This window comes from Piliocolobus tephrosceles, chromosome 17, assembly GCF_002776525.5.
Source record: "Piliocolobus tephrosceles isolate RC106 chromosome 17, ASM277652v3, whole genome shotgun sequence".
Lineage (NCBI taxonomy): Eukaryota > Metazoa > Chordata > Mammalia > Primates > Cercopithecidae > Piliocolobus > Piliocolobus tephrosceles.
Genome location: NC_045450.1, coordinates 18,858,570 through 18,930,658, shown reverse-complemented (window position 1 = coordinate 18,930,658; position 72,089 = coordinate 18,858,570). Strand labels below are relative to the sequence as shown.

Sequence of the window (72,089 nt, the reverse complement as noted above, 5' to 3'; positions counted from 1 at the left end):
TGAAATTAGATCATTCAATCAATACATATTGTGTGCATGATTTAATGTAATGCTCATAATTTTGCAAAGTTAGGAAATATTGCTGCCATTTTTTATAAAGGAGGAAACTAAGGTATAAAGAGGTTAAACTATTGGCCGGGCGCGGTGGCTCAAGCCTGTAATCCCAGCACTTTGGGAGGCCGAGATGGGCGGATCACGAGGTCAGGAGATCGAGACCATCCTGGCTAACACGGTGAAACCTGGTCTCTACTAAAAATACAAAAAAAAGCTAGCCCGGCAAGGTGGCGGGTGCCTGTAGTCCCAGCTACTCGGAGGGCTGAGGCAGGAGAATGGCGTAAAATCCGGGAGGCGGAGCTTGCAGTGAGCTGAAATCCGGCCACTGCACTCCAGCCTGGGCGACAGAGCGAGACTCCGCCTCAAAAATAAATAAATAAATAAATAAAATAAAGAGGTTAAACTACTTGCCAGACTCCTTGCAGTTAGTAAGCAGGGGTTCTGGGATTCAAATCTAGCTATGTTTCTTTGGGTTTCAAAGAGTTGGCAAAGAATTAGGCTGTTTGGGTCAGGGGCTGGGACAGAGATATGGAAGAATGAATTAAGGCCAACTAATAAAGAGCTCTTTGTGCTTTGCCAAGAAACATGAGGAACATGTCAGTCAAAGTGAAATTTGTTTGATAATTTATTCCTACAACAAACCCATAAGGTAGATACTAGTATTAATTCCAGTTTATAGATATGTAATAGAGTGGAAGAAAAGAAACTAATATCGGTAGGTTGACGCTACAGCATGGTCTAGAGTTGGCAGTAGGAAACAAGAGAAGGTGGGATTGCAAGGCGGGTGAAACTCAATGGACAAAAATGCAAATAGGTTCTGGGGACAAACCCTCAGAAGTTAGCTATGGGATTGCCAACCTAGGTAGTCTCATTAATGATAACTAATAGGGCTTGTCTTGTGCACATTTGTCACCAAAAATCTATGAGGTGTGACTAGGGGTTGCAGTTCAATCACCTCCTCGTCAACCAACATGGGCACCAACTGACCTCAAGCATTTGAGCAATCAACGCTCTGAAATCCCAGATTCTCTTATTCCAGGAAACAACACGATCTAGTGACTACAGTAGTAAATTCGGGATCAGACAGGGCTGGCCCAGAATGCTTAGTTTCTAGGTGACCTAAGCATACAACTTCAATATTGGGACCTCAGTATAATGGCTCTGGAGTCAGACTACCCAGGTTTAAATCTTGGATCTGCCACTTATTAGCTGTGTAACCTAAGGTAAGCTACTTATAAGCTCTCTGAGGCTCTGTCCCCTCATCTGTAACATGCAGAAGGCAGTTTTACCTACCTGTTAGGATGGTGGAAATGAAATGATATAGGTCATACATTCAACGAATCATTACTAAGAACCTTCTGTAAGCCAGGCATGTTCTGATGGTGACAAGACAGACAAGGTCCCCGTTGTCATGGGCCTTGCAGTAAAGTAGGAAGAAATAGAGGAAAGACAGATTATTAAAATCACAAAATAATTTCAAGCAGGCATCAAACTAGAGCTGCTTTGGAGGCAGATGGTGAAGTTTGAGCAGAGACCGGCATGATGGTTGAGCAGGGAAAACGGCAAGTGCAAAGGCCCTGAGGGGGGGGAAAAAAAAACAGAGTTTTTTGTGTTCATGGAGTAAATAAAAGGCCAGTGTGTTTGGACATACTAAACAAAGGGAGGGATAGTCCCAGAGCCAATCAGGGACTAGATCCTGGGAGGCCTTGTCACCCTTGTTGGTATTTTTATTTTTCTCTACCTCAGAAGGGAAGGTATTGTTTTTCAACAGGGCAGTTCTTACCAGAGTGTCTATATCACAAAACAAGCTCTCCATAATTGATATCTATTACCTCTAAGATGAGGGCAATGCTGTCTATTATGAAGAGTTGTGAGAAATAAATTATACGATATGCGGAAAGGATAGAAAATGTAGGAAATCCTCAAAAGTGTTAATTCTTTCTCATTTCTGCTCCAACACATTTTGACCTCTAAAGCCACATTTGGACCACAAAACACACTATAACAGATGGGTGTTGACCTGCATTTTAAACTGAGAACAAATTTCCCATACACCGTCCACAAACCAAATCAACCTTGGCAGTTGATTAAAAACAAATGTAGTCCCTAGTTGAGATGTTGCTACCAGGTTTAAACTTCCAGCTGTCCCTCAAAAACCAGCAAAAAAGAGAAGAGGAAAAAAAAAATACATGTTGATTGTGTTCAATGGGCCAAGTACTGTGTAATACAATAATGCAATGTCTCTCCAAATACTAGAGACCAGAGAGGAGATTGTTTTTAGAGTTCTCAGACCCTATGTGAAATAATATTGAAGCAGTTGGTGAAAGAGTTCATCTCCTTCCCATCATTCTAAAAACATCAAGGGAAAGTCTCCGGGGGGTGCTAGCATGTCTTTAACGCCTCTCTAACACTGTCTAATTCCTCCTTTCAGCAAAGAATGAAACTGCCTCACTCTCAGCGCCTTGGCAGGCAACAGCACCAGCTAGAATTTTAATGGCATTGGCTTCCCCCGCCCCCGATTTTTTTTTTTTTTTTTTTTTTTTTTTTTGAGACAGCGTTTCACTCTTGTTGCCCAGGTTGGAGTGCAATGGCACGATCTTGGCTTACCACAACCTCCGCCTCCCAGGTTCAAGTGATTGTCCTGCCTCAACCTCCCGAGTAGCTGGGATTACAGGCATGTGCCACCATGCCTGGCTAATTTTGGATTTTTAGTAGAGACGGGGTTTCTCTGTGTTGGCCAGGCTGGTCTCGAACTCCCAACCTCAGGTGATCCGCCCACTTCAGCCTCCCAAAGTGCTGGGATTACAGGCGTGAGCCACTGTGCCTGACCTCCCCTATGATTTTTAAAATAGTTTCCTTCTTTATACAGCAAGATACACTAGTTTGCATATATATTGTAAATTTTAATTTTTAAACAAATGTTAAATATGCAATTTTTTTAAATAGAGGGATTTTTACATGAGGCAGTTTAAATAGTACTAAATAATAGTACAAGTGACAAAAGTCATGCATATGGTACCAAAATGGCTAAACTTCAGGAACCGTTCATTTTTTTATTCTAATAGCAACCCTAAGAGGTAGATGCCACTTTTATCTCTAGTTTACGGGTAGGAAACATTGACACAGAGACAAGAAGAAACTTGATCAAGGTCACACAGGCCTCTTAATCCAAGGCTCCAGAGGTTGGAATCTTATGCTGACAAATCATCGTGTTTCTTTCCAGATTTGAAAATATCCAACTTTGAAAATCTTTATGTGCCTCGCTTAAGAAGGCACCAATGACCTGCTGGCTTTAGGAATTTGCTGCCACGTGTATGGTTAACCTTCACCTGCAAACACTGAGCAAAGCCCTAAAGCCTCTTTCTAAGTTTCCTATAACTTCTCCCCTGACAGTGCTGGCTTCAGAGAGAGGCAGAGTGGTACTATAACCCCACGTTGTACAGTAAATTGGTCTTTTAGACCAGTGATACATAGTCCCCAGGAACACAGGGCTGTTAAAGAGAGTGAAGCCTTCAGTGCTCAGGTATTAGGGACACTCTGGAACTTTCCTGAGCAGGACAGCTCATTGCTCTGCCTCACTTAGCCTGGCTCAACCACTGGATTGCCTACCTGCTGGTCTTCCTGGATATTCTGCTTTTGTCATCGTTGCTGCTTGGCGGAACCAGCCTTATCTGCACATTGATGAGTCATGCTTTCTGTACATTTCAATGTTTTATCCCTGCAGGGAGGATTCTGGTAAGTACCTTCACTCTCATCGGTCTTAATTCCTCATGCTGCCCTCTTAGGACTATTTCTGAGGCTCTTAAAGAAAATTGAACTTTTGGGCAGTTGGAGTACAGTGGTTGGAAAAAAAAAGGCTCAGGGATGGGGGAAATGTTCTCATGATTATCTAGTTGGAAAGAATATTCAAACTTTCTCTCTTTTTCTAGCTTGACAACTTTAGTACCTGGAATGCTCTAAGGTGTAATACACAGAATGTGAGAATCTTAGCCTCTGATGCTGTACAAATTAAGGGAAAAATGACATCTGATAACTATTTATTCAAACACGGATCTGATGTCAACTAAAAGTTACTGTTGTTATCTCTTTTGGGGCCAATTCTCATGTATGTAATGGATGGCATTAGACTTTGACTTATAAAAAGCTGCATTTGCATTCCAGTTTGACACTGTGTGTGACCTTAGACTTTTCACTTCACGGTTTTGGACTCAATTATCTTACCTGTAAAACGGGGGGATTGAATGGAATCTCTGTGAGTCCCTATTTCTTCAACACTAGAAAATAATGGACACATGGCTTGCTTTTTCTGTCCTGTAAATTTCTCATCTATAAAACAGGCTTATGATGCCAGCCCTGGCCACTTCACATGGGTAACAATGAGGATTAAAATTAAATGGTGTACATGGCTATACTTCGTTCGGAGTAAAGCTCTATCAATCGTGACGTATTACTATGGAGCGAGGATCACTGGCTGATCAATGCATGCCCTTGGTTGCTAGTAACAGACACCTTCTCTGACCTGACTGATGTAAACAAATGGATTGTTTTTTAAGTAACCTTCAAATCTCTACAGGTCCTTTTCTGGACAGTCCTTATGTGTTTTCATTTTATGGATTTTTTAAAATTGTAGTAAGGACATTTAACTTGAGATGTATCCTTTGAACAAATTTTTTAGTGTACAACACAGTATTATTGACTTTGGATACAATGTTGTACAACATATTCCTAGAACTTACTTATCTTGCATAACTGAAATTGTATGCCTGTTGACTAGCAACCACCCATTCATTTCCTTCTCCCACTAACCCGTGGCAACCACCATTCCACTCTCTGCTTCTATGAGTTTGGATATGTTAGATACCTCATATAAGTGGAATCATGCAATATTCATCTTTATGTGACTGTCTTGTTTCACATGGCGTGATGTCCTCCAGATTCACCCACATTGTTGTACATAGCAGGATTTATTTCTTCTTGAAAGGTGAATAATTTTCCACAGTATGTCTATACCACATTTCCTTCCTCCATTCTTCCACTGCTGGACATTTAGGTTGTTTCTGGGTCTCAGCTATTGTGCATTATGCTGCAGTGAATGTGGAGTGAGGACATGGAGCTCACAGAGGAACAGGAAGCCATGGATTTGGAAATGCTCAGGAAGCAAGAACCACAGCAATAGCCCTGGAACAAATGAGTCCTGTGCAGCCATCCCCACCAAGGTGAAGGAAATCCAAACTCTTGTGCTGCCCTTGTCCCTCACTCAAGTTTCTAACTTCAAAATGACAGCCTGGGCCAGGCACAGTGGCTCACGCCTGTAATTCCAGCAATTTGGGAGGCTGATGTGGTTGGATCACCTGAGGTCAGGAATTCAAGACCAGCCTGAGCAACATGGAGAAACCCTGTCTCTACTGAAAATACAAAATTAGCCAGGCGCAGTGGCACATGCCTGTAATCCCAGCTACTTGGGAGGAGGTAGAGGCAGACGAATCACTTGAACCCAGGAGGCGGAGGGTGTGGTGAGCCAAGATTGTGCCATTGTGCTCCAACCTGTGCAACAAGAACGAAACTCCGTCTCAAAAAAAAAAAAAAGAAGAAAGAAAGAAAAGAAAAGCCTGCAATTGACCAAGCTCAGGACACTTGCTCATCCACCTCTGACTGCCCTGGGCCAAGGGATCTCTCCCCTTTGGCTTCTGTAATTGGGTGGCAGGCACCTGAATATACTCTTTGTCCAAAACCATACCCAGTGGGGGAAGAATCCCTCTCCAAAGGGAAACCACAATCTGTTAGGAAGGAGAAGAGGATTCTGGGCAATCCCTACATGCAAAATAACTACTACCCAGAGACCTGTTAAATGCCAAATAATCATAATGTGTCACCCTCAGACAAGATTTTTGTTCGTTTTTCTCTTCATCATTACTGTTTCCCCACCCAATGGGGAGCAGGTAATTTGGTGACACATATTGCTGTGTCTTTTATTTCCTCTTCTTCTTCCTCTTCTAGTCCTCCTGCGCCCCTTCTCCTTTCTTATTCTCCCTTCTCTCCCTTCTTTCCTCTCTTTTCCCTCCTCTCTTCCCCCCTTATTGCCCTCCCCTTTTTTCTTTCTTCCCCACCCAACTCCTGTTACTTTCCAGAGCAAAGTGAGTCTTAAGGGATACACAGAGGCCTCTCACATCTCTCTGAACCAGAAAGAAAAGGCTTTCCCTGATACATCAACATCCTGGTCATCACAATCTGATTTTATTCTACCATACATGCACGCATGCATGCACAAGTGTGCAAACATATTCATACATATACATACACATACATGCACATGAACATATACATACTCACATACCCCTAACTCTTGCCTTCCCCTTCCTCTCAGGACCCCATTTCCTTCACTTCATCTACGATCATTCTTCATATCCTGATGAAATTTACCCAGGTGCAGCTTGGATTCTTTGTCCTTTCCCCCTTGCCGGGCTTTAGGAGGCAGGCAGGCAAGCAATTGTGGAAGTATTCCCATCCTGCTCTGTGGCTGCCCTTGACCACCTTGAAAAGTCAGTGACAAGCAACAAAAGGCTCTATCCAAACTCGGTAAGAATTGACATGCACCTCAAAGAACTGTTGTGAGTGATTGCTACAAGAGATGCTCAGCTGTTCACCAAGACATCCTCAACAAGAAGCCACACGCGTGGAGTAAAACAAACAGCAGAAAAACACGACGCTATAGTTCTTATTGGAAAGCAAACAAGAGCCCGCCGTCAAAGACAAACTGGTAAAAGCTCTAGCAGAGCAGGCCAAGGTCAGTGGAGAGCTGGGAGCATCAGAGGGAAATACCAGGTGCCACTTTGACAGCCTAATCGCAGGGAAGCAATTGTCTTCTGCGCCAACTCCAAAGGCTGAGCTTCTAAAGAATTGCAACGCCACCAGGAGACGTTAGTTTCAACAATTGCTTGTAATAACATACTTGGCCAAGACACACTGCACAAGACACGTTTTCCTACATTTTATTATGATAATTTTCAAGCAGACATAATGTTTCCACTGAAAACCCATCTACCCATGACCTAGATTCTACCACTAACATCTCCTTGCTTTAAGGTATATCTACCCGTCTATCCATTCTTCTAGCTACCCATCAATCCTTTCAATTTTTTGATTTTTTTTTTTTTTTTTTGAGACAGAGTCTCGCTCTGTAGCCCAGGCTGGAGTGCAGTGGCATGATCTCAGTTCACTGCAACCTCTACCTCCTGGGTCCCAGTTCAAGCAATTCTCCTGCCTCAGCCTCCTGAGTAGCTGGGATTACAGGCACGCACCACCATGCCCAGCTAATTTTTGTAGAGATGGGGTTTCACCATGTTGGCCAGGCTGGTCTTGAACTCCTGACCTCGTGATCCACCCACCTCGGCCTCCCAAAGTGCCGGGATTACAGGCGTGAGCCACCGTGCCCGGCCTATTTTTTGTTGCATTTTAAAGTGACAGGCATTCGTACACTTCAACCCATAACCTCAGCATGAACTAGATTTGTTTATAGTTCACGCAGGAGATATTTTTGACCCCCAGAAATAAAACACGTGGGTTGGGGGACAGAGAAAGAGATCTACAGGTGAAGCATGGAGGATTTTTAGGACAGTGAAACTACTCTGGATGATACTATAATGGCGAGTACATGTCATTATACATTTGTCCAAACCCATAGAATGTACAACACCGAAAACTAATGCTAATATAAACTATGGACTTCAGGTGACAGTGATGCGTTCACGTGGGCTCATCGGTTGTAACAAATGGACTGCTCTTGTGCAGGATGTTGATAATAGGGAGGGCTATGCCTGTGTGGGGATGGAGGGCATTTGGAAAATCTCTGTACCTTCAACTCAATATTGCAGTGAATCTAAAACAACTCTAAAAACCAAAATCTATTTAATTTTTTAAAATAAAACATACAACGTAAATCTGACAGGACTAGTAAACTGGTATCACTTGGGCTGAATTCAGCTCACAAACAAACATGCAGCCTGCCTGTCGTTGATTTCCATTACTCCCATTGTGGAATCCCAACTTTTCTTTCAATAAATGGTCTACGTCCTCTCACAGTGAATGTGGTTTGGGAAGAACTTACCCCTTCTCTTGGCTTTGTCACTGGACACATGAGACACACATTGCAATCAGTATATATATTTTTTGTTGGCTACAGAAATTTAACTCAAACTTGTGAGTTTAGTTGAGATGAGCCCCTGACCCAGGTTGGTTCACCAGGGGTCGTTCCTAGGACTTTTGTTCCAATTTTCTTTTAGTTCTGGTTATTAAGCTGACAGGATAAATCTAGGGATGATGGTGTCCCTCTTTTTATTATATTGCAAAAACCTGCTTAAGAATGCAGCTAATCAAGGCAAAGCAGAAGCCATTGATGGAAAAAGCCAGGTATGCTTTTGCACCTGGATCAGCCAGGCCTGCAGTCAGGCAAACTTCTATACTTTTCAGTTATAAGAGCCAATACATTCCTTTTTAAAAATAAAACTAGTTTAAGTTTTTCTTCAACAATTTCAATAAAAAGAGTCCTGGGGAATACACGGTTACTAAGGGAGCTGAGCTGGGATTCAAACCCAGGTCTGGATTTAAGCCTCAACAGTTGACAGTTACTCTACTTGCACTGCAATTAGGTTCTGCATGGAACATTCCAGGATGGACGTTCCCCCTGCCAGGAGGTGATCTAAATACAGGAGCAGATAACAGATAACCTTTGAATGTCAACACAATGTGGTAAGAGATGTTTCAGGAGAAAGACTGTCCATGTGGAAGGTAAATGGGGATGTGCAGGTCAGGAAAGACTTTGAGGTCAAGATTATCCTTTAAAGGAGTCCTGAAAAGCAGGAAGAAACCAGAGGGCAAGCTACAGTCTGTGGGAAGTGGGAGGACAGAGGATTCAGCCAAGTGAACCCAGTGTGCTACAAGCCCCATTTCATCAGCCCTTCCATCTAGAACAACCTTAATCACAATCACTGTGTGTTGCGTTTCACTTCCTATCAATGTATCTGTCTATTCATCTATTTCCATCTCTCTGTGTCTCTCTTCACATCTCTGTCTCTCTAGCTGACCCTTTACTCTCCTTCCCTCCTAACTCCCTTTCTCACTTTGCCTTTCCCTCTCCCTCTTTCTTTGCACATACACCCTCCTAACTTCTGGAATGCAGCCCTCTCCATCATCAACACCACCCTAGTCCAAGTCACTATCATTTCTCACATATCCAACATGACAACCTCAAAACTCGTCTTCCCACTTCTATTCTTGCCTCTTTTCCATCAATTCTCCACCTCCCTGACATAGCAAGTACTTGAAAATGCAAATATAATCAGAGCACTCCCCTGCTTAAGACCGCGGATAAAGACCAAACTTCTCCCCATAGCCTACAAGACCTCACCTACTCTCTAACTGCATGGATCTCCTTGTACTGCACCTACACACACACACACACACACACACACACACACACTCTCTCTCTCTCTCTCTCTCTCTGGTCTCCCACCTCCTCAAAGAGTTCTTCTCACTCCCACCCCAGGGCCTCTGCACTGCCTCTTTCTTCTACCTGGGATGCTCCCCTCACCCCTAGATCAACATCCCTTCACCTACTTATCCTTCATCCCTTAATCCTTACTTATCCTTCACATTCAGCTCAAATATCACTTCTTCAGAGAAGCCATCCCTGACTGCCAGACTACATAGAATTTTCCTTGACTCCCTGGTGCATGCTGACTCATTCCTTTCACTTTTTTTATAGCCCTTATCCAAGCCCCAACCACAGTTGGCTTGAGTGCGCCATTGTCATACACAACCAATCAAGTGGATCAGCCCCTTAAGCAAATTATCTGTGTGTGTGAGTGTGTGTGTGTGTGTGTGTGTGTGTATGAATCGATTCATGCCTATATCTTGCACTTGACTTAAAGATCCAGGAAAGCAGAGACCATATCAACTTTTAAAAACAATTGTATACCCAGAGCCTCATACAGTGACTAGCATAAACACTTCTAGTTTGTTACAGTCCCCACTACTCCCTATTGCGTTCCCAACTCTGAGTAAAGTGTTAGTTGCAATTTAAGTTATGTTTATGTTACTGTTTATCTTAAAGAATTATCCCTTCATACCGCTGCCTCTATCAAAGGGTGGAGAAACAGAATCTACACCAAGAGGACCAAGAGTTCCAGGAAAAATGGGAATAGCACATTTCCCATGAAAGTGAAGAATGCATATGGGTGGGGTGGCTCACGCCTGTAATCCCACCTCTTTGGGAGGCTGAGGTGGGTGGATCACTTGAGATCAAGAGTTTGAGACCATCCTGACCAATATGGTGAAACCTCATCTCTACTAAAAATACAAAAATTAGCCAGGCGTGGTGGCGGGTAACTGTAATCCCAGCTACTTGGGAGGCTGAGGCAGGAGAATCTCTTGAACCCTGGAAGCAGAGGTTGCAGTGAGCCAAAATGACACACTGCATTCCAGCCTGGATGACAAGAGCAAGACTATGTCTCAAAAAAAAAAAAAAGAAAAAGAAAGTGAAGAATATTTATTACCTGCCCAGGCTCGCAGGTATTCAAGTGTGAAAGTCCTCCTCTAAATAAAATATTTCTATTATATTTATTTATTAATTCATCTAAGATGTATTTCTGGACACCTACCTGGCACTGCTCTTTGTACTTGGGATACAGTGAAGGGTAAGACAGATGAAGATCCTGCCTTCATGTTACAAAGAGCCTACATGACAGTGTGTAATGTTTCCTGTCACTTACCTATCCTTCCACTAGTCTGAGCTCCTGATGGTTTCAGCACAGCCTCTGGAGCCAACTGCCTTGGATTCAATTCCAACCGGGTGGTCTTGGGCAAATTACTAAACTTCTCTCTGCTTTGCTTTTCTCATCTGTGAAATGGGGCTAATAATTGTACCTTCCTTCCATTGTGATAATGAAGATGCAATGAGTTAAGTCGTGGCTGTCTCTTAACAAATCTTCAGTAAATGTTAACTTTTATCACTCACCTCTGTCTCCTAAGCAGAACTGACTTCTTGGATATGTGACCTATGCAGTCACTGAAGGCCCTATGCTTGGAAGGGCTCCATGCTTGGTTTAATGCTCTACTCTTGGTGTCTTGAAATTCTTAATAATTTTGAACAAGAGACCTTGCATTTTTATTTTGCTCTGGGACTTGCAAATTATGTGGCTGGTCCTGACCAGCATATGTTATGTGTCCAGTAAAATTCTGTTGAAAGAATGAGTAAATGAATGAATTCAGCCAACCACTGTTGTTGAACTGAGTCTGCTATTGTCATACAGAACCAATCAAGTGGATCAGCCCCTTGAGCAAAATTAAAGGACTTTTGTTGTTAACTCATCCTGCCCATTCCCTGGGACTCAGGAACACTCAAAGCTTGACCTAAGTCTTTGAAGATCTTCTCATCCAGGCCAGGTGCATTGGCTCATGACCATAATCCCAGCACTTTGAGATGCTAAGGCAGGAGTTTGAAACAAGTCCGTGCAATATAGTGAGACCCATCTCTTAAAAAATATATATATATATCTTCTCATCCAAACTATCCATTTTCCAGGAAGCTTGGACCTTGACAAACTGCCAGTGTTCCTGATGGAGCCAGCAGAGGACCCAATCCAATTCCCCATTCTCCAGAACTGCAGTCTGCACCGTTCACACCACGCCCCTCTTTTTCTCCCAGCTCAGCATTCCTGGGACAAAGGCATACCTGGTCTCTTTCATCCCCATTTTACAGATGGAGAAATAAAGGCTCGGACACAATAAGGTCCATCAAGATTTCCCATGCAGCCCAGTCCCTCTGCCTAGTTAAGTCTATAGTTCTGTGAAGAGTCTCTAACTAGAGCCCCAGAATTCAAACCACTCAAATTGTTTTGGAGTGACTAGTCATATATATGCTAAATCCCCCTAACCCCAACAGCATCCCTAACCCCAACAGCATTCTGAGACCCTGGCCTGCAAGGACAAGCAAAGGTAAACTCATCTCCCTGCAGGCCCTGAGTGCTGAGTCCTTTCATTCTTTCAACGTCTGTTCAGAGTCTGCAGCATGCAGGCACCGTGTGAAGCTGAGATACAACCAGGAACAACACAGACAAAAGGCCCTGCCTTTCTAAGAGAAAGTAAAATAAATAAATACAATGTGTATGGTCTGCTGATGGTGCTATACACTATGCAGAAAAATTAAGCAGGGAGGGACAGAGGATGTGAATACTTTGAGGTGGGAGAGGAATGGAGATTTCAATAGGAAGGAGAGTAGAGATCTCAATGGTAAATAGGATCATAAGGGAAAGCTTCAAAGAGAAAAGGACATATAAGCAAAGACCCTAAGAAGGTGAGGAAACAGCTTCCTGCAGCTGTGCAGAGGAAGAGCCTTCCAGGCAAAGGGAATGGCCAGTGCAAAAGCCCGGAAGCCTTATCCATCATTCACAATGCAGAGGGCATCTCTGAAGAGACTAGGAGGGCTTTGTCAGATCACATACATTTCCCCCCACCCCTGGCTAGCCCCAACTTCTCATCTCAGTCTAACCGCCTGCAGACCAATCCAATCTATAGGTTTTTGAACAATTATTCATTGAGCTTCTACAATGGCCAGCCACTGCTTTATTCATCATTGCAGCGGTGTTCTTGTTTTCTTTGTGTTTGCAGTAGTCATATTTAATCGAGAGAGGTCACAATAAAATTTCAGCATCTAATGGGGTCTGAAATCTCAGCCCTGGCCTCACTGGGCTGGGTCCATGTGACTCTGTAATCTGCCCTTTTGTGGGGCCACGTGCCTCCTTGCTTACTACAGACCCAGCTAGATCCAGTAAATGCCCCCCTTATGCAGACTGTCTGGTTCTGTATGCTTTGGAGATTTCCACTCTGCCCTAGAGTGTCCTCCATCCCTGCCTAGGGTAACCCCTAATAAAGACAAGAACTAGATACATGCTCTTTGCTAGTCTTGAGGGCCAGGGGTCCGCTCCACGTTGGGAGACCTGGAAAAGGCTGGGGAAAGCTCAGCCAGTTACTTCTCTCCAGGAATGGATGTGATAGAGGGGTGAGGGGCGTTGGGAAGCAGCGGGGGCGGGGTCTTAGGCTTCTCAGACCCATCACAGCTCTTTGCATAGGCAGCTGCTACAGTCTGCTCCTGGGGATGCCTGGCCTGGGCACTCCTGCAGAATCTTTAACTCTCTCACACTCACTCTCTTGAGCCCCAGACAGATCTTTCTCTCTCTCTCTCTCTCTCTCTCTGTCTCTCTCTCCACCTCTCCTAAAGTCTGTAGTGGCCACACCGGGAACCCTCCACCTGTCTGCCCTGAGGAGAAAGGACCACCCACACATTGCTTGGATCCCACCTGCTTTACCAATGCTACCCTTCACACAACCTTCAAGCCCTCTAGACAAGCCCCCATGACTCCCAGGTGCGTTTGTGCAAGTTTGGAGTGCCCTGTGAGTGTGGTCTTGTGCACGGTGATAAGGATGCCTGCGTGTTTTCAAGGATCTGGGTGTGGGATGGGAGGGCATCCGCGTGCATGAGTGAGACTGTGAGTACACCGCATGCCTGGGTATTGTGTGTCTTTGTGTGAGCGTGAGCGAGTGCATGTTTGAGTGGCTGCAACATCCTTATCCCTGACTGAAGAGCGGCATGCAGGAGGGGCTTCTCTTAGCCAGTCTGTATCCTCTTCAAACGCACTCTAGTTAGGGGACAGTCCACCGGCGGCCACCCCCAGAGTCGCCACACACACACAGGGATGCACGCACCCCTCTTTTCCAGAGCCAGCAAGCTCAGCTCCCCTGGTCCAGGAAAACCGACAACCCTTTAGCATCCTCGCTGCTCCAACAGCCCCACCCCTTCCCCCGTTCTTTGCCCTAGGTGTAGAATCCTCTCTCTGGAGATGGACTGGAAGCATTGGCAAGGGGCAAGAGAGGTGGCTGCGAGGAGAGTGGAGAAAGGCAAACTGAGGACACGCTGGAGGAGTGAAGAGCCGCTGCGGGAGAGGCAGATCCCACCCACACCACGCCCCTCCCTCGGGGTTGGAGATGGGGGTAGCCTGTTTTCCACCCCGGTCTTCCTTCGGGGTTCTCAGATCTAACTGCATCTTCTCCCCTGAAACTGCAGCCAAGCGAGGCGGCTGGGACCCCCTCCTCTCCCGCATCCCTCCCACCCCACACAGACTCCGCGTCCAGGCAGCCGCTGATTGGCTGCAGGGAGCGGCGTCCCAGCCCCCCGGCTTTGAGGCGGGAGTGGAGCGGGTCCGAGGTGGGAGGCGCACAGACGGGCTCCGGGAGCCCCTCCCGAGGCCCCGCGCCGCGCGCCCCGCACCCTGCGCCCCGCGCCCAGCGGGAGGGCTGAGCCGGGACTCCAGGCAGGCAGGTGCGGAGCGAGAAGAGGGGATCACGGCCAAGGATAGGAGCCAGTCCTGCGGTGAGAGAGGCGCTGCTGCTCCAGCTGCTGCCTCCGCCGCCGCCACCACCGAGCCGGCGACCAGAGTCGGGCTGGCAGGCCGGGCGCGAAGCGGCGAGGGGAGCGAGGGGCGCGCTCATGGAGCACACGCACGCCCACCTCGCAGCCAACAGCTCGCTGTCTTGGTGGTCCCCCGGCTCGGCCTGCGGCTTGGGCTTCGTGCCCGTGGTCTACTACAGCCTCTTGCTGTGCCTCGGTTTACCAGGTGAGGGGCGTGGGGGAGAGGGAGGGAAGCCAGGAACCCCAAGTGCCGGGTAACCCTGCCCAGAATCCCCCGTCCTCCCCCGTGCGTTCCCTGGCACCCCCTCGGAAAAAGTTTAAGCTTTAAGGTCAACTGCGGAGATTTCCACATGGGGGGGAGGAAGTTGCTGTGCCCTGGCTGGGGACCGTGTGTGTGTGTCTGTGTGTGTGTGTGTGTGTGTGTTTCATGACTGTGACGGCGGGCGATGGGCTTGGAGTGTGATCGTGGATTCGAAGGTGCATTTGTGCGCGCGTCTGGAGGGGGCGGCTGTCATGGGGTCGGGGCGTAGAGGGCTGTGTGTGTGTTTGGCTTGACTGTATGTTCTGGACAGAAGACTTCGCAGAGGCTTCCCTTCTCCCGTTGCCCCGGCACGTCCACCCTACTTGGGGCACCTCTGTCCCTCTGCCTGACACGAGATGAAGCTGGAGACCCTGACACTGAGCACTCTCTTGTTTGGTGGGGGGCGGGGGGGAGGCACTGGGATGGAGAAAGGATGCCTAGCAAGAAAAGGGTCTCCCAGCTGGCTAAGGAGAATCAGGGGTTGGCTCTGGGACCGTGCCCTGGCCAGGGCAAGGGTGCAGAGACACACAGTGCAGCCTGCGGTGACTGCCACCTCAGGGGGTCACAGTCTCCTTGAGGACATGGCTGGCCCCCTGGCTTGGCCTCCAGGTTTACCCACCCTGGGCAGCTCACGCTGCTGCGGATGTCTGGCTGGTCTCACATCTTAATGTCCTTTTCAAAGTGTGGCTGAGACTTGTGCTGAATTCCTGAAGAGAGCTGAGCCGCCGAGAAGGAGGGAGTGCTTGCCTGGGCTGTGTGCAAGAGACAGGGAGAGAGAGGGACAGGATTTTTCCTGGGGCTCCAGCTTTGGGTGGACCCTCCTCACAGGCAGTCTCGGTGGCAGATAGATTCCTAAAGATTACTTGCATGCAGAGAGGAGAGAGGGACTGAAAGAAGCGGAGATAAAGAGAGAAAAATAATCCAGTGTACACCCTAAAATCTTAGCATCATCTCCCCAGTCATCTCTTAGTCTGCGAACCTTAGCATCTTGCTATCCTGGGAACTTGGGAGCTGGATTTCTGAGAGCCTGGCTGAGATTTCCTTTCCAAAACATTCAACTTGGCAGTCAGGGCCCCTGATGAGATTGTTTCAATAAATCCCCCCTCTCAAATTTGGCAGGCATGAGAAAGCGCAAGTTTACTAATGTGTGAGCCTCTCTCCCCCAGTCAGTGATGAGGCTTTTCTTCCTAACTAATCGCCCCGACTGCCCTAGGAGGGCAGGTCAGCCTCCGATTTGCCCTGCGGGGGTGGTAGCACATGTCCTGTAATTACCTTGAGCTGGGATTGATTTCGGTCCAGGTTCTACCTCCCCTCTTCAGCCCTTCAGAGCTTCTCTCCCAAGAGCACTGCTTTTGGAAATGAGTTTTTGAGGTTGGTTATTTGGTGATGCTTGCTGAACCGGAAAAGTGTCAGAACCTCTTTCCCCCTCAGCATTCCCATCAGAACGCCCCCCCACTCCACAATCCACCCACCCTTGCACCTCCTCTACCGAGTGAGGTAGCCACGCACTCACTATCCCAGGCTTTTCTAATGAAACCATTTAAGGGACAGAGACAAAGACAAGCAGAGGTTGACCCTTCAAGAGTTCAAAGCAGGGACAAGAGGATGAAGAAAATGAGGAAAAGCTTAGACCTTCAAAGACCTCAAGGTGGAAGCCAAGGTACCTCATACCTTCACATCCCAACTCCTATGCCAGCTGGGGCCTTCCTAACGCACAGCATTGACATCTACCATATGCCAGGCACTGTGCTAGCCGCAGGCTTAGCCCAGAGCTTGAGAACTTAAAAGCATGAAGCTAGGATTAGGATTTGGCTGTTGCTGATGTCTTCGTATCCTCAACTAATAGTTTTGGCCACTGTGGTATGCCAAGTATTAACTGGGTGTCAAAAGGACACAAAGACTCCTAGGATGCAGTCTCTGAGTTCCAGGAGCTCCCAGATGGAAGCGCATGATTCCAGAGGCAGAAGATGGATGCATAAGGACCTAGCAACCTAGAGAAGAATGGTTGGGGAGGCCAGGCTTATCCAAAAGTCTTGGTCTGTTAGCAGTTTCGTTAACAGCCCACAAGGCTGGTTCAAAGGTGAATTCTTTAAGTCATTCTCTTAAAACCATAAGGGGAGACAAGTATGTCCTGGCAATGAAGAGTGAGTATTAATCCGGGTTCTGCTGGGGTTAGGTTGCAGGCTTTTCATGTCTCTGTGCCTCAGTTTCCACAACTGCAAAATGGGAATTATGAGAATAGCTATCCCCTGGAGTGGTGTTGAGAAGTAAGGATGTTGCTGGAGATGATGGCACAAGTGAAACGCTCGCCTTGGTGCCTGACCTTCATTGATTGACACTGCACTGCTGCAGTCATAGTTATTATGAAGCCGATCAGGTTGTAAAGAGGGGGGTCTGCTTGATCAGCCCCACCAGTGACCAGAGGAGGGACTGAGATACACAGAATAAAGCATTCAGGTCAGCATGTAACTCCGCGTGCTGAGCTCACCACAGTGGTCCCCACCCATCACCTCCCCTCCCCAGCCACCAGCAATTAGCAAACTCTCATTACTCCACCACTGACTGGGAGACGCGGCTTTGCTGGGTGTGGAGTAACAGACCGCAGGCCTTGCTCATATTGTTGAAAACTGAGATTTTAAATGAATCACTATTCCTGGCAGTGGACTCACCCCAAGTTTCCCAAATTCTCGCAGTAGTGGTTGGAGACGTGGGTGGGAACTGAGGGATGGATGGGGAGCGCCTGAATGTTTAGCAACAGCAGAGCTAGTATCACAGGAAAGTGGTGGACGCCTCTGACTACCTTCACTCTCTAGGTTGGGAGGAAGAGCTAGGGGATTGCCCCAGACAGTCTCATTTTTGACTGGTTGGTGTAGGATCGAAGGAATTCTAATGCAAAATATGGGTACAGCTTTACCACTTAAGAACTCTTCACCTCTCTCCACCATAATTTTCCCCATCTGCAAAATGTGGGTAACAGCAGTACCTGTTACCCACACAGGTGGTATATATTAAATAAAATCATCTACGTAAAAATGACTTAGCACAGTGCCTTGACCGAGAAAAGCACTTATTCCTCACTCAGTGACTTCTCCATACCGGATCTCTGTCACCTATATGATTGCACTTAATCCCTGCCACACCTCTGCGACCTATGCCTGTCTTCGAACTCATTTTACAATGAACAAACTGACACTCAGAAAAACGGAGCATCTTACCTATGGTCGCACAGTCAGGTCAGCATGCAAACATACTGCCTTATTAAACAGCACAATAAAGCAAGCAGTGCAATTTCATTGTATGGCTTTGCCTTCATTACTGCCAGGCAGTTGTTTGAACTAACCTCGGTCCCTCGTTTCTGTGCTCCGTGGAGAAAATCGGTGTCCCACCTGTTCCTAAAACTCCACCTCTTTCCCTCTTTCCTCCTCCTTTCTAAGTAAGCGAGATGTTTCTCACTTCTCGAGACACACAACATAAGTCAGCGGAGCCGAAAAGGAAGGATTGGGACACTCATTGGGCCAACTGGAATGAGACAGTGCAAAAGAGACAGCAATGCAGGAGAAAATGATGAACTTGAGCCCCTGGGGGAAGAGAGTGAGAGGGAGGATAGGGGAACCAGCTTGGTAAGGAAGGGGCAGCATGAAATTAAACTGAGACTTGAGAGATTTTTTAAAAAATTACCTTCTAAAGAGTGCCATGGATGTGCAGAAAGACAAGGTGATGAAAGAGGTGATGGTTTGAAACTGAATGCTGCCCAGCAGAAGATGCATTTCCGCCACTGCCAAGTGAGGATGATAACATCTGTAACATCTGCCTTTGAGGGTTGGCGCAAGATGAAGGCAGATGATGAGTCTGTAGCCTGGCAGATAGTAACTAAGCCTGACGCATGGTAGTTACCATTGTTGTTCACTAGAAGTAGAAAACTGGTGACCTGTCAGCTGGACTGAGGCCTGCAGATATGTTTTCTTTACCTTGTAAACATTTTTAATGAGAGAAAATGGAATAAACAGGTGAAAGGACACGCTCTGGAGCTGGCCCTCTGGGGTCTGAGTCCTGGCTGTACTGCTTACAAGTTATGTGACCTTGGGCTAATGACTTTAACCAGTTTGTGCCTCAGTTTCTCTGTTTAAACTGGGGGTGATTATAAGAATAGTCTACACTTCATAGGGTTGCTGTGAAGATTAAACGGGCTAAGCACTGAGCGCAATGCCTGGAATATGGTAAGCACTCTGTAAGTTATTTTTTCATCATTTAAAAATTAGGGAAAAGTCCCAACTCACTTTGTGACACCAGCTTTATCAAAACCGGACAAAGACATTACAAAAAAAGAAAACTACAACCAAATATTCCTCATGAACATAGACACAAAAATCATTAACAAAATATTAGCAATTTGAATCCAGCCATATATAAGAGGAATAACAAATCAGAATCAACTTGAGTTTATCCCAGGAATACAACACTGGCTCAACATGTGAAAATCACTCAGTATAACTAATCATATTAACAAACTAAAAAAAAATTTAAAGCCATATGATCCATCTCAATAGATGCAGAGAAAGCATTTGACAAAATTTAACATCCATTTGTGATAAAAACTCATCGAACTAGGAAGAGAAAAACAACTTATTTAACTTGATAAAGGGCATCTATAAATAATTTACATGTTACAACACATTTAAAGATAAAAAAACTTAATGCTTTTTCCCTAAGATCTAGAACAAGGCAAGGATGACTGCTCTCACCACTACTATGAAACATCATACTGGAAGAAGTCCTAGCCAGTGCAATAAGGCAAGAAAAAGAAATAAAATTTATACAGAAAGAAAGGAATTAAGTAGTTTTGGTTCACAGATGATACAATGGCCTTCCTAGAAAATCACAAAAACTCCACACCAAAAAAACTCCTACGAACTAATAAGTGAGTTCAGCATGTTTGCAGGATATATGGTTAGTATGTAAAAACCTATTGTATTTTTATATATTACCAGTGAACAATTTGAAATCAAAAATTGGAAATTTTATAAAATAGATTTCCAAGTTCCCTTAAAAACACCGGAAGAATTGACATTAGATTCACATGCCCAGAAGGCAGCAATTTTCTGAAGCTAAGGAATAGCTGCTTGCTTTATTTTATTTTTCCTTTCTTCTTCTTCTTCTTTTTTTTTTTTTTTTTTGCATTAAATAGATAATGATATTCATGTGACTCAAAACCTAAAAATATAAAAAGGCACACATTGGAAAGTCTCTCTTCCATCACTTTCTCCTGTTCACCACTTCTCAAATCCATCTCCACAGAGGTAACCACTGTTATTAGTGTTTTAGTTTCTTATGTATTCTTTCAGGGTATCTTCATGCATATCCAAGAAAATATGAATTATGGACTTCAACTCTCCCTTTTATTCACTGTCCCCAAAATGAGCACATTATACACATTGTCCTACATTTACTCTTTTTCCTCTTAATATATTAATCATCCATGATGGTCTATATAAAGCTTTCACATTCTTTTACACAGCTGTATTGTATTCCATTGTGTATTTGAATCATAGTTTCTTGGTTGGCTGCCCCCCTTTCAAAAGCACATAGGCACTCCAATTCCTTTTTTTTTTTTTTTTTTTTTTTTTTTTTTTGAGATAGAGTTGTTTTCCTTTAGTTGCCCAGATTGGAGTGCAATGGCACAATCTCAGCTCAGCAATTCTTCTTCCTCAGCCTCCCGAGTAGCTGAGATTACAGGCATGCACCACCACACCTGGCTAATTTTGTATTTTTAGTAGAGACGGGGTTTCTCCACATTGGTCAGGCTGGTCTCAAACTCCCGACCTCAGGTGATCCACCTGCCTTGGCCTCCCAAAGTGCTGGGATTACGGGCAAGAGCCACTGTGCCCAGCCGGCACTCCAGTTCTGAATAGTCCCTAATAGCGTGCCTAATTGACCTCTGTAACCTGTATGACTCATCCTTAGGCACATTTGACTATAGGAATCCTATTATAGCAGTGAGAAAAAGAGCACTTCATCATTCCAGGTTTGCTCTGGCAATAATTCACTGTGTGACCTTGGCCAAGTTATTCTTAATGCGTCTCTAAAAGGCCCAGGAGAGCCAGGTTCTGCTGTGTTGCCGTAGTTGGAGACATGGCCCCATGGACAGGACATGAGCATAGACCAATGATGTAGCTATGCTGGAGGCTGCCTGGGCTGGCTTTGGTTTGGGGTAGTACAGCACTTTTGTAGTTTTCGCTCCTGCTTAGTTTCTGTAACGATCATGTTAGTTTTGCTTTGTGAGGTTGAGTGTAAAATACATTGCTTCGGAACTGGTCGTGGATTTAAATCCTGTATCTTAACCGTGTTTGCTGTGTGATCGCAGGTATAACACTTCACCTCTCTGAGCCCCGGTTTTCCCATCCCCAAGAAAGTGGGCAGTTGAGTTTAGCAGTTAAGCAGTGGTCTCTGAAGTCAAACTGACTGGCTTTGAATCCTGCTCCCCTGACTACTAATCTGTGACCTTGGTCACATTTCTCACCCTCTCTGAGTCTCAGTTTCTTTGGCTGTGAGATGGAATAACAATACTTCTCTCATTGGGCTGTTTTGGGGATTAAATGAAATTATAAAATGCTTAGCACTATTCTTGGCACGTGTTCATTCTCACATAAAGTAACAGTTCAGTAAATGGTATTAACCTTCTGTGCCCTGGATTGGTTGCTGTGGCGATTAGAAATAAAATATGAAAAGGCTTCTCACAGTGCCTTCCACATTGTAGGAGCTTGGTGAATAGTCACTCGCATTGTTTTATTGTCTAACATGTCCACGTGCCCAAGCCTTGTAAATGCCCTGTAGCTACACATCACTCTGTACATAGGTCTTTTCCGTGATCCACAATTTCACTCAAAGTGGAAATGAAATAACATGCCCTGACAAACTAGAAGAGAATGATCCTGTGGATTAAGCAATCAATTCCATCATAAGCCTAGGGAATTTGTCCCCCTAAAAGAGTTGCTTGTGATTCAGTGAAACTCCCAGAAATAATATCAGTGCAGAACATGAAATGGCCTTCAGCTACAGCTGGCAGAGACCGACAAGCACCGCCAGCAAGGTTGTCCTGGATACTGCAGTCAGAATCATGAACAGAAAGGGTCCTGCCTCTGAACCTCCGCGTGGCTCTGAAACATATTGGCAAATGGTGATAGCCAGTGCCAGCCCCGCGGAGGGCACCATGAAATGAGAGTGGCCAGGTGTCTTGAATTCAAATATGTAAACGGAGCAGTCAGATAATGTAAATGAACAAAGTAGTCTAGTTTTTAAGAAATGCTTCACTTACCCAAAGAATCATGCTTCTCTGCTGTTTTTCTGAAAGCTTGTGGCTCTCCTCATCTCTTATTTTCTCTCAGTTATAGAAACAGATGCACAAAACAAACCAAAAAACCCAAACTATTCCTCTAAATAATTGCTAACACACTTATAGTGCTTACTATGTACTAAGCATTCTTCAAAACACTTCAAATGCATTAACTTATGTAACTTTTTTTTTGAGACAGTCTCACTGTGTCGCCCATACTAGAGTGTGGAGCGCAGTGGCACGATTTCAGCTCACTGCAAGCTCCATCTCTCAGGTTCAAGCGATTCCCCTGTCTCAGCCTCCCGAGCAGCCAGAATGACAGCCGTGTGCAACCATGCCCGGCTTATTTTTTGCATTTTTAGTAGAGATGGGGTTTCACCATTTTGGCCAGGCTGATCTCAAACTCCTGGCCTCGAGTGATCCGCCCACCCCGGCTTCCCAAAGTGCTGGGATTACAGGTGTGAGCCTCTGTGCCTGGCCTCATTTAACTTATAATGATTCTTTGACGATTCTTTGAGGCATGTATACATTACACCCGTTTTTCAGGTGAGAATTTTGAGACACTTCCCCAAGGTCACACAGTGAAGAAATGACAGGGCAGTATTCAGTACTGCTTCTCGGCTTTCATATAAGAAAGCAGCAGCAAACGCTCCTCAATGATAACCAGCATTCAGACCAGGTCGAGAGAGAGATGGGAGTGACCACAACAGGAAAGCTAGGGACTGAGGGAGCTAGAAAGTGCCACTGCCACTCCACTTTCCAGCCAGTGGTTCGGTGTTGCCAAGTTGTTCAAAAAATCTAGAAATCTAGATTTTCATATGAAATGTCCGTTGTTTCGCATGTTGGCAACTAATTCAAAAATTTCAAAAACACTATGTGAGCCAACACTCTGTGAGCCAAACCAAACATATCTGCAGACTGGATATGGCCCGCCACACTGCCAATTCACAAACTCGGGGGTTGGAAAAGCTGCAAGAAGCACCAAAAAACACCAATGGAGTTACAGGGGTGGAGAAAAAAAGAAGAAGAATCTAGAGGGAGGATTGAGGAAAAACAGGGATGGAGACACAGAGAAATATGTGGCTAAAGTGGAAAAGCATGCCAACCCATGAAACCAGGGATTTGGGATAACCTGGAATAAAGAACTCCAAAAAATACCACAAATTGTATGCTAACAACACCTTGGAACACAAATCCACCATTTTGCGGGGGGGGGGGGGGGGGAACAGGAAGTGTCCTTACAACCTGCCAGCATGGTGGATCAGGATGTAGGCTCCGTGGCCCTCAGACCTGCGTTCAAATTCCAGCCTCATCGTTTCCTATTAATGGGGCTCTGGCAAGTGGCTTCACCCTTTCTGAGCCTGAGTGTTCCTATCTGCAGTTCCTTTCTCACAGGGTTCATGGTGTGGCTGAAATGAGATAATTCAGGGTTGCATGGGGCACAATGTCTGGTACCAGCCATTACTATGTGCTAAGAATTCTTCAAAACACTTCAAATGCATTAACTTATTTAACTTTTTTTGTTGTTCTTTGAGACAGAGTCCCAGTGTGTCACCTAGGCTGGAGTGTGGAGTGCAGTGGTGCCATTTCAGTTCACTGCAAGCTCCACCTCCCAGGTTCAAGTGATTCTCCTGCCTCAGCCTCCCAAGTAGCTAATTTTTTTGTGTTTTTGGTAGAGACAGGGTTTCACCATGTTGGCCAGGCTGGTCTTGAACTCCCGGTCTCAAGTGATCCACCCACCTCGGCTTCCCAAAGTAGTGGGATTACAGGTGTGAGCAGTAATGGCTGCCGTGTTTTCTATGAGCCCAAACATCCCCATTTTATGAAATGAGGAATCTGCAGAGCTAGGAATGTGATATGGTTGAAGTTTGTGTCCCCACCCAAATCTCATCTTGAATTGTAATCTCCAGATGTTTAGGGGGAGACCTGATGGAAAATTATTAGATTAAGGGGTGGTTTCCCCCATGCTTTTCTCATGATAGAAAGTGAGTTATCATAAGATCCGATGGTTTTATAAGGCAGTTTTCCCTGCTTTTGCTAGCTCTCTCTTTCCTGCCGCCATGTGAAGTAGGTCTTTGCTTCCCCTTCGCCTTCCACCATGATTGTAAGTTTCCTGAGGCCTCCCCAGCCATGTGGAACTGTGAGTCAATTAAATCTCTTTCCTTTATAAATTACCTAGTCTCAGGTATGTCTTTGTAGCAGTATGAGAATGGACTAATACAGAATAGCAGAGTCTTAACCAGAACTTACTTTTCCCAAGTCTCAGTTCACTTTTCAAGAAATCACACTGCTAGCAGTCTCTTAGGAGGAAGCAAAAGAATAGGAGTAAAGGAAAAAGAGGCTGGGAGATTTGAGAGCTCAGAACGATTGTCTAGATATTTTTGGTTTGTTTTGTTGGTATATAGGATTATTTTAGGTGGTACAAGTCTGTAGCATTGAATCTCTTTTCAGCTGTCTTAATCCTTCGGATTCCATCAAAGGGAAAGTTTCAGCTTGGTGCTAGTGTATGTTTAACACCTTTTTAAATATGTGCTAAATCTCCCTGTTTTTCTTTTTTTTTTTTTTTTTTTTTTTCAGACAGGGGCTCACTCTGTCACCCAGGCTGGAGTGCAGTGGCTCACTCATAGCTCACTGCAGCCTTGAACTCCTGGGCTCCAGTGATCCTCCCATCTCAGCCTCCTGAGTAGCTAGGACTACAGGCACATGCCACTGCACTCAGTTTAAATCTCTCTTTTGAATAGACACAGAGCAAGCCTTGGGCTCAGACCTTGGCAGGCAGAAGCACCTAGCTGGAGTTTAATGTGACTCTTGTATTGTCATTGTATTTCTGTTTAAGGCTACCTCCTGTTTACAACGGGGAAGGGAAGCTGATTTTTGATCTGGGGTGGTTATATACATGTGCTATCCAATAGAATAACCACTAGCTGCATGTAGCTAGTGAGCATTTGCCATTTGACTAGTGCAACTGTGGAACTGAATTTTTTATTTCATTTCATTTCAATTAATTTACAGCTAAAATCGCATACTCAATTCAGTTAGTAGAAAATGACTGTATACTTGGAACAATTTGAGTATGTGAATCTACTCTTTCAATCATACATTTTATGACATCTAAATAGAAGTCAGAGACTTCCAATGAAAATTTATCATCCATAGAGATATGTGCTGGAAGCATGAAATGCACATCAGAGTTTGAAGATTTAGCATGAAAAAAAGTGAAATATCTCATCGATAATTTACATAAATTACATTTTGGATGTACATAGTTAAATAAAATATGTTGTTAAAATTACCTTCTGCTTCTTTTTACTTTATTAATGTGGCTACCAGGAAAATTTTAATTGCATATATGACTCACATTTATATTGGGCAGCAAAATTATATAAAGTGTAAATTTAAGGGAAAAAAGGCAAATCACTTTCAAACAAAATGCTAAATAAATGATAGTACTAGTGACACAAGAATGCAGCAAAAATCACAAAGTTGATGGGTGTCTTAGTCTGTTTGGGCTGCTGTAACAAAGTACCATAGACTAGGGTGCTTATATACCACAGAAATTTACATCTCGCAGTTCTGAAAGCTCAAAGTCTGAGATCAGGGCGCCACAGCAGTCAGGCTCTGGGAAAGGCCCTCTTCCAGGTTGCAGATTCCTGACTTATTGTTGTATCCTCTCACGGGGGAAAGAGAGGAAGAGAGCCCTCTGGAGTCCTTTTTATAAAGGCACTAATTCCATTCATAAAGGCTCCATCTCAGGACCTAATCAATTCCCAAAAGCTCCATTTCCTAATCTCATCACATTGGGGGTTAGGACTTCAAAATACAAGTTCAGCAGGGAACACATTCAATCCTTTGCAGTAGGACAATCACTAAAGTCTGGGGAACACTGTTCTAATACAATGTCCTTTTTAAAAAGTATAGTTACTTTAGAGATGGGGGGTCTCACTATGTTGCCCAGGCTGGTCTCAAACTCCTGGCCTTAAGTAATCCTCCTGCTTCAGTCTCCCAAAGTGGAAGCAGAATGGCTTGTGCTTTCCTTAAGTGATGGTCATGACCTGCTGGACTGCATTGAGAGGTAGCTAGGAATTTTAACCTCGAATGTGTGTTTTCATTTTGCCCCATGGCAAAGAGGGATGCGAAGATAAACCAGAGAGCACAATCAGACAATGCACCTGCATTCATTGACTCATTTATCCAGCCATCCATTCATGCATATATACATCCGCCCACACATCCATCCATTCATACATTCATACATACATCTGCCCACACATCCATCCATCTATCCACCCATCGATTCATCTATCCATCCATGCATCTATCCATCCATATGTCCATGCATCTATCCATCCATCTGTCCACACATCCATCCATCCATCCATCCACACATCCATCCATCCACATGTCCATCCATCCATTCTAGGCCTGGCATTGTTAGATACCAGGCACCATGTGAGGTACATGGTGAGCCAAAAAAGACCCATTTTTTGCCCTTGTAGCATTTACACACAACACACACACACACACACACACACCCGGGAAAGATCAGCATGATCAGAAACCCAAATAAATGTAAAAGTGCAACAGAGAAAATGCCGTGAAAGAGAGCTACTTGGTGCTGTGAGAGCTTATCACTGAAGAACTTGACCCAGACAAGAGAACTCAAGGAAAGCTCCCCTCCAGAAGGAGTGATCAAAATCTGAAGGACACGGAAGGGAAGAGTGGAAGGGAGGGAGCAAAGGGAGCAGGCTGTGCCATGACCCTGAGGCAGGAGGGGACTGGTACACACATATCAGGACAGCAAGAAGGCCAGAGTGTCTGGAGTGACCAAAAAAGAAGGGGGATGCATGGTGTCAGATGTAAGCAGAGTGAAACAGGAGGTCAGCACCTTACAGAAGCAGGTAAATTGACCCTGAGTTAGGACAACACATTCTACAGAGTATGAACTGACATGTCCACTAGTGACTTCTTTTCTTTCCCCGCTTGTTTGGCAACCACGGATACAGCTGGGGGAATTGCTTTTCAGCCACAGACATTTCTTATTTTCAGCTAAGTGCAAAGCAAGCGATCAGCCTCATCATTTCAGCGGTGGGACTCTACCCAGACTCACACACACACACACACAAGCATGCACACCCAGACACACAGATGCAGACCCACACAGACACACATGCAGACACACACCACATGCAGAGACACACACACATATAGACACACAGAAGCACACATCAACATGCACACGTAGAGATGCACACACAGAGACATACGTGCAGATACACACCACACACAGAGATACACACATATAGACACACAGATGCACACATACCCCACACACACATACACACACACACACACACCCTGCAGCCAAAGGTGTAGAATGGCCATGGTTCTGTTCTAGCTGCAGCTTTTAACTTTTAGCATTCCAGCCTCACCACAGTTCAGCTCCACAGAGCTGCTGACAAGATCCATCATCTGCCTCCTGAAAGGAAGCAACGTCTTCCCTGGAATGTGGTAGAAGGGGCAGTGGTTGGAGAGAGAGCACAGGACGGGTGGTGTCATAAGGAGGGTCGAGGTGGGCATCCCTTAAAGGAATCAGGGACCCACACTCCTGGCCCTCACAGACTGCGGTTCTGCCTTGTGTCCTCCCTCCACACCCGTAACCCTTCCAGAACACCCCTTCTTCCTGGCAGAGGACATCACGGAGACAACAATGGTTTAGGGATAGGACACACCTGGGCTTGAGTTCAGTGCTGCAACTTTATTAGCTGCAAGACTGTGAGCAGGTAATTTCCCTTTCTTCGAGCCTCAGTTTCCTCATCTGGGAATGAGGGTGATAAGATCAACTGTGTTCACTTAGCTCATATGCATGAGCCCGTCATGTGCCAAGCACTCTTCTAGGCCGTGGGAGAAAAGCAAAGGAAAATGCGAAGAAGTCCCTGCGTAAGCAGGGAGATGAGCAGCAGGCAGGGAAGTCAATGCACACACAAAACCATTTCAGATACTGACATGTGCCATGGAGATCATACGGAGTAAGGTGATAGGGAGCTCCATTAGGTTGGGTGGTCAAGAAAGGGTGTTCCAAAGTGGTGATGTTCGAGCAGAGACCTGTATAATGAGGTGGAATCAGCCAGGGGAGGCGTAAGGGAAAGGACATACCAGACAGAGGGAACAGCCAGGGTAACCCAGAGGTGAGAATGAGCTGGCACAAAAGACCAGTGAGGCTAGAGTACAATGAAAAAGTGGGAGAAGGGGCAGGAGATGACGGGGAAGAGAGAGGCACAGGCTGGTCTAGGTGGGTGATGGTGGGGAATTGAGACTTGACTTCTTACGTGCTGCAAGAAGGCACAGGAGCCCTTTGAAGGGTTGATGTGATCTAATTTGGGTTTTCCAAAAGTCTCTCCAGATGCTATGAAAAGAGTAGATGGGTAGAGGTGAGAGGGGCTTAGCAAAGAGAGGGAGGTGGCTGTGGCAGGAGGAAGGCTCTAACGGGTGCTGGGCAGAGAGAGGAGCATCACCAGGGTGCCCAGCACAGGGCCTGGCACCCAATAGGAATGCAGCTCAGAGGTCACGTTCACATCCACCCTCTCTCATCCTCCTCCCACCCCAGCCACCATCACTTTCAGTCTCCACACAAAATACAGACAGCCCAGAGAAATGAGCAGGCTAATGATGTCCTCAGACACCAAGGACGTCTGTGCCCGGCTCTCGAGGGCTGTGGGAAGCGCCCGCAGCTCAGCGGAGAGCAATCCTCCCGGTTGTGGCAGTGGGCGAATCCTGCTAATGACCCAGCTGTCAGCTGTAAGAATCCTGAGCAGAGAGAAAACAAGGTCCTGGGCTGGGCTGCCGTCCGACAGAGGCAAACGAGAAGCAAAAGGTCACCTTCAGCACTATCATTTGACAAATAAAAGGGATTGAGTTCTGGCCAATGTGACGGAGGGACATTGTCACTGGGACTGCATTCAGTGCTCATAACAGGGCAGGGGAAACGGAATAATGACCCCAAGACCAAGGTGGAGATTCCAAGGACATCTTGAAAACGGCAGACATAGCTCGTGGAAGAGGGAACAAAGAGGTGATTGCTTCTTGGATCTTCTCAAAATAGACGTTCAGGCCAGAGAAGAATGGCTCTGCCTCTCCCTATTCCCTTCCCCAACACAAAGATTTTTTTACACCTAATCTGTTTCTCTCATGTCTGTTCCCTGCCTTGCCCCTGTAGGAATTTGAGTTTACTATGTTCATGCCTTCCTCAGATTTGACTATGTATATGATACACACACACACAAACACACACACACACACACATACACACACTCCACATCCATTTACAACATCACATTATTTGTCTTATCCCCTCTCCAGCCATTCTAAATGCCTTTCCTGCAAGAAAGAAGGGCTGTACCACCTGGATTTGAGTTCCGTCCGGACTTTCTTGCTGGGTATAAATTCTCTTAACCTCTACATACCTGTAAAATAAGGAAGAGTGCCCATCTTATTGAAGGGAATATGTAATATAATATACATAGAGTGTTTGGCATACAGTAAGCATTTAACCAATAGAAGAGTCCCTTTTATAAAAACTGACAAGAATTTCCTAGTGGATCCTCACCTGGACTCTTTAGGCTGCATTATCAAGGACCAGGTTTCATTTCATGAGGCCCTACTTTGTGCCAGGGACTACAGGGGATAATGATGCAGGGAAAGACAGAGATGCACATGAGATGGCCTTTGTCCTTTTAGGACAAAGTCACGCTTTAGTTAGGTAGAAGGGAAAATTGATCATCATAATAAAATGAGACTAGTTCTACAATGGGGTGAGGATGGTGAGGGATGAAGGCATTTAAAGTCCTGTAGGGACCGGGGGAAGGGCTTATCTCTGCATAGGAACATTGAAAAGATGCAGAATTAGACTGTGTACCCTTGACAGTAGGCATGGAGTCTAAGTCAACCCTTGGCTCCAGTGTCCTCTGGTGGGCCTTGGCACAGGGTAGGGGGCCTGGTAGGTATTGGATGGATGGGTGGCTGGATTTATAGATGGATGGAGGGATGGAATAGATGGATAGATGACTACCTTCTTAATCCCATAAATGTAATCTTCATACTAGCCTCCAAGAATACTGAAGACAATGTCTTGATCATAACTATCTTCATCATCATCATCACCACCATTACCGTTTGAGTACTTACTCTGAGCCAAGCACTAGACCAAAATGTTGCTCCATGTTGCCGTATTTAATCTTTACCGCAGTGCCAGTGAGATTGGTACTTCCATCATGCCCATTTGGCTCTGAGAAGTAAAGTGGCCTGCCCAAGGTAATTCAGCCAGTAAGCAGTAGAGCTGAGATGCGACCAGCCTGCATGTCGCTGCTTACGTTCTGTGCTTGCCATTGGGCCCACTGCAGACATTGGTATTCAGGGCACAGGACAAGAAAAATGCTGTGTCTACAGACCTCTCTGTCTTGGTTCGTCCTCCCAGCATGGACTTTGCAGCTGTTTTGAGGAACTGTGTCTTCCTTCCTGATTGAAGATTCTCCCAACATCATCCCCATTACCCTCTTCCCAAGCAGATGTTTTAATTACTTGAGATTATTTTTAAGCAAGGACAGGTAGGTGAATTTCCTCTACACCCCACACCTAATCTACAAAATGGAAATTGAGTTCCCTCTTCCTTAAAAAGAATATTGTGATAAAACAATCCCCCTGAAAAAAAGTTCTCCTCTTCCAGATCCTTCCTTCTAAGGTTTACTTTCTCAGCCTTAAGTGGGCTCAATTTCAGTCAAGTACTTAGAATTCCAAATCCAGTTCACGTAGTGAATGTTTATTGACCACCTATTATGTGCCAGACTCTATTCCTAATGCTTAAAAAGAGTCATCAATTATAGCCATTAATGTTAATAAAGTGCTGACCAATGTGCAAAGTGAATTAAAATTTACAAAGAGCTCATCCATTATGAAACTGAAAGCTCAGAAGAGTTAAGAGACTCTCCTAAGCTACTGCTAGTAGGCAGGACTGAAAACCAAAGCTACATTCTTGGATCTCACACCCAGAGCTCATCATTCCCATATGGACACAAAGCTGTCGAAGGCAGGAATGACCTCCAAAATGAAGTCACCCCTCTGAATTTTACTAGGACCTTCCATTGTTCATTCGTTTGTAAATTGTGTGATAGCTACTGGCGCCACAAAGGCAAATAAATCTGGGTTCCTACCCTCAGGAAGGGCAAAGTCTAGTTGGAGAGATGCAGAAGTAAATCACATTACTGTGAAGACTGATGTGTGATGTGCAAAAAGAAAGCCCAGTGTACCATGGAACAAAAATGGAAGTGCATTAACCCCAATCTGGGGTTGGGGAGCAGTGCTGGGAAAAGTGTGGGGTTGACAGCATGATGGCATAGCCTCAGATTGGTGGCCAAATACTGCATTCATACCTTTCCACCACCACATCCCCTCATTTCACAGTATCCATGGCTGAAACATGGATAGTAAGATTGCTGACTTCTTAATGGTGGACACTAAACTAATAGTCATTTACCACAATTATAATTAACATTGAGTTCCTACTACATGTTAGACACTGTTTTAAACACATTACCCGAATTAACTAATTTAATCCTTCTAACCCTATGAAGTAGATGCTATTACCCCATTCTACAGATGAGAAAACTGAGGCACATGACAAATTGCTAAATAGCTCAAAGCCAAGCTTCAGACCCAAGCAGCAGGTGCTAGAGCCTGTGCTCCCATCTGCTGAACAGCAGGAAGAGGTGAGAATTTTAATAGTGTTTTTGGGAAGGAAGTTGTCTGGTTCTAAGCTCAGTCAAGTGAGTATTTTCATGAAACAGTCATCCCTGTCTTTGGAAATGGAGACGAGGGGTTGGGACACCCACTTCTGGGAGATAGAATGATAAAGGCTGTCCATGTTGGAGACAAAGGTACATCTCCACAAACCAGGTAGTTTTTTTTTTTTTTTTTCTGAGAGGAGGTTGAAATTGTTAATGAGGGTGGCATCTAATTCTCCCATCGGGTGGACTAGGTTCGACCTCTGTTTTGTACATTGGAAAGAGCCAGAAATTGGCAGAACAGTTGTGTGGGAGGTCTTGTGAGACTCTGGACACATGTAGAGCTGTTTGGGGACCCAGGAGACAGAGTGCACAGCCCAGAGCTGGAAAGGAGGCAATTCTCCCCACCTCTGCTCCAAGTGTAGCCCACCTTGGTTATTGGCATGAATAATGTTGTAAATCTTCCTGTGTTAGTTTACTAAAGATAATGGCCTTCAGCTCTATCCATGTGCCTGCAAAGAAGAGACCATCATCTTTAGCAAACTAACACAGGAACAGAAAACCAAATACTGCATGTTCGCGCTTCTAAGTGGCAGCTAAATGATGAGAACACATTGACACATAGAATGGAACAACACACACTGGGGCCTACCAGAGGGTGGAGGGTAGGAGGATGTAGGGGATCAGAAAAAATAACTAATAGGTACTAGGCTCAATACCTGGATGATAAAATAATCTGGGGCTGGGCACAGTGGTTCACACCTGTAATCCCAGCACTTTGGGAAATTGAGGTGGGTGGATCGTTTGAGGCCAGGAGTTCAAGACCAGCCTGGCCAACATGGCAAAACCCCATCTCTACTAAAAATAAAAAACATTAGCCAGGCATAGTGGTGTGAACCTGTAGTCCCAGCTACTTGGGAAACAGAGGCACGAGAATCACTGGAACCTGGGAGGTCAAGGTACAGTGAGCCAAGATCACACTACTGCACTCCAGCCTGGGCAACAGAGCAAGACTCTGTCAAAAAAAAAGAGAAGGAAAGTAAAGAAGGAGAGGAAGGAAGGAAGGAAGGAAGGAAGGAAGGAAGGAAGGAAGGAAGGAAATCTGTACAACAAACCCTCCGTGACAAGTTTACCTATGTAACAAACCCACACATGATGTACCCCTGAACTTAAAATAAAAGTTAAAAAAAAAAGAACATTGTTAAATGGAATCTTTTTCCCATTCTATTTTCTAACTAGCCATTACTGATACATTTGTGCTTTGGTCCTCTTGATGATGCTCTTGCTGGCTCTCATAACTTTTCAGTTAATTCTCTTGGGTTTTCTAAGCATGTGATTACATTGCCTGGAAAAAAAAATTGATAAGAACAATCGTGCCTTCTCCAATTGCTACACTTCTTATTTTAGTTTCCTACCTGATGACTTTGGCTAACCTGCAGGTTTGGATTCTTTACTAGTAGCATTAGTATTTGGGATTAGTTAATTTCACCGATAGTATTTTACTAGAATAAGGAACACATACAGAATTTTTCAGCACAAACAGAATGACTTTGGTAACACAGAGCTAAGAAGTCCCTGCAGTGACTCAAGTATAAAATGATGACATCTAGACTCAGGTGCTGCATTAAACAAATATTTGTCAAGTTCCTACTGTGTGTCAGGTACTGTGCTAGGGACTAAGAAGTGGCCCTAAACAAGACAAACACATATCTGCCCTCCCAAAGCCCTCAGTGTCAGGATGACCACAGAAAAAAATAAGACAAAATGGATCTGAGAGGTAATTTAATGAAGAATTTTCTGGATGTGATCTTACAGGCAGGCAACAAAATATTACTCCACGTCTCAAAACCTGGTTGTGTAATTGATGATGACCAGGAAATTGGCTGAATTTTTATTAGCTTCTGAAATCTATTACAATCTATTCATCTGAAAAAAAAAAAAAAGATGAGAGTAATGAAATTGGAATTCTTCATCTATGAATGCTTTTGAGAATGCGGATTGAAGAGAAATTAGCAGATATTTTAATTTTCTGCTGTCTCGCTCTCGATACCAATCAGGCTACCTCTGAAATATCTCGTGATAATTAACATTTGTCTAATGCTTATCCACTCTGCAAAACCGCTTCACATGTGTTATCTCCTTAGGTCCCCACAACAACCTTGGGAGTTTGCAAAGCAATTTCACTGAGGTTATCACATTGGATTCTTGAATTCTCATCCCTCACTTCCCTGTGGTCCACATGCCAGCCAAGCCTGTCGTTTTACAGTTCTGCAAACACAGCATACTTTCACACTTCCTTGATTTTGCACTTGCGGCTCCCTCTGCCAAGAAAGAAACCCATCCTTGCCCATCCAAGGAGTGTCCTATTCATTCTAGGCAGGCAGGGAAGATCCTCTTCCTCCTGGGGCAGCTAGGAAGGTCTGGGTACCTTGGAGTAGAGAGCACCCAACAATGATGCCCATGTCACGGGTAGACCTGCAGGCCGACGGGCACAAGTTCTGTCCTGCATCTGATTTGGGTGTCAGTGAAAACAATGGTCCCCGTGTCTTCCCTTAAAGAAGTCTAACAAGTGATCCATTAGAGTTGAACAGACCTGGCTTCAAATTTCACCTCTTCAACTTACCAGCTATATAACCTTGGGCAAGTCTCTAAACCCAATCCTAACCCTCCTAAATAGAGTCCATTAACACCTACCTTCAAAGTGAGGGGAGCTGCCATGACTATTACTTATACAACACCTAGGGGAGAGAGAGCATTGGGAAAAATAGCTAATGCATGCTGGGCTTAATATCTAGGTGATGGATTGATAGATGCAGCAAACCACCATGACGCACCATTTATCTGTGCAACAAACCTGCACATCCTGCTCATGTACTCTGGAACTGAAAATTAATAATTTTTAAAAACACTTATTCCCATTTCTAGCTTATAATAAGAGATTGTTAAATGGAAGCTATTTTTTTTTATTATAAAGATTACTTCCCTTCTGGAAGAAAAAGTTATAGAATCATGTATCATCAGCAGCAGCAGCACCATCCTCACCATGATTGCTGCTTCTGCTATTATGATTCCCGTGTTCTCTTATTTCCAAGGTGGGGCAGAGAACTGCTGGCTTTTTCTACTGACACTTTCTCTGTCCTGTCTTGGAAACGGTATTCCAGAGGAAAAAGGAAGTGAGTGTGTTTTGTCATAGACAAGATTACAGGCAAAGGCTGGGGGCATCAACCTATCATCACTGGTGGCTGGACAAGCTGGTTCATGAATGATGGACAAGAGTCATCCAGACAGAGTAGATGGGGGAAGTGTTAGAAGAGGAGAGAACTGCATAGGCAAAGGCCCAGAGGCTGGAGTGAGTGTGGTCTGTTTAGGAAGCTTGAAAGACACTGGTTTCTTTCAGTCCACATATGGTGGGCAGGAGGGGCGAGTAAAATGGGATGGAGACTGGCACAGGGGCCAAGATTCCAGTGGTGCTTGTTATGTACCCCAATACTAGTCTCATTTTAGAGGTGAGGAAACAGAGGCACAGAGAAGATCGGTAACTTGCCCAACGTCACACAGCAAGTATGTATCGGCTCTGGATCCAGCACCCACATTCGTTACCACTGAGCGGAGAAGGCATTGCTTCTTTTTCTCTGTGACACGCAGGCACGTGTCCTGAAACCAGAAAAGCAGCAAACTCCTCCAGAGTCATGAGGAAGCAAACTACCTTCACCTGCTGAACTCAGCTGGAGCAGGTTGGAAGCCGCTTTCTCTGTGCCTCCTCCCAGGGTGCAGAGGTGGGTTTTCAGAAGTTCCCAAACATAAAACCATTTCCATTTCCATATAATTACACCTCCTTGACCTACATGTCATTTGGCTGTGTGCTTGGGCTGGAGGTACAAAAAACAATTTCTCCAACCACACAAAATTGCTTCGCGAGGGCCCCTGGGTAATTAGACATTGTCCTCTGGGCATGGACTGTTCCCTGTCTGTCCACATCTTCTGGTACAGACGCTGCCACTTCAACCCTGCACCTGCCGAGAGAACGCGGGTCCCATGGTGGAGCAGAACGTCCATTAGAGAGGTGGCCTTGGGGAGCGGGCAGCTGAGCCATTTGCACCAAAGAATTTTCTAATGTTCTTGGACATTCAGATCCCGTGGGACCTTCCCTCTGCTAACCCATGATGCGGAGGAGGGTGTGCATTGTGTGGGAGGTTGTTACCTCTCAGCATTTCTGCTGTCTCTTGTGAAATTGTATAAATGAAAAAGCTCCAATACCAATCCTTATTTGAGAGTTTCACTGAGGTATACAGGACCCTCTGTTCTTCACCCGCCACCTCTTGTACCTTCAGGGATGTCTGTGGTTTGGGGGAAAACATACTAAGTTTCTTTCTTCCTTCCTTCCTTCCTTCCTTCCTTCCTTCCTTCCTTCCTTCCTTCCTTCCTTCCTTCTTTCCTTCCTTCCTTCTTTCCTTCCATCCTTTCTTTCTTTTTCTTTCTTTCTTTTTTTTTTTGAAACAGGATCTTGCTCTGTTGCCCAGGCTGGAGAGCAGTGGCACAATCTCCACTCACTGCAGCCTTGACCTCTTGGGCTCGAACAATACACCCACCTCAGACTCCCAGGTAGCTGGGACAGCAGGCACGTGCCACAGCGCCTGGCTAATTCTTTTTGTATTTTTGTAGAGATGGAGTCTCCCCATGTTGCCCAGGCTGGTCTTGGACTCCTGGACTCAAGCTATCTGCCCACCTCAGCCTCCCAAAGTGCTGGGATTACAGGCGTGAGCCACTAATAAGTTTCTTATTAGTAAAACCCTTTAATGTTTAATGCCCCTTGATGACTCCCTATTGCCTCCCAACAGATCCAACTCAAATAGTGCTGCAAAGCCATTGAAATCGAGGACTGTTACTTCTCTACCTTGTCTCCAGCCAGACCTCCCTCCCTACTCTCTCTTGGGTGAGGGTGAGCAGATGACATAAAAGAGAGAAGCCTCATGGAAATGTGAACTGGAGGGAAGCCATACATGGAAATGTGAGTCTAGCTTGGCCTTCCCTTCTGATTTTCAAAAGAAGCTCAAATCCAGGATTGGACATGAAATACTCCAGTTTATAAATACAGCAACTAATTCAGAAACCTTATAGATGCATCTGTCCCCCACCCCCACCCACCGCTGCCAAGAATCCACCCCACAAGCTATCAGTCTGTGGCCTCTATTCTATGCTGAACTTCTACCTGCTCAATAGCCATCCTGTCTCTTGCTTCTTGGCCTTTGCACATTTCATTCCCTCCTATTGGCATGTTTTGCTTCCCAGTCACTTGATTGGCTCCTATTTCCCACTCCCATCACTGCACACATGCTGCTTCCTCCAGGAAGCCTTCCATGATCCTCTATATTAGATTTCTTCCCTCTTCCTAAGTGCTCCCACAGCATACTGTCTTCTTCCATCATGGAGCTTCTCTCATCTGGCTTCTCTGCCAGGCTGTAGCCTCCAGGAGGGCAGAAACTGGTTCTTCAGGTTTACTGACATCTGCAACCTGTGGCAAGGTGCCTGAACACATTAGGGAGTCACTATTCGCAACGGAAGGAAAGTGAAGGAAACTGGCCCCAGTGGGCTTGATGAAAATGTAAAATCCTCCTCACTTGGGTTGGGTCAGTGAACAACCAAAATAACATTTATTGACCATCACCATGTGCCAGGTGCTCTTCTAAGCACTTAATTTGTGTTAGTACATTTCATTCCCACAAGAATCACATGAAGTAGGCACGACTATCCCCACTTTACAAATGAAGAACATGGAGGCATGGAGCGTTTAAGTAACTTAGTCACAATCACAAGACTAGGAATCGGCAAACCTGAAATTCAACCCCATGAAGTCAGTTTCACTCTCGGAGCTCTTAACCTTTCCTCATTTCAACGAGGGAAAAGTGTTCTAAGAGCGAAACTGTCAATCACATTCAATAGGGAAATTAATTCTATTTCTGAGCATCTACTCCATGCCAAGCATGGTACAGATGATTTTGCACATTAAGTTATTCAGTCTTCTTAACAGCCCTTTGGAAAGATGTCCCCATTGCACAGATGAGAAAACTGAGTTAAGTGTTATGCCCAAGTCAGTTAATGGGGAATTTGATTCAATAGCTATTACAGAAGGTAAAAGAAGCTACATAGACACTGGATTTAGAGAGAAAAAAGTAGAGGAAAGTACTGAGATCAGTCATCACACATATAAGGGAATACCATGAAAATGACAGCAAACAGATGGATGTCACACAGACAGAACCTGGGGGAGTCCATCCATTCATCTAACCATCCGTTCATCCATCCATCCATCATTCTTTCATCCCACAAACATTGATGGAGTGCATACCCTTTGACAGCCCTGTGATAAGTCCTCAAGGTTTAGAGTAAAGAGATACAGTCCCTGCTTTCCAGAGGCTCCCAGTGAATGGGTGATAAAGATCTTGAAGGATATCATCATAAAAATATGTTAAATACTCTGGCCAGTGAGGTGCTTAACTCAATGCATTGAGATCAGAGAAGGTTTTTAAAATAGTCTTCTAGGCAAAGGATTGTGGGTGGGGAAGATATTTCAGGCAGAAGAAATAGCCCATGCAATGCTATGGAGGTAAGAAAGTGTGTTGCACGTTCAGGCAATGGCTGCTAAAATGAAGTGGCAAGGTGCATTTGCAGGGGCTGCAGAAGGGAGCTGATGGTGCGGGAGGTACCTTGTGGGTTGTGCAAAGATTTTGGATGTTGGCCGATAAAGCAGAGGTCTCAAACCAGCAACCCATGGACCACACTGTGTATTGCGATGGGGTGTGTAAGTGTGTTGCTTGCAAGCCTCTCTAGAAACACTGGAAGACTTGACCACAGTTGGCTGTCATTCCCTCATGGGAAACTACCAAGTGGAGCTAAACGGTGACCACCCTCCTGCATTGGGGCATGCAATATCCTGCTCACCGGAGGTGCCCACATGGCATGCCCACTCCACACATTTCTATTTCCTGCCCAGGCCCTGTCATCATTTGAGTTTGCAAGACCTAACGCGGTGCCATTGAAGGAAGCAGGGAGTTTGAAATGACACCTCATGCTGCCTTGGGATGAACTATTTAGTAAGGTCTCAGCACCGTGAGCCTAAGGAACGGATCTTGTACTCTGGGAGCCTGACTCGGGCTCTGGCACACTGTTGGGCATCACTAAATTTATGTTGAACTGAATTGGATTCATGTGGAAAATTCTGGCACAAACCCTCTTCTCAGGGAGCTAATGGTCTCAAAAAGATCTCTCCCACACACTGAACACCAAATTAATTTCTAATTAATTTCCAATTACCCTGGATTACATCACCTGATTCATTTTCTGCAGTAAACCCTAAGTACATTCAAAACTGTTAACCAGCCTTTTGCTTGACTGCAATGTTAGGTTAATCTATACTCATAGTTATTCCTTCATTTATTCATTCAACAGGTATTTATTGAGAGCCTATTGTATACCAGGAACTGTGTAAGAACTTGGCAATATATTAATAATAATCAACAAAGCAAGAACACTTCCTGCCCTTCCAAACTTTTACCCTGTTTAATAGTGATGATGATAAAAAGTGTATAGTGTGCCTAGTACCAGGCACTTTCCCCGTATTAACTTATTTAATCCTCATAAAAGCCTGTGATAGGTGCTGTGTCAGCATACTTTTCATAGATGAGCAAACTGAAGGCCCAGAGAGGTTAAGTAAATTGCCCAAGGTCACACAGCTTGAAGGCTGCAGGGGCAAGTTTGAATCCCAGCAATCTGGCTCCGGAATCTGTACTCCACCACTTGTCTTTCTGAGATGATGCTAGGAGCCCCTGACACGCCTTCTGAATCCTTAAAGTGGTGGCCATTATAATTGTGGTCAGCTTTCATGACACCTCCTGCCATGGAATCCTGGGTATGTAAATGAACCATAAATCATGCTCTGGAACCCTGATATAGGCTACTTCATTTTTCCCCCTGATGTCACATGTTCTTGCTTTTTCTTCTTTTAAGTTGGAGACACTGGATGCAAACCTAATACGAGGAAGAAGCTAGAGGATGCAAAGTCAATAGTTGCTGATTGCAGTTTATATACGCCTTAGCTGCAGGGCATGCAGGTCAGCGGTCCGTTAAAAATGATCCCTAAGGGCTGGGTGCAGTGGCTCATGCCTGTAATTTCAGCACTTTGGAAGGCCAAGCCAGGCCTCCCAGGTCAGGATTTTGAGACCAGCCTGGCCAATATGGTAAAACCCTATCTCTATTAAAAATACAAAATTTAGCCAGGCATGGTGGTGGGTGCCTGTAATCCCAGCTACGTGGGAGGCTGAGGCAGGAGAATCACTTGAACCTGGGAGACGGAGCCTGCAGTGAGCCGAGATGGCGCCACTGCACTCCAGCCTGGGCGACAAAGTGAGACTCAACCTCAAAAAAAGAAAAAAAAAAAAAAAATCCCTAAGAAGAGAAATTTTAAGACTAGAAAGACAGCTTGAGTCGCTGACTAAAGTTTGTTTTTTGTTTTTGTTTTTGTTTTGCACGATCATAGCTCACTGCAGCCTCCAATTCCTGAGCTCAAGCGATCCTCCTGCTTCAGTCTCCCAAGTAGCTGAGACTACAGGCTTGCACCACCACCCTCAGTTGATTTTTTAACTTTTTTTAAGGGGGTCTCACAATGTTGCCCAGGCTGGTCTCAAACTCTTGGCCTCAAGAAATTCTCCCACTTCGGCCTCCCAAAGTGTTGGGATTACAGGTGTGAGCCACTGAGCCTGGCCATTTTTTTTTTTTTTACTGCTTCTCTTTCTTCACTGTCACTCACAATCCCTACCATTTCCAGATCCTCGAGTGCCATTCTCCTCAATCTCCCCCTTCAATCTCTGAAGCCTTCCCTTGCCATAAACTCAGAACCCAGAACTCATTGCTGCTTCCTCTCCAAGTGCCCAAGAAAATGCCTCGTTCTCCTGGCTTACACATAGCAAGTGGTCATGTAGCCTCTTTCCCTCTCTGCCTCCCTCACTAGAGGGTGAAATAGATCTGCCATCCCTCACCTGCAGCCCCAGCGCAGAAAATGACACGTAATACATGCTCAGCACATGCTATGGGAATAAAAGAAGTCTCAGGGAGATGAACGACTTACCCAAGCCACAGAGTTGGTTGGTGGCAGAGCAGATTTCTACTGGGTCAGAATGGACTGTAAGCTCCCTGTGGATGCAAACCACTTGTGTGTTTGTGTATCGCTGCATCCCTGTGTCTGGAACAGTGCCTGATTCACAGTGGGCAGCTCAGTAAACATTTGTTGAATGAATAAGTGAATGCCCATCTTATTTAATTCTTTCTTTGTCCTTGTCTTCACGGGAGAATGAGGCAGGGTAATGGAAAATGATGGCTTTGTGTTGGCTGCATTTTGTATGCACAATTGATAAGCTATTTGCCCACAGCTAAAAATACCTACCCCTGGCAGCCATTGGGAGAAGCAGATGGATGATGCTTAGCACAAGATATTTAATCAAACAGCGACAACCCAGGCAGAGCCTCAATTAGCCTCTGACACCCCAGTGAACTCCAGATGAAGAGCACAGATGCCTCTGATTTCCTGTTGGTCCCCTCGCACCCAATAACCATCACCCCTGCGTCCACAAAACAGCAAAAACTAATAAGCATCCCCTGGCCAAGGCAGTCACTAGCTGCAAGTCAGTAGATGGGCAGGACTGGCAGAAGCTGAGCACATGGGGCCAAAACAATGGAGAATCAGCCAGTGGGGAGCATTATTCGCTTCTGAAAAGGGGCGATGGGCAGGAGCTCAGTTGTATGCCCTGGATTTCGAGGAGGTGATTAGCTTATCTTCAGTGATTCCCAGGGGCAGGGAGTGGCAAGCATTCTCAAAGGCCATACGACTGCTCTGAAACTGATTCTTCTCTCAACTTCCCTCATGCCTCATATGAGCCAGCTGATGGACACTGTTTAAAAATACTAATGTTACAAAAGAAAACAACTGGCCCATTTCTATTCAATAGTCAGTTCCCTGAGCTGATTATGGAGGTATCTGGACAAGCAAGTGCACCAAATGCACTCTAGAGTCTAACTAATTGTTTTTGAATCCTGGGTCTAGCACACACTTACTGTGTGATCTGGGCAAATTCCTTAACCTCGCTGAGCCTCAGTGCTCTTGTCTTTAAAATAGGGATATTAATAGTAGCTATCTCACGATGTATGAGGATAAAATTTAGTGCAAGTAGCCAGGCGCAGTGTCTCACACCTGTAATCCCAGCACTTGGGAGGCCGAGGCTGGTGGATCACTTGAGGTCAGGAGTTCGAGACCAGCCTGGCCAACATGGTGAAACCCCGTCTCTACTAAAAATACAAAAATTAGCTGGGTGTGGTGGCAGATGCCTGTAATCCCAGCTACTCAGGAGTCTGAGGCAGGAGAATTGCTTGACCCCGGGAGGCGGAGGTTGCAGTGAGCCGAGATTGCACCACTGCTCTTCAGCCTGAGTGACAGAGCAAGACTCAGTTTAAAAAAAAAAAAAAAAGAGCACAAGTGAAACCTCTGGCAAGTGAGCCAAACACCAAACACAGTCAGTGCTCAATAAAGGGAACCGTTATTGTTAAATGTACCAGTCTTGCTCAGGTATTGGAGAGTGGGAAAGCTGGAAGAGGCATTTGATACCATTGCATACAACTTTAGTCAACTTCCTCACCCTTTCAAGCCTGAGTCTTTTTTATCCATAAGAGGATGAAAATAGTGCCTACGTTACTAGTAAGGATTAAGTACTAAATATTTAACAGTAGGTATTAGGTATTGCCTGATATTATAATGTTAGGTAATATATCATATTATAGATATGCAGTATACTTGGTGTATATGAAGATGTGAGCTCAGTGCCTAACATGAGATAAGCACTCAATAGTTATTAGCTGCTCTGAGGGAACAGTAGGGATCTCTTCTTTCATGCCTCTTTACCTTTGCACATTGCCGTTCACTCTCCCTGGAGAGCCCTCTTGTGTCTTATCTGCCTGTTAAACTCCTACTCATCTTCCCTAGATGTGAGCCACAATGCTGTCATTATCATTATTATTGCCTATTATGAACTCGTTCATTTTACAGATACAGAAACTGAGGCCTTAAAGAAGGAAGGTGGCTTGTCCATGAGCAGATAGGGGTCTATATCAGAGCCCAACCTAACAGTGTAGTTTCTCCTGACAAACTTGGGAAGTCTAAGGACATTTTCATCGATTGAGTCTGAGAAATAGGGTCCTTTCTAGAGCTAGTTCCCACAAATCAAGAAATATACCAGAAGACTGTTCCTAGAATTGCCAGTGCTTCTTCCCTCTCACTGAGCCTTTGCCTGGTTCAATTTGTCACCTTAGCAGGACTGATTGTTATGTGTCCTTAATAACATGACTGCCTATTGAGTGGTTTCTTTAGGCCAGGCTCCGTGCTAAGAGGTCTGTGTGCACAATTCTCTCTAATCCTCACAGCATCCCTTTGAAACAGGTACCATTTTTACTACCATTTTATTGGTAAGGAATCCGAAGGTAATTGTGTTTACACAACTTGTCCAAAAGCACCAGCTAGAAAAGTGCAGATCTAGAAGGCTCATCTGGATCTGCCAGGTTCCAAAATGCATGTCTCTGGTTTTAAGTATCCTCTCCTCTCTGGTAACTCCTCTGCTCATTGTTTGCTGGAGAGCCACCTGCACGTTCAGGACTTGTTCTTGTAAAGCCCTGACCCCATCTGTCTTTGTGACAAACTCCCAGAACTGAGAAAACACCACTGCATTTGTCACTTGGTACGAAACTTGACCCAACATAGTGCCATCGAGTCCTTTCAAGATACGTCATCTTACCAGCTGTGCCATCTTCAGCAGGTGGCTTACCCTCTCTGAATACCAGTTTCCTCATTTGTAAAATGAAGACCAGAAGCCTATATTCTACCTGCACTGCCATCTCCTTGTAGTTGTTTTTTTTTTTAATCAACTCACTTTTTAAATAAACCGACCTTATTATATAAGCAGGTCTTTATCACTACCCTACATGGAGAAATAACATTCCTCTAATACCATTAAAACTAAATGCATAATTGTAAAAATAAATATGTTCATCAGTGAATCATATAAAATCATCTCATCTATGCAAAGCCACCCAGCACATAGTAGGTGCTGCTCAACATAGAATAGTAGGTGCTGCTCAACATAGGACAGTCATTAGAAAATGAACTTTGGTACTGAGATATACAGTTTGAAAACCATTGGGTCTGTTGGCTAGCTTGGATGTGGTTTCATGATCGAGGTCTAGCAGTTATTATGGTTACCCAATGAAGCTGTCCCTGGTCAAAAAGCCAGAACCAATTCTGCTGTCAAGAGGAGGTCAATTGGTTGGCAAGGCTGACTCCAGCCCTGCAGCCTGGCTGCTGACTCACCTTTCTCCATTGCCCTGAGTCAGACTGTCCTGGGATAGCAGCCATCTTATCTCTTGCTGCCTACTCATCAGGAAGGAGGAGATTTGCTAGGTCTCAACTGTTCTGGTCTACATTGGAAACCATCGCTTCACTAATTTCTAGGAGAAGCCAGGGAGGCTGCACCATGGATCCAGGGCCCAAGACCCCAAGGACAAATTCACAACATATGTTCCACCTTGGCAGACATCGCTAATCCATCAAAGCACCACTAAGCCCAGGGATGGTGTTAGAATACTTTTCAACATGGCACCCAGACAGCCATTACCAATAGACTGAAGATGAAACACGATCCCTTATAAAGGGAGATACAAAAAAAAAAGAACAGAAAATGCTGATTCTAGCTTTGAAAAGAATCCATTCAAGTGCTAAAATGTAGTTTAATAAAAAGAAAAAGAAAAACACAAAAAAGAGGTCTTCACAAGAAAAATAATAGAGAAGAGATGATAGTGAAGCTACAAAGAAAATTAAAGAGCTATCAAAATGGGAACTAAAATTTTAAGAGAACCAAGGCTATTTCAGAGGATGCAAGAGACAACTGAATCATCATGCAATAATGGCTTTTAAGGGTTTGATTCTACAGATAATCACCAATGTTATTCTCCACGAAGCAGAGAAACAAAGTTGAGGGTAAGGTTTGGAATACAGCTGCAACTAGAGGGCTTAGGGTAGAAGCAATGAAGTATTTCCTGATAGGTTAACAGGGTTGTTAGTGCCTGGGATGATTCATGGGGAGAAGCTAGAATCTTGCTTGACTCTCTCCCACTTATCTTTGCTTCTAGTGCAGGTTCCCACCTCCAGAAGATGCTCAGTAATTGTCTGCTGAGCTGAACTAGCCAAATGTTAAAAAGTAAAAATAGCTAATGTTTTCTGAGTGCTTACTATGGGCCAGGAACTGTGCTAAGTATTGTGCCTATATTGTTTTATATATCCTTATAATATCCTATGTGGGTACTATTTATTATGATGCCCATTTCACAGATGTAAGCACTGAGGCTCAGAGACATTAGCTCACTTGCTCACCATCACACAGTTAGTAAATGGCTGTCTTGGGATTTGAACCTGGTCTGGCTGCCTCCAGAGAGTCTACTCTTAACCACTATGCTCCCAACTAGAATAGGTTCTTTGGTACCCAAATATTTTGGGTAAGAGTCAGCTTGCAAAAAAATAAAAATAGCCCTTTGGGGAACCAGAAAGCCATCCCCCCAAGTCTTTCCCATGGTAGGAGGGTGCCACTGCCTAACCTCTACCTCCCTAGTCTACAACCAGTTTCATGCCTCTACTAACCAACTGCAGGAAGAAAGCTCCACATTCCCAGTTTTCTGCCTTGGGGCAAGAGGAACAACAGGAAACAAGGATGGCCACTGGCCAGCTGTCAGTGTCTGATACTGGAGACATATGGTGGGACAGCAGCCCTGCGGAACTTTTTCCTGCTTCTCTCCTAGGGGACCACTCAACACCGAACCTCCTGGAGACCTCCCAGCACCTTCTTCAGAAGCTAAAAGACTGACCACCAAGTCTCGTCAGCATCATCTTTTTATTTATCCTTCTTCCATCCCAGGGTCCAGAATGGGGCAGGTAACAGTGAGGGAGGTGGCAGCCACCAGAGGCAGTGCCCCATCATACGATTCGGTCTCTACCCCTCAGCTGATCTAAATAAGGGCATTGCTGACTTCTTATGTAGGAGTCTTAGAAATTGATCTTCCTAAAAATCCATCCTTGGAGCACCTCCCAGAAGCAGGTAAAATAACACCGCTGCAATTGTCCACAATGCCAGGAGTCTGCATAACATGAGCGCTGACTCTTCCGATGCAAAAGATGGCAACTTTGTCAGAGAGAGATGCTTTTCTGTTCTTCTCTTTTTTCTTTTCTTTCTTTTCTTTTCGAGTCAGAGTCTCACTCTGTCGCCCAGGCTGGAGTGCAGGGGCATGATCTCGGCCCACTGCAACCTCTGCCTCCCTGGTTCAAGCAAAGGAAGAGATGCTTTTAAGTCACAGGGGATGGTGACTGAAAGGGGTGAGTGGCTTCTGTTTGCAGAAATTTAGGATGCAGAGAACTAGGATTTGTAAAAGGTCAGTCCAGGAATCTAATGATCCCAAATAGGCAATTTTCTTTCCTATTCTTAAGACCCCTGTGGACTGAGCAACTGTGCTCAAGAGTGGCCTGCTCTTCTTCACATAACTGCCATTGCAATCAAAAAAGTTCTTCTTGATATCTAACTTAAATCCTTTTGTAGCCTCCAACTTGAGCTCTTTTCCATCTTGCAAATTCTCTTAGCTGCCTTTGCGGGGGAGGGAGAGAGGGAGTGAGAATACGAGGAAAGTGGAAGAAAGGAGGGAAAGAGGGAAGAAAAGTGTGTTACCCTTTAAACCAGCATTTCTACTTTTGGGAATTTATCCAAAAGAAATGCACAAAAATGTTTCATGAACTTAATGCTTATAGTAACAAAAATAGTCATAATAAGTAACATCCAGCAATAGGTGAATATTTCATGAATATCATTAACATATGGAAAAATCTATTATTTATGTCTAAGTGAAAAAATCAAGTTGCGGGCCGGGCGCGGTGGCTCAAGCCTGTAATCCCAGCACTTTGGGAGGCCGAGACGGGCGGATCACGTGGTCAGGAGATCGAGACCATCCTGGCTAACACGGTGAAACCCCATCTCCACTAAAAACTACAAAAAACCAGCCGGGCGAGGTGGCGGCACCTGTAGTCCCAGCTACTCGGGTGGCTGAGGCAGGAGAATGGCATGAACCTGGGAGGCGGAGCTTGCAGTGAGCTGAGATCCGGCCACTGCACTCCAGCCTGGGTGACAGAGCGAGACTCCGTCAAAAAAAAAAAAAAAAAAAATCAAGTTGCACAACATTATTGTATAATCTGATTTTGTGGGGATAATTATTATTACTAGTTGTGCTATTATTGTGGGCATATAAGCATCCTGGAGATATAAACACCAAGTGGCCAACAAACTTCTGGTTATCTATTGCAGCATGGCAAACCCCAAAACTTAAGAGGCTAGAAGCAACAATTTATGATTATTTGTCATGGTTCCTGGGCTGACTGGGCTCTGCTGGGTGGTTCTTGCTTCTGGCCTTTCATGCATTTGCAGCCAGTGAGCAGTGGGACTACACTCACTTGGGACCTTTACTGAACTGGATATACATGATGGCTCATTCCCATGGATGACAGTGGATGCTTGATATTGGCCATGAGCTTTACTGAGGCTTTCAATCAGAGGCCCTACACATGGCCTAAGTGGCATGTGCCTCTCACAGAAAGGCAACTGGGTTCCAAGAAGGAGCATACCAAGAGCATGTGTTCAAAAGACCCACTTATGACCTAGCCTCAGAAGTCATGCAGTATCAGTCCTGACATAATGTATTGGTCAAAAGTAAATTACAGTGACAGCTCCAACTCAAGGCATGGAGACTACATAGAGGAATGTCTACCGGGGGCATGATACACAAGGGTCCGCCTATGAGGCTAGCTGATACATTATCCATGCAAGATGGGATTTTGACAGACTTTCCCCTTCTAATTTCTAATGTAGTTATTAAATGTATAAACTCTCCTGAGTTTATACATTTAACAGTTTGGTTTAATGTCCTGGCTCATCACCTAGCTGTGTGATCTCAAACAAGTTACTTAACCTCTCTGAACCTCAAGGCTTTTAAATCATGGTACCCACTACACTACACAAGGTAGTTGTGAAGATTAAGTGAGATATTGTATGTAAGTTGCTTAGAAGTGCCCTGAGCACAGTGGATACACAATATAAGTAGGCAAATTCTATTACTATTATTATTAGATACTATACTGATATAATGTTTAATTTTTGACAGGTACATATTACTTTTGTAATTGAAAAACTAGTTTTTAAAGACAAGAAAAAGGCAATGTAGCAGAACTAAAAGATATAAACTCAGAACTCCCAGTTGAGCTGCTTCTTCCAAGGAACCTGCAGAGACCCCTTAGTCATCACAAACACAGAAAATACCTCTAGAAGACCTTGACCCTTTCTCTCTGGGCCAGCAGACAATTCAGTGGTGTGGTCTGACGACAAAACCTGCGTTGTTCTCTCAGCCACTCCCCAAATCCTCCCAAGCTTGAGCACAGTAAGCTGCAAAATACGGGAAATGAATTCCCTCAAGAATATAACCAAGAAGCTTTGCAGTCACAAAACATGGGCTTTTTATTATCCAGGAACTTAAACCTGTCCGACGACACCATTGACAGAAAGGATTTGCTTTTTAGAAGCATTGACATTTTGGTGGTGAAGTTCAGCGGGGCTTGCTTGGATGGGATTGGTTGGGTTTCCTCAACAATGGAATCACTGGCTCAGTTTGACAGGAAAGCTCAGAAATGGAATTTCAGGCAGTGAGAACTTCGGTTTCTTCATTTACTCACCCCTTATAAATATACACAGACCCTGTCAACACCACTCTTTCCCTTTGGGGAAAATGTGCCACTGTAGAAATGAAAGAATTTTTAAATATGGGGAGTTACAGCAAATGTCAAGCTTTTAAGAGTTGAAGACTCTACCTTTTCATTTCTTTTTCAGAAAATCAATACACAGGCACCGCATCATTCCCCTCTGGGTCTCCTCAGCTCACACTTCTTTCTCCCACCCCAAAGATCTCCTACATGTTCTTGATGTTGCCTTGGGGGAAAATCTACCTGTACAAAAGAAATGGGAAACTCAGTGTCTGCGGGTTAGTTTCTCAAGAGAGGCAATCACTAGAAACTTAAGGAAATGTCAAATATGAATACCTAGCAATTTCACTTGGAGTTGATGACTTGCCTGACTTAAAGCATTAATTAGATGGGGCTGGAATACTTTTAAAGAGCTTCAATATGGAGAATTTTTAGCACCACACTTCAAACAGGGTTCAGCTGGGGAGGAAGAAAAAGTGGGAGAGTCACTCTCTATAGAATATATATATATATATATATATAGCACTTTTACATATATATAGAATATATAGAGAGAGATTATATATATATAGCACTTTTTCTGGGGACACCCTGCCATTTATACATCCTGCCTCCTTGGGAAGCAGTGATGTGAAAGGGAAAGCAGGCATTGTTTAATGGATGGGGAGGAAAAAAAGAGGTTGTGGCTGAGTATGATGACTCACGCCTGAAATTACAGCACTTTGGGAGGCTGAGGCTGGTGGATCATGTGGGGTCAGGAGTTCGAGACCAGCCTGGCCAACATGGTGAAACCCCAGCTCTACTTAAAAAAAAAAAAAAAAAAATTGGCTGGGCATGGTGGCACATGCCTCTAATCCCAGCTACTCAGGAGGCTGAGGCAGGAGAATCGCTTGAACCTGGGAGGCGGAGGTTGCAGTGAGCCGAGATCACATCACTGCACTCTAGCCTGTCCGACAAGAGTGAAACTCCGTCTCAACAAAAAGAAAAAAAGAGGTTGCAAGAAATTATGGCACTTTTCTAAGTCAGGGGCAACCTAAGGAACAGGAATCGCGTTATTTATGTTGAGAACCCTTTTCTATGACCGAAAATAAACAAAGCAGAATCTAATAAGCCAGAAAGTCAGACAGAGCTGGGGTCTCCATTTTCATTTTTCTCTGCCTCCCTTACTTGTTCTGTTTGTGACTTTGTGCAAATTATCTAAAAATGCCAGCCTTGGTTTCCTCATCTCTAAAATGGGAAATCATTTTCACGTCTCTCTGTTCTATGAATATAACAAGCTGATTCCCATCACAAGGCTGTTGCACTTGCCAATCCCACTGCCTAGAATCTTCTTCCCACAAGTATTTGCATGACAGATCCCTAGATCCCTTCTTTTTTCCTTTTTTTTTTTTTTTTTTCTGAGACAGAATGTCACTCTGTAATCCAGGCTGGAGTGCAGTGGTGCAATCTCGGCTCACTGTAACCTCCGCCTCCCGAATTCAAGTGATTCTCCTGCCTCAGCCTCCTGAGTAGCTGCGATTATAGGCACCCACCACCATATCTGGCTAATTTTTGTATTTTTAGTAGAGATGGGGTTTCACCATGTTGGCCAGGCTGGTCTGGAACTCCTGACCTCAAGCGATCCACCACCCTCGGCCTCCCAGAGTGCTAGGATTACAGGCATGAGCCACAGCACCTGGCCTCCCTTCTCTTCATCCTTGATTGGACTGAAATGTTGCTTTTAATCTAAAAGTTACTACCCCATGAATCTGTCTCATCCCTTGGTGTTATTCTTCCTAGTATCACATCTGACATTCTGTGTGTGTGTTTATTTATTGTCTGTCTCCCTCATTATACTATAAACTCCATGGCAAAAGGGAATCTGTCCACTTTGTTAATACCTGTATCTCCAATGCCTCATCCAATGCCTGGCATAGTCAATGCCCAGGTGATATTTGTTGCATGAATGGACTCTCAGGCAATAGCTACCATCCATTAAGCACTTCCCACATGCCAGACACTGTTTTAACCACTTTATTGAAATTATCTCACTTAACCCTCAGAACAACCCTATGAGGTGGAGAGTCTTATTAACCCCACGATATGGTTTGACTGTGTTCCCACCCAAATCTCATCTTGAAATGTAGCTCCCAAAATCCCCATGTATCATAGGAGGGACCCAGTGGGAGGCAGTTGAATCATGGGGCCATGTCTTTGCCATGCTGTTCTCATGATAGTGAATAAGTCTCATGAGATCTGATGGTTTTATAATGGGGAGTTCCCCTGCACAAGCTCTTGCCGGCCACCATGTCAGATGTGACTTTGCTCCTCATGAGCCTTCTGCCATGATTGTGAAGCCTCCCCAGCCAGGTGGAACTGTGAGTCAACTAAACCCCTTTCCTTTGTAAATTATCCAGTCTTGGAAATGTCTTTATTGGCAGTGTAAGAACAGACTAATACACTCCATTTCATAAAGAAGGGAACTGAGGCACAGAAATATTGAATAAACTTGTCTAAAGACCAGGTGGTAATAACACCCAGGCAGCCCAGCCGCAGATCCCACACTCTTAGCAACTGGATTCCCATACCCTTGATTCAATAGACCTTTAGACCTCAACCTCTTTACAGCTTGGGTTCCATGAAGCTCTGACTATATATGATTAGGTCAGAGGAGCAGGGATTGCAAGCCAAGCCTTTAATCAGAACCCTTCACCAAAGCTTTTGTCCTTTCTTTATCTATTCACCAGCAGCTCCTGTACACTGTGTTCTCATTTATCTCTTTAATAATTGCCACTTATATGATGTTTCTCCACTCTCTGAGTAGAGACTTTAGGGGTATCCACCAGAGTACCCAATGTATATCCACCTTAGGCCTATGCACAGGCATTTGCCCACAGAAAGTAGATGCTAAATACTTTTTGGAAAAATTTCTGGATGAATAAAACATTTTGAAGTGCTTTTCAACAGAACACAACAAGGCTGTTTAATAAAAGAGAGCTATAAAATGCAAGAATGCTTACAAAGCAAGCAGAATTCAATATAAATATTCTTTGTCTTAATAAACCGAACTCTTCATATTTTTCCCCCTCAGAACCTTTGCACTTGCTGTTTCCTTTGCTTGAAACACTTGCTCCTTCCAAGCTTTCCGCCTTTTAACCTCTTCCTGGTCTTCCAAATCTCAGTAAAGATTTTTCTGATTGCTACTCCAAAACATTCCTTCATAGCATTCACTAGAGCTTGCAGTTAATGCATTTTCTTTCATGGTTCTTCAGCTGATGTTCTTCTTGCCTAACAGAATCTAAGCTCCATGCAGGCTAAACAGACCATGTCTATTTTGTTCACCATCCCCTCCCAGGACACAGCTCAGAATAAGTACATAATGCATGAATGCAGTTTTGAAATATCAAGTTTACAAATATAAAGACCTTTGCTTTAGTGGATATTTTTTCTTAAGTAGTGACTTAAGTAGGACATATTCACCATTTTTCTCTACATTGTGTGCAGTATAGCATATCTTCATGGTACCCCCACCCCACTGGGAATAAGTACCAATATTGCAGATTGATTTTGAGCATGGATGTTGGTCCTGGGTTTGAATCCTGGCTAATTAATATAATCCGTATCTTAACTCTCTACCACTTCAAAATGTTGTTTCAAAGTGCTTTGGACAAGAATGAGAACAGCATAGACTGTTAAAAAAAAATGGTAATACTGAGAGGATATGGAGCAACTGGAATTCTCATATTCTGCTGTTGGGAATCTAAATTAGTAAAATTTTACAAAGCAATTCAGCAGTATCTGTTAAAGATGAGGATGAACATACTCTAAAACATAATAAATACACTTCCATGTATACATTCCACCAGATAAACTTTCATATATAAGTACGTCTCATGGAAAGTCATGTCAAGACATTAACTTTGGTTTATAACAGCAAAATCCCGGAACCAATTTAAAAGAATGAACATATTTAATATAATAAATTATAAATAAATAAATAAATCAGTAAGTTCCTACAGCAGAATGCTATGTAGACATTCAAATGGATGAACTAGATCTTCATGTAGCAACAAAAATGGGTCTCAGAAATACAATGTTGAAAGACAAAATCAGTGTATAGAACGGCAGTTTCAGTATAAAAGAAAGCAAAAGGCTGGGCACAGTGATGTGCACCTGTAGTCCCAGCTACTTAGGAGGCTAAGGTGCGAGGGTCACTTGAGCCCTGGAGTTCAAAGCTGTAAAGCACCATGACTGCACCTGTGAATAGCCACTGCACTCCAATCTGGGCAACATAGCAAGACCCTGTATCTAAAAAAGAAAGAAAGAAAAACTATGTAGACTTGGCACTGGACACTGCACACAGCCTGAAGCATGGTGGTTGCATCTAGAGAAAGAAGATGGAAAAGAATGAGAACAGAGCTTCTTCAGAGGAGACTTCGACTGTATCTAGAGTGTCATTTCTTTCTTTAAAGAAAGCTGAAGTAAACATGGCAAAATGTTAAAATTTGTTAAATCTGAGTGATGAGTACACCAGGTTTTGCAGGTGTGTTTATTATAAGACATTTTTACATGGTAACTATTGTATAACATTTTAAACGGCTACCAAGAAAGGAAGAGAGAGAGAGAGACAGAGAGAGATCTGGATTCTAGCTCTGCCATTGGACTTCAGACAAGGAATATAAACTTTCTGAGAACTTAGCTTGCAAAATAGCATTATCAGTGTTCAAATTTCAGGGTTGATTGTGAGCATGAATGAAAATAAACGTGTAGAATGACTTCTAGATATTATCCATTGGAATATCATTTTGGAGTGAGTCCCTAATGACTTTCTAAACATGCTTAATTCAGGGAGACTTTTTTTAAAAACCGATCAGAAATTATATAGATGTATTTTCAAAACAAACATGACCCCACAAAAAATAATACATTGCTGCTGTTTATGCAAAAACTATATATGAGGTTGGTGCAAAATAATTGCGGTTTTGCCAATTACTTTTGCACCAACTTGATACATGCACACTATATGGACATATATAAGCATAGATTATTTATTAACTGTAGTTTTCCTGAGGGGGGGGAATTTTGATGATTGGAGAACAAGAGTAGAAGGAAAATGTACTTTTCCTTGTTATTATTTTTGATTATGTATGTGTATATAGATTATCTATTCCAAAAATAAATGCAATTTATTTTTAAACTAATCTGAAGGTCAAAATCTTCTCTGCACCTCCAATTTTAAATCTACTTAAAAAGGAAAGATCCTAAAATCCAAGCTCTGAAGAGGTTCTTAAGAGGTGATATGGTCCCGTCTGTTTCCTGAACACATATAGCAGGAAATGCCACCTCAGCCCCAAATTCTTCATGCAACTGAACAAAAGAAAGAGCATGAGATTTGGGATCAGGAGATCCTATCACCATGAATTATCAACTGTGTGGCTCTAAGCAAGTTGCTTAAACTCTCAGAGCCCCAGTTTCATTCCTAAGATGAGGATAATGGCAGCACCACCTCTCACAGTTCTGTGAGGAGAATGGCGGCACCACCTCTCACAGTTGTGTGAGGAGAATGGCAACACCACCTCTCACGGTTGTGTGAGTCTCTCAGAGCCCCAGCTTCATTCCTAAGATGAGGATAATGGCAGCACCACCTCTCACAGTCGTGTGAAGAGAATGGTGGCACCATCTCCCATTGTTGTGTGAGGAAAATGGCGGCAACACCACTCATGGCTGTGTGAGGAGAATGGCCGCACCTCCTCTCATGGCTGTGTGAGGCTCTCAGAGCCCCAGTTTCATTTCTAAGATGAGGGGAATGGAGGCACCTCCTCTCATGGTTGTGTTAGAATATAAGTACAACTTTAAAATAGTACCCACGTGTTTGTATGAGGTGCTATTTGTAATGCCGAGGTTGTCCCTCAAAAGCATTAATTCAATCATTTTGACTTCCATGGGAGTGAACAATAAACATATGCTAGGGCCCCCATAGGAGCCAATGAAGTCATCTTTGCTTCAGAGCTAAACCAGTTTTTCTTCTCTCCACAGCAAATATCTTGACAGTGATCATCCTCTCCCAGCTGGTGGCAAGAAGGCAGAAATCCTCCTACAACTATCTCTTGGCACTCGCTGCTGCCGACATCTTGGTCCTCTTTTTCATAGTGTTTGTGGACTTCCTGTTGGAAGATTTCATCTTGAACATGCAGATGCCTCAGGTCCCCGACAAGATCATAGAAGTGCTGGAATTCTCATCCATCCACACCTCCATATGGATTACTGTTCCATTAACCATTGACAGGTATATCGCTGTCTGCCACCCACTCAAGTACCACACGGTCTCATACCCAGCACGCACCCGGAAAGTCATTGTAAGTGTTTACATCACCTGCTTCCTGACCAGCATCCCCTATTACTGGTGGCCCAACATCTGGACTGAAGACTACATCAGCACCTCTGTGCATCATGTCCTCATCTGGATCCACTGCTTCACCGTCTACCTGGTGCCCTGCTCCATCTTCTTCATCTTGAACTCAATCATTGTGTACAAGCTCAGGAGGAAGAGCAATTTTCGTCTCCGTGGCTACTCCACGGGGAAGACCACCGCCATCTTGTTCACCATTACCTCCATCTTTGCCACACTTTGGGCCCCCCGCATCATCATGATTCTTTACCACCTCTATGGGGCGCCCATCCAGAACCGCTGGCTGGTGCACATCATGTCCGACATTGCCAACATGCTAGCCCTTCTGAACACAGCCATCAACTTCTTCCTCTATTGCTTCATCAGCAAGCGGTTCCGCACCATGGCAGCCGCCACGCTCAAGGCCTTCTTCAAGTGCCAGAAGCAACCTGTACAGTTCTACACCAATCATAACTTTTCCATAACAAGTAGCCCCTGGATCTCGCCGGCGAACTCACACTGCATCAAGATGCTGGTGTACCAGTATGACAAAAATGGAAAACCTATAAAAATATCCCCGTGATTCCCTAGGTGTGGCAACTACTGCCTTTGTCTAATCCATTTCCAGATGGGAAGGTGTCCCATCCTATGGCTGAGCAGCTCTCCTTAAGAGTGCTAATCCGATTTCCTGTCTCTGGCAGACTGGGCAATTCTCAGACTGGTAGATGAGAAGAGATGGAAGAGAAGAAAGGAGAGCATGAAATTTGTTTTTACTTATGCATTTATTTCCACAGAGTCGCATTGACAGCAAAAGTTCCTACCAGTTTGAAGATGCCATTGGAGCTTGTGTCATCATCCTGTGACCAGTTAGGACACAAAGTAGAGAAATAGTCTGTGATTTCACCCTGGTACCATCCACAGTCACTGGGAACCCTTCATTTATGTGACTTACCAAACCCCAGTAGCACGTAGCTGAGCCTGCACTCTTCTTCCAAGAGCTGAGGTCATTCATCACTTCCCTGTGCTGTTCCCAGGAGCTAACAATAATGACCGTTTCAGGATTTTTTTCAAGGTGCCCTTTGTCCTAGAGAGGGTTGTGGTCTTGAAGTGGCCCTGGCACTCCTAGCTTCAGAATGACACTGTGGAAATAGAAGAGTATTGGATCCCACCCAAACTCTGGTCAGAGCTTCTTCAGGAAATCTCCAAACCCACACAGCTGTGACCTCAAACCTGGGGTCTAAGAGGCAGTTTTCTATTTATCATTATGTATAGATTTTCTCTATCTCCTCCAAAACGAAGACCCTGCCTGGTGTGCAGGGGGAAAGGAGGAATTCTTAAGCCCAGAAAAACAAAAAAATAAGCCCACACTTGCCATTGTTTCAACCCATCCCTGTGTCAGCTGCATACGATCCCGTTACTCAAAACTGCTTCTTGTTATGGTATCACTCAAGCTTCCTAGAGAAGCTCAAGCCTGTCGAGTTGCCAACCCTGCCTCCTTGCTTGCTGAGGGCCCTCACCAAATTGTTTTATTTGAAGTGACTTCCGAACTGAATTTAATATTCAAGGGTCAGGAACTGCAGCTCTGCGGGTATGAGAGGAGGTGTTCTCAGCTCTGCCTCACAGCCCAGCTGGCATTGCCATTTCGCCACAAACACAGACACAAAAGGTGCCCATGCTGACGCCTTGTCTGCCCTTTGACGCACATGGCTTAAAAGGGTGGTGCCAGTTCTTGGTAAAGCTATTTAACCCAGATCCTTTGTAAAATGATAAAATATAAGTGTGTTTATTTATTCTACCCTTGCCTGTCCAAGGCAAGAACACTTCTAGGATGTAATAAATAGGGGCATCCCTGGAAATTGCTACTTATGTGTGCACCACACACACACACACACACACACACACGCACACACACGATTATATTCCTCTTATTTAGCTTTTCTTTTTTTTTTTTTTAACCTCTCTCTGACTCCCAGTATTCGAATTCATCCCTGTTTTGGAATAAATCTGCCAAAATGACTTTGAAATTACATGATATTTTTGGTGACCAAACAAACAGCAGACAGTCCACCTGGAATACTTAGTTCCTCAGGCTGGATTTTTACTGCATTTTGTCCCTAAGTTGGAAGATATGTCTATCTTTTTTAAGGGAATTTGCAATAAATGAATGGGGTAAGAAAAGGCCCCACGGCAACACAAACCCTAAACTTCAGCCAATGCTGTCAATACTAGCTCAATATAAACTTAGGTTATATTAGTCCTGATGATCCTAATTCTTACCCCTTTTAAAGGATTGCAATAGAATCTCATCAGAGCCAAGGATTAGATTCTAAAGTCAGTGCAAAAGATAAAACCTTATAGAGCCAAAGTTACCTTTGCAAAAGATCCTCAAAAAAGAGCCATGTTGGAGATTATATTCCATTGCTTTCAAAACCTAACACAGCTAAGTCTTTCTCTAGCACTGGAACAAGTTGTTGTTTATCTGGTTGATGACAAGGCAAAATTGGCTCTCATTTAGGGACCATATTGTGTGATTCTAATGTATCTGAGAACATTAGGACCACCCTGGTGCATCAAGATGCTTCCACTGAAAGAAGTTCATGGAAGTCGTCTGAGGGACAGATCTCCCATCTCCCACGCTCCCCAGGACGTATGCTCATTGAGTGGAATGGTAAGCAGATTCTCTCACCTCCCTTAAATTGCATTTCTCTCTGTCTCTTTTTTGCCAAGCACGTGTAATTGAACATGTATTCATTAAATGTGTGTATGATGCAATTCCACCACACCCCCTCATGAATGGACATTGACCAAAGGCTACCTATACTGAATATATATAGATATATATAAATATATTTATTTATTTATTTTTTAAACACCTAGCTCTGAAAAATGCTAGTCTGAGCTATACGTGAATGAGTCAAAGTGCAATATCTACAAAGGTTAAGCAATTCCTTTTTGAGAATGTACATAAAATGGAATTTATGTATGTGATTCTCCATGCTCTCTGCTCCACATTTTTAATGTATGTAACAATTAATTGTTGATGTTTAGACACTGGGTGTGCATTGGGAACATTTTCCTCTGACACTTTAATTTATTACTTCTCTTGACGATAGAGGCTCTACCACGTAGTATTGTGATCTCTTTTCTTCTGAATATATTTTATATTTTGCTAAATGATATTTAAAAGAGGTCCAATTCTCGAAGGCACTCTAGTGAATTACTGTTTTCTGCTTATGATGCAAATGAATGCCCATTGGGTTAGGTTGATACATATCTCTTAAAATTTATTTCAAATTGTCTAAGGACTTTTAATTTATTATTATTTATAGTAATAATTTTGGACATCATGAAATGGGTTTTTTTAACTTTAAAACTTTAAAAACCTGTAAGCCTTTTCTTTCAGGCCAGTTTTAACAATAAAGCCTTGAATTTTGAAGCCTGTCATGTAAACGGCTGCTGCTGGTGGCACTAAAGCAATTGCCTTATCCTGGGTTTTTGTGGTGCCTCTTTCAAAGACGGTTAACTAGCTTCTCTCTTGCTACATGATTTGTGTCCTTGGTTGGACATTGCAATGATGATACGCACCACCATGCTGTGTCTTTTTATTGAACAACTTGATGGCTGAAATGTCTCATGGGGAAGGAAATGAGGGGAATGACAGACAAACCATAAAAGACAGACCGGAGTGGGCATGAAATTGTGTGTTGCCAACACCCTGCTATTGGAAAAGATCACTTTGCACAGTTGGTACCTCCTGGTTCAACATGGGGAGCCTACTAGACGTGAATAAAAGTCTCTAATGTTGGCTATTCCAGTTCAAAGAATGGAATAGAAAGTTACCATAGAAAAAAGCAAATGTTCATATTTTCTTAATTAGATTATATATTGTGTTTGGACTTGTTTGTATTATAATAAATTCTAATATGGTGCGCACTTGGTGTTTGGTATTTGCATCTATGTTCAAGCAATTGCAGTATGTGATTTTTATTACTATTATTTTTAATTGATAAATCATAATTGTATACATTCATGGGATACAATGTGATGTTTTGATATATGTATACAATGTGGAATAATTAAATCAGGCTAAATTAACACATCTGTCACTTCACTTATCATTTTTTTGTGGTGAGAACTTTGAAATTTATTATCTTAGTTATTTTGAAATATACATTGTTACTGACTCACTCACCCTGCTATGCAGTAGATCTCAAAATTTATTTCTTCCATCTAACAGACTTTGTGCCCTTTGACAAACATCTCCCATTCCCTGCTTCTCACCTACTTCCAGCCTCTGGCAACCATCATTTTACTCTCTACTTCTATGAGTTTGATTCTTTTGGATTCCACATGTAAGTGAAATCATATAGTATTTTTCTTTCTGTGCCTGGTTCATTTCAGTAAGTATGATATCCTCCAAATTGCACAATGCTGGTTAAAACATTTAACATTTAAGTGGACATCTTTCTTATACATTGTGCTGGGTGCTAGAATAAAACCAGAATTCCACCTGCCTCCTGGTTAGCAGATATACTTCAGAATTTAAGACCACTGAACTCTGTTCCCTATAATCCTAAATTAGGTAGTTTACTGGGTATAAATCTGAATTCTCTTCTGATCATATCCTCCGTACATCTTTGGACAGTGATGGATGTATTAACAATCATAACTGGAAATCCAGCATCATGTCTAAGAGCTTAGGCTTTGATGTCAGACAGTCACGAGTTCATGTCCCATCCCACCATTTACTAGATGAATGGCCTAGAGCAAGTCCTTGCAGATTTCCTAAGGACTATCCTCATCTAGAAAATGGTGCACAATTTAAATTTTTTCCAGTTGTCTTCAAGGTATGTAGAAACTCTGATAGTCTGGAACCCAAGATTTGGAGTCAGTTATTACAGGCTATAACTTTGCTGGCTGTGTGAACTTAAACAATGTTCTCAATCTCTCTCTGAGTCTCAATTTTCTTTCCATAAAATGGAGCTAATTACAATTCCAGTAGGTAACTTATAAAGTGATTATTAGTAGCAGAGTTTTTTAAAAAGCCTCCAATTGTACATCATTTTACAGGTGAGGATGCTAGGCCCAAAGAGGTGAATGAGCTGGGCCTGAGTGGAACCCAGGTCACTCAACACTCCATCCTTTTCACTTCACCTCATTACCTTCTTTGCAAAATTCTAAGTCATTACCTCAAAACATCACATTGTTTTTATGCCCATTTTAGAGTTGAGTATATCGCATAATTTTGCAGCTCTTCAAACCCAGATCATCCAAGCATGATATATATATTATAACAGCCTCATAATTAAAACTCTCAGCTTGACCTTTCCTTGTGAGTAGAACTTTTTTTTAATTGACTCTATGTGGAATCCTAACCATAGCTCTCAAACTTGCTATGCATTTTCCCACACAAACCACCATCAATTCTGACAGCCACCCACAAACTATTGTCACAATCCATCTTTGCATCAACTTGGAGAATAAAAGTCACTTCGGAGTTGAGGGGGAAGTGCAGAAAAGCAAAGAATTTGCTGAAAGGGTGGCAAACAGAGGCTGTTGGGCATGGTCACAGCAGCCTTATTAATTTTGTCCTCCAATTCAGGGAGGCAGGATAAAGGAGAGTTGAAGGAGGTTGAACCATTAAATAATAATCCTTTTATTAGTGCACTCAGCTAAATGTGATAGTCCGGCCTCTTTGGAGACTGTGCAATTAATCCCATGTACTTGCCAGACACAACAAGGGGGGAGAAGAGGCTCGTGTCTACTGGGATAAATAGATACTGTGAATTTCCTGGGCTTATTGGCAGAATGTGCCACTGTCATGCCAAAAAAAAAAAAAAAAAGCAGAGGAGGGGAATGTTCTGATTTAAAATGAGTAAATAGGGCCACAGGGAAGAGAGCTGTCTTCTCATCAACTCTGCATGAGGAGTTGCCATGTCTTTGGAGCTTTGTTACCGAGAGAATGGCAGAATGACATTTCTCTCCACTGGAGATGGAACAAGAGAATGTGAGACTTCAACTGCAGTATGAGAGTTCCAGATTAAACCCAAAGAAGAAATCATTATAGAAATGTCTATTAACACCACAAACGATTTTCAGTGGAAGTTCTTAGAATCTGCTTTTCTGGACATATTTCAAAATGGGTTGTCGATCAGAGTCTTACAAGGAACCAAATCTCAATCAGATGGTTTCATGAAATGACTTTAACCAAAAAGCTGCTAACAATGGCTTGAGCAAGATTAGGGGAACTTGTGAGAGGTGAAGCTTTCTATGAGGAAACTTTCCATTAGCTGTTGAGGTACCTTGGAACTAGAAATAACAGGAAGCTTTACCTTTCCTAATGAAGCAATGAGAGGAAAGGATGTTAGTGGACCTCAGTGAGGTCTAGAGCCTCGGAGGAGGGACCTTCCAGCAAGAAGGGGCCACACCACAGTCAGAGATACAATGTCAGAGTGGAAGGAATGCCTCTCTCTTCCTTACCTCTGATATCATGCTGATGCCTCCCACTGGCCGAGTTCAAACAGAAGCCAGCCAGTAAAAGACAGCAGGTGGTGCAGTCCACAGTGGGAAGATCCCAGGGCACAAGACAGTGAAGAATAATAAAGTGAGACAGGAAGCAATCGCAGAATAACCACAAAGGTTAGATTCTTCTTTTACTATCACGGAACCATTAGAAAGCCACAGAGGATCTTAGAGACTATTTCACTCAAAGATCAAAAAAGAAAGCTAAGGCCTGAAAGAGCCCCTCATCCAAAGCTACACAACCTAGTCATTAGTAGATCCTCTTTCCAATGATCTTTCTGTACAGTTCCCAGAAATATAGAATAGATTATATACCTCTGCAAGCTTGCTCTAAACCTTCATGGTTAGAAGCTTCTTATATTATTCTTTTTTATTATTATTATTTTTGAGACAGAGTCTTGCTCTGCTGCCTAGGCTAGAGGGCAGTGGCATGATCTCAGCTCACAGATCACTGCACCCTCCACCTCCCAGGTTCAAGCAATTCTCCTGCCTCAGCCTCCCAAGTAGCTGGGACTACAGACATGTGCCATCGCACCCGGCTGATTTTTTTTCTTTTTCTTTTTTTTTTAGTAGAGAAAGGGTTTCACCATATTGGTCAGGCTGGTCTCGAGCTCCTGACCTCAAGTGATCCACCCATCTCAGCTCCCAAAGTGCTAGGGTTACAGGCATGAGCCGCCGCACCTGGCCAGAAGTTTCTTATATTATTCCTTAGCATCTCCAATGACCAGGCTGTCACCTTGAACATCTTTAGGGGTGGAGATGAAAAGAGTCAAGAGAGTAGGCACACATTTAACAAGTCCCAGGCACTTCTCTAGTCATTTATTTATTTGACTAATATTTATTGAAATACACTATGTGTCAAGATCTATTCTAGGCATAGTGATTCATTAATGAACAAGATAGATAAGACCCCTGACCTTTTGGCGCTTACATTGTAATGAGAAAGATAGTATATAAGAAAGCAAATAAGATAATTTCAAGGAGTGATAAGTAAGTGTCAGAAATAAATAATTGTAAGTGACTAAGGTCAGGCAGAAATGACCCTAGATACATGAGTCAAGGAAGGTTTATTTGAGAAGGTGATGACAGAACTGAAATCCAATTTAAAAGGAGACAGTCATAAAAAGAGCATGCTAGGCAAGGGGGTCACAGAGTACAAAAGCCTTGAGACTGGAATAAACTTGGGTGCCCATGGAACAATTAGAAGATTAATATTGCTGAAACCTAGTGATCCAGGGGTAGAGTGGTATGGAACAAAAGAAGGAAGGGATTGGGAGGAGCTGAATCATGTTGTGTTAGTCAGTTTTCATGCTACTGATAAAGGCATACCCGAGACTAGGCAATTTACAAAGGAAAGAAGTTTAATGGAGAACTCACAGTTCCACATGGCTGAGGAAGCCTCACAATCATGGCAGAAAGCAAGGAGGAGCAAGTCACACCTTACATGGCTGGTGGCAGGCAAAAAGAGAGCTTGTGCAGGGCAACTCCTGTTTTTAAAACCATTGTGTCTCGTGGGACCCATTCACTATCATGAGAAAGGCATGGGAAAGACCTGCCCCATAATTCAGTCATCTCCCCACTGGGTTCCTCCCACAACATATGAGAATTATGGGAGCTACAAGATGAGATTTGAATGGGGACACAGAGCCAAACCATATCACGTGTAGAGCTTTGTGGTCCCTAAAAAGGAATTTGGTGGGAAGCCATTGAAAAGTTTGAAGTAAGAAACTGATGTGATCTTCTTACATCACTTAATCTTCACAGTTCTTGAAAGACAGTGTTGTTACCTCCATTATCCAGATGAGAAAACTGAATCTCATGGGGATTAAATTAAATATACTCAAGGTCACAGTGAGTAATTCATGAGTTGGTATTCAAGTTCAGTTCTGTCTGACTCCAAGAGCCACTTCAGTTCAGGCCACTTTGACATGCTGTTGTTGACATTCCACACTCTCTCTCCTGAATTTGCAATTTGGCCCCATTAGCCTTTTCATCATCCAAGCTTGATATTTAGGCTAAAGTCATCTTCTAGTTCCATTAATGAGGAGTCAGAAATCTTCAGTGCATAATACTGTATGGTTCTATTTCATAACCCAACTCCTGTGTCTGATGATATCTGGCAGAGCATTAGCCCTACAAGATGGCAGATAAAATAATACAGGGTCTACCAGCAGCGTTGCATTTAAAAAGATGCATAATTATTTTTTAACTTTCTTTCACAATCTTCAATAATATTTTCAACATCATTATTTTACAAATGCTTTTAATACACAAGAGATTTTTAACTCTTGTTCCTTCTCCAGCTTAGGCACTGGCCCTTTAAAATAATTGCTTGTGCTTCTGTCCAAGGTGCTGAAACTATTTGACCATGACTTTTGAACATGAAGACTAATACTCATTTTAAGATTTGCACTCCTCCCGTAAAAAATAAATTGAGACAGCATTGTTTACTTTATGAAAGTATTTAAGGTACAGAAGCAAGTTCCACGAGGGCCTTGCTCCTCAAATCATGGCCCACCTATCAGCAGCATCAGCATCGCCTGGGAGCTTGCAAGAAATGTAGAATCACAGTGCCCACCCTAGCCTGCTGAACCAGAATCTGAATTTTAACAAGATCTTCAGGTGATTCATACACATATTAAAGTTTGAGGAGCACTAAACTGATGCACTTTAAAACTGTAGTTTTACACCTTTGGGGAGCTTTTGAAAATCCCAATGCCCAAGATAAAATCCAGGTATCGTTATGTTTTAAAGCTCCTAAAATGATTTCAATGTGAAGCCAAGATGGAGAGCCACTGATTTTTTTTTAAAGAAAACTTCATATCCCTACCATAAATGGAAAGTCAGTATCACCTACTATAAATAGACAGAAATTGTACAAAAAGATTAAAGACTATCAATAATTCTCAATACATACTATTGTGTGAACTTGATATCTACTCTCTTTTAAAAGATAGGTGTTAGGCATCTACTACCACCATATTGAGACATTCTTTTTAATCTAATCAGAAGAATTAATAGAAAATTAGAAAGGCAAACTTTTTCACAACATGTTTTAGTGTTATCAAAGTCAAACTTTGTGCTATCTAAGCCAACTCACACACTCAGTGTTACAAGCGTTACACTTTGGGAAACACTGATCTGTTAAATAAGGAGGCTTCAGAAGCTCTTATCTGCACTTTAGACTCACCTGGAGTTTTTATCAAAACCTATATTCAGACACTATTCCCAGATGAAGGAAGTCAGAACCTCCAGGAAAGAACCCAAGTCATCAGAATTTTTAAAAACATTCCCAGGTGATTCTGACACACAGCCAGGATTGAGAACCACTTGGCTACTTGGTAACACTTGGTTAACTGGGAAAATACAATACAGCTCTCCAAAATAAATGTCATTTGGCCATTTTACAAATTCAGACTCTTCACAATTGCTTGAGAGTCCACAGTGTGTGCACATCTCACTGTTGAGGTTTCAGGGTGCTGATAAATCCTACCCATCTATCCCCCACTCTGGTTTTGGAACAAATGGAGGAATAAAATGAAGGAATTGGCTAGTGAATATCAGTTATAAGCTCTATTACTGTAAGGGTGGATTGGAGAACTTCAACTTGACCCAGGGCCAACGGATTTCCCACCCAATGAGTTTCAGTCTTCGGCCAGACACCCATGAGATAGTCTGGGACTTCACAGAAAAAAGTTGTGCAGACTGTTGCAAGCAGATTTTCTGCCTCCAAGTCAAGACTTGTTGGTGAAGGCAGTTAGTGATGGGCATCTAGACCTTCCTTTGGAAGCCAGGCATGGACCACAACCCACTTAGGGGGTCCTACAGGGAAGATGGGAGCATAGGAAGAATTCCGGCCTCCTAGGGTCAGGCTGGCCTGAGAAATAGGGAGGGGAGGGAGGCTTATTACATATATTCTGTACCTTCTCCCAATTCTACAAATCAGTCAAGACCTTCATTCTCCATTGGGAGTACAGTAAAAGAGGAAAGTTGAGAGAAGTTACCTTCCAAATGCTTCTAAAAGATTAAGAACAAGAATTCCTAAGTAATATGCTAACATAGAACTACTAGAAAGAATATGGTTCCCCCTACATTCACCTCCTCATGACCTAGGGAATTTATAAAAGTGGCTCAGGAAATTCCATAACCTGCATGGAGGCAAACAGTCAGGTGTGCTGTACGACTAAAATACTTAAAGAAGCAAGGCAAGAAAAGATCCTCGTGGTCCTCTCAGAACCTCACTGTCCTCAAAGTAGGGGTGTTGAGTGCCTGTAAAAGCATATTTCTATCTTCAGGGTCAGAGATTTTCAGCCCTGGCCTACCCATCTCTTCCAGCTGTCACACAGCTCTCTAAAGGCTCTGAAATAAAAAATAATAATAATAATAATTGTAACTGACTAAATACAGACACCAAATAGCACTTCCAAAAGTGAAAAAAAATGGTGCCAAAATCAAAGTAGTTACACACTCAAAGCACTGCAGCTCCTGAAACCAGGCTCCTGGTGTGAAAAGGATGTGGGTCATGCAGGTCTGAGTTCAAATTCTGATGCCACCACTTTTCACCTGAGTGATGTTGTACAAGTCACTTCCAGTCTCTGAGCTACTATTGCATCATCTGTAAAATGGAGATAACAATAGTACCGACTTCAAAACAGGGTGGTGGGAATTATTTATAATAATTTTAAGTATCTGAAACATTATTAATAAACTCTCTTGCTATTTGGTTCTCTGTAATAGGGGCAAGAAGAACTTTGCCTCTTCTGGGATTTCTCTGAGAAACTGCATCCACTTTGAGATAATGAGACCACTCCCAGAAAGAAAGAGTTTAGCAACGTCATGCTCCCAGCTGTCTCTCTTTTCCAAAGTAGAGAAAGCATATCACTCATTTCAGTCATCTAGTAAGAGTCCCTGAAAAAGACAGAACATCAAGAATTTGGAATAAAGAAGGCAGACAGTCAGTCACTCCATATTCAATTTCAATACCATGAAATGTGGTTCCCCATTTTACCTTAGTTCTCTCTCTCCATTTCCATCCACTGCTAGTCTCTGGAGCTAAACTTCAGCCTTCAGGGCGATGTGATGGCATCTGCATAAAGGCCACTTGCCCATCTCATCAGATAGAGCTAAGTGATATCCCTGGAGTCAACTAATAGCAAACCTAATGGTGGGGGAGGGTTGATACAGGTGACCTGTCCTCACTATGTCAAGTGTGTCTCTAGGGCTCTGAGAGAGGCCACAAATATTCTGCAGCTGCAGACAAGGGCTTCTTGTTATTGTAAATTAATCTTGTAAATATCTGATTTCTAAGAAGCTGTAAGGAAATGACCCCCTGTTGCTAAATGTGTGTGCCTCAGCGTATTTGATTGTCTGGGGCATGGTGATATGCTCTGACATGGCTGTCCCAGCCAGGTCTGCAAGGGAAAGGCCATCTCCCTGAGGGAAAGTACAGGGTCTTTTCCAGAGAATGAGGTCATCATAGCATCTGTCATCAAGAGAAAAGGCAGGTCATCAAACAGGGAAAGGGAAATGAGCCTTGGAAGGTAGTAGAGAGGGCTCTGCTTCTTTCAGTTTTCCTAGGGAGGATAAGACAAAGATGGGGCTGAAAGAAAACTGACTGTTTTTCTTGAAACCCTACTGATGAGGTAACCCTACTTTAAATTTCACCGCCTCCTTAAGGTTCTCTTTGTTGGTTTTCTGCCGTAGACCCAGAGCTTTAGTAAAGTCCTATTTAAACATTCCATCTTGGGCCAGGTGTTGTGACTCACATCTGTAGTCCCAGTATTTTGGGAGGCAGAGGCAGGAGGATTGCTCAAGGTAAGGAGTTCAAGACCAGCCTGGGAAACATAGCAAGACTCTGTCTCTACAGAAAGAAATTAAAATTTTTTAAAAATGGCTGGGCATGGTGGTGCATGCCTGTAGTCCCAGAAACTCGAGAGGCAGAGGCAGGAGGATCTCTGAGCCCAGGAATTCGAGGCCACAATGAGCTGTGATTGTTCCACTGTACTCCAGCTTGGGTGACTGAGCAAGACCCTGTCTCAAAAAAAAAAAAAAAAAAAAAATCCGTCTTCTACTGGTTGAACTGAAACATTAAATAAGAGGGTATCCCCAACCAAAGCCAAAACAACCTTGGAGTGGGAACCCCCCAGAAGGGAAAGTGAATCCAGCACAGAGTTAGACCCCACGGTGCCATCACTCTTTCCTCAAAAGGTTCTATCTGTGAGCACTCTTAGATGCAATGGCTTATCTCTCTCAAGAGTGAGAGAATTTTCTTACAGAGTTTTTAAATACTTCTGAGATGGATAAGCTTTACCAAATTTATCCAGTGACTCTTGGTCATTGGATTTCAAGATTGACTAGCCATGTGTCACTTTCCTAAGTGGCTGGAAAAGACCGCAAAGAAATGTCCCTCCTCCCATTGCCCTTCCCTAACTAACCACATGTGAACACATCCTTCAGAACCAATGTCAATTCTCTCCCAAAATTTGTGGAACAATATTTTAGCTTACAAATACCCATGAAAACTTAACAATGCTATGACTAATGAATGACATTGGGAAAGAAAGTAGGAGAATAGGATGAGAACTTAAAAATTCTTCCAAGTAGCAAGACTAACCTTCACCCATTAACATCCAGTTGTTTCTTCTCTATTTCTTCTTCTACAGAATAACAAACAGTCTTGCTCTTTATTTCAGAATCCTCTTTAAACTTCCAGGGCATTCTTTTGGTTTTCTGTTGTTTGTTTGTTCATTTGTTTGTTTGAGATGGAGTCTTGCTCTGTTGGCCAGGCTGGAGTGCAGTGGTGCAATCTTGGCTCACTACAACCTCTGCCTCTCAGGTTCAAGTGATTCTCGTGCCTCAGCCTCCCAAGTAGCTGCAATTACAGGTGCACACCACCATATCAGGCTAATTTTTTTTTTAATTATTATACTTTAAGTTCTAGGGTATTTGTGCACAATGTGCAGGTTTGTTACATAGGTATACATGTACCATGTTGTTTGCTGTACCGATCAACTAGTCATTTACATTAGGTATTGCTCCTAATGCTATCACTCCCCATGTCCTCCACCCTACAATAGGCCCTGGGGTGTGATGTTCCCTGCCCTGTGTCCAAGTGTTCTCATTGTTCAATTCCCACCTATGAGTGAGAACATTTGGTGTCTGGTTTTCTGTCCTTGTGATAGTTTGCTCAGAATGATGGTTTCCAGCTTCACCATGCCCCTGCAAAGGACATGAACTCATCCTTTTTTATGGCTGCATAGTATCCCATAATGTATATGTGCCACATTTTCTTAATCCAGTCTGTCATTGATGGACATTTTGGTTGGTTCCAAGTCTTTGATATTGTGAATAGTGCTGCAATAAATATATGTGTGCATATGTCTTTCTAGTAGCATGATTTATAATCCTTTGGGTATATACCCAGTGATGGGATCGCTGGGTCAAATGGTATTTCTAGTTCTAGATCCTTGAGGAATCGCCACACTGTCTTCTACAATGGTTGAACTAGTTTACACTCCCACCAACAGTGTAAAAGTGTTCCTATTTCTCCACATCCTCTCCAGCACCTGTTGTTTCCTGATTTTTTAATGATTGCCATTCTAACTGGTGTGAGATGGTATCTCATTGTGGTTTTGATTTGCATTTCTCTGAGGACCAGTGATGATGAGCATTTTTTCATGTGTCTGTTGGTTGCATAAATGTCTTCTTTTGAGAAGTGTCTCTTCATATCCTTTGCCCATTTTTTGATGGGGTTGTTTGTTTTTTTCTTGTAAATTTGTTTAAGTTCTTTGTAGATTCTGGATATTAGCCCTTTGTCAAAAGGGTAGATTGCAAAAATTTTCTCCCCCTCTGTAGGTTGCCTGTTCACTCTGAGGCACACCAGGCTAATTTTTATATTTTTAGTAGAGGCAGGGTTTTACCATGTTGGCCAGGCTGGTCTCGAACTCCTGACCTCAAGTGATCTGCCCGCCTCAGCCTCCCACAGTCCTGGGATTACAGGTGTGAGCCACCATGTCTGGCCTAAACTTGCAGGGAGTTCTTAAATTGCACAATTGTCTTCTCTAATCCAAATTACTTCAGTAACTCTTACCTTTCCTCTAGCATTTTTTTTTCTCCAGGAGAATTGTGCCTCTTTCCAAATATACTGCAAGCACCAATACTGTCTCCACCACCCACAGATAATTTTATTGCTAGTACTCTATTTCTTTTATCTATTCTTCCTGAGTAAGGAAGACAACTTACTCAGGGGAAAAAATTTCAGATTAATTTAGATAATTTTAAACTAATTAAAATAAATCTAAAGCAGAGATTCTTCAGGTTCTTTTTGTTTACAGCCAACTTTGAAATACCAAAACTTTCAGGAACATGCTTGAAGGGATTAACAAAATCAAACCAAGTCTTTAAAAGTCAATGGTAATTGCAATGCAATTGCTGCTACAAAGCAGTCATATTTTGGTCCTTTTACAAAAGCATCTAGCTGGTTGTGGTGGCTCATACCTACAATTCCAGCACTTTGGGAGGCGGAAGCAGAAAGATTGCTTAAGGCCAGGAATTTAAAACCAGCCTGGACAACATAGTGAGACCCCATCTCTACAAAAAAATTTTTTTTTAAATAGCAGAGTGTGCTGGGGCATGCTTGTAGTCCCAGCTACTCGGGAGGCTGAAGTGGGAGGATCGCTTTAGCACAAGAGTTCTAGGCTGCAGTGAGTTATCATGGTGCAACTGAACTCCAGCCTGGGCAGTAGAGTGAGATTCCATTTCAAAACAAAAATTTAAAAAGCGTTTGCATTTACTGAACTCATTATTTAGTGGCCCATCAGCACTAGCTGTGTTTTACTAGGAACATTCACTGGCCTACCTGTGCCTTTTTACCTACTCCCAAAGAAAAATTCCTGTAAAATCTGTGTTAGTAGAATTTCAACAAACCGATATTTAACTGAGCCAAAGGAAGAAATAAAATGACACATAGCAATGATAATCATAACAATATACATAGTAAGAGTCACCCTCTGCATTCTGCAACGTGAGAATGAGTTTGAAATGGGACACATAAATCTACACCTGATTAAGTCTCTGTTTCCACATGTCTCTCAGAGTGTGAGCATCTCAGTTGACCTGGAGTGATCTCCTGCCTGAAAACATGGATTTTTTTCATGTAATTGACCCCTAAGTACAAGCCAACTACTTCAGTTGGTCCTCAATTGAGTAAATATTTGTTCTTGTGAAGGCTGTAAGAATCAAAATGGAGTCATTTGTGTTTAAAAAAACAAACAAACAAAAATCTTGATGAATAGGGCAGGGAAGGCTATGAAGAGAGGGTTCTCACACTTGAATTCCTGACAACAAAACTAGGACAAGAGACCCCACAAAATCTGCAATCTTGTACAAAGGCCATTGCAGCCTTACACAGAAAAATACTTTTGCGAAGACGTCTCAACTGTCTGTGGAATCTCAGAACAATATCACCCTTGTTATTGACCCTTGTAGCCAAGGATAATTATCTCAAAACAATTACATTGTTCTCCTGCAGTTTTACTTTTAAAATCTTTGTCTTCCTTTACCTCCCTGAATACACATCTAGTTTACTGTGGCATGTGTATTCTCATGGCAATGCCCCGATTAAATATCATTTTCTTTTAAAGGGCTTCTCTCTGTTATTTAGATTGATATTTCAATGCCAGAGTATACTTCTGCTGTATACCGCACTCTATTTCATTAATGATTTGATGGACTTTCAACGGCAATTTTTGTTATACTCAGTTCCACCTTAACTTGCTAATTTTAGAACCTTATCTCTATCAAGGGAAGATTTTTAAAGTCCTTCTTAAGTCATGCAGAATTTAGATCAGAAACACTAATTTCTCCTTTAAGGATGGTAAACAAGGTCAGATGTTTACGTGTCCCCAACATCATGATAGAGTAGGCATTGTTGATTGAGCTACGAACAGTTCTATTGATGAAAATAGCAATTATCCTGACACTAATAGATTTCACATTTTACTTTTATATTATGGACATTAAACACCTTTTCTCTGATTGTTTAAAAAGCTTTTCAAAGATTGTTCAGATAATTACCCCACTCAGAAAATAATGACTAGTGTAGGAAATCAATGATATTTTTTAAGGTTTACCATTTGACGTAAATGACTCCACAGTAAACTAAGTTATTCTTAAAGATATATTGTATTCATAACAGATAAAACCTTTACTTATTTGAGAGTTTTAATACGAACAATTCGCTTAATGATCTTCTAGTTGAATTTGTAATAAGGTGATTCCAGATAGTGTAAAGTACAACACCATTGTAAGCACTGTCTTTCTTTGTCATGATGTTACACTATACTTCTTACTTCTTTCTTCCAGGAAGTTATGCCCACTCCACAGTAAGTCCCATGCACACTCATCT

General features: G+C 43.4%; 1 protein-coding gene across 2 annotated transcripts; it reads left to right on the top strand.

Annotated features, from left to right (window-relative positions):
• The first annotated feature begins 14,295 nt into the window (after window positions 1–14,295).
• GPR139 (G protein-coupled receptor 139) lies at window positions 14,296–59,261 on the top strand. Of its 2 annotated transcripts, XM_023224989.1 has the most exons (3): window positions 14,435–14,720; window positions 17,175–17,273; window positions 54,811–55,995. In XM_023224989.1, the coding sequence occupies exon 3, from the start codon at window positions 54,963–54,965 to the stop codon at window positions 55,743–55,745; it is 783 nt and encodes a 260-aa protein (XP_023080757.1). In that variant the 5' UTR covers window positions 14,435–14,720; window positions 17,175–17,273; window positions 54,811–54,962; the 3' UTR covers window positions 55,746–55,995. The 2 variants fall into 2 exon arrangements, with proteins under 2 accessions (XP_023080756.1, XP_023080757.1); XM_023224988.2 differs by lacking the exon at window positions 17,175–17,273 and having other exon boundaries at window positions 14,296–14,720; window positions 54,811–59,261.
• Window positions 59,262–72,089: the final 12,828 nt, after the last annotated feature.

Coding starts and splice junctions, on each gene's coding strand:
- GPR139 (XM_023224988.2), top strand. CDS start 14,594: ATGGAGCACACGCACGCCCACCTCGCAGCCAACAGCTCGCTGTCTTGG. Junction 14,721..54,810: donor GCTGTGCCTCGGTTTACCAG/GTGAGGGGCGTG, acceptor TTCTCTCCACAG/CAAATATCTTGACAGTGATC.